The 72,089-nt window shown below is 43.6% G+C and overlaps 2 protein-coding genes across 4 annotated transcripts in view; both read left to right on the forward strand.

Annotated features, from left to right (window-relative positions):
• Positions 1-1,012: 1,012 nt before the first annotated feature.
• Positions 1,013-44,911, forward strand: GUCY2F (guanylate cyclase 2F, retinal; the record flags this gene model as incomplete). Its single annotated transcript, XM_082043468.1, has 18 exons — positions 1,013-1,751; positions 3,798-4,099; positions 6,181-6,535; positions 11,391-11,475; positions 15,338-15,434; positions 16,214-16,348; positions 17,575-17,655; positions 18,612-18,788; positions 19,999-20,155; positions 21,437-21,586; positions 24,009-24,157; positions 25,410-25,573; positions 26,560-26,752; positions 26,880-27,054; positions 32,135-32,233; positions 33,150-33,244; positions 34,304-34,389; positions 44,776-44,911. The coding sequence occupies 18 exons, from the start codon at positions 1,013-1,015 to the stop codon at positions 44,909-44,911; spliced, it is 3,375 nt and encodes a 1,124-aa protein (XP_081899594.1).
• Positions 44,912-63,882: 18,971 nt separating this feature from the next.
• LRRC32 (leucine rich repeat containing 32) overlaps positions 63,883-72,089 on the forward strand; it is an 18,275-nt gene continuing 10,068 nt past the window's right edge. Inside the window, exon 1 of one of the 3 annotated variants that reach the window (XM_082060988.1) lies at positions 63,883-64,146. The gene's annotated coding sequence lies outside the window, so the exon portion shown is untranslated. Of the gene's footprint in view, positions 64,268-68,780; positions 69,127-72,089 lie in introns of those variants that run through there. The other 2 variants (XM_082060989.1, XM_082060987.1) reach the window with 2 other exon arrangements.

Consider the following 72,089-nt stretch of genomic DNA (forward strand, 5'->3'; position numbering starts at 1 on the left):
GAGGATCTGGGATAAAAATACTCCTCCAGTAACGAACAGGTAAGCTGGTAAGGGGCCTGCTATTTTTAGAGCACAAACCTGCTTGGATCAGTAAAATTTTCTAAGCCACAAGGTGACACTATGGATGGTGGGAAGGGTGTTGAGGGTTTGTGATTTCTTTGCCTGGCTGTGAAGGGTGAGATTGTTGTTCCCAAAAAAACCCTATGGCTCCGAGTCTCTAACCAAGAATATTTTAAGCCAAGAGAGAACACAAAGCTTTTGCCCTGACAGTTGTTTAACAGTTCTTCATCTAAATTCAAATCATAATCCTCCTTTTCCTTCATTTTGTGATTACCTGTTTATCCACCTTTCATTTTGCCAGGTTTAAGAGACTCTGCCATGAGTTATCCTTGAAAAACCTTTCCAGAAAGCTATAAAATCATATGCACATAAATATGTATCTCTAAGTATATGTATATATGGGTCTATATATGTGTGCGTGTGTGTGAATATTTATGTTTGCATAGACTGGGATTCATATTCAAAATTCACTGAAGATTTTGCATTGGCAAAAGTTGCTGGCTTAGTGCATTTAACTTTTTTATTTGCTTATATGCATGTTTCTCTGTGTGATTTGAGAATCATCCTTCTGGAGAACCAAAAACATAGTGCTGTGTTTACCACTGCAAACAAAGTGGAGTCAGTCTTCACTGCCTGGTTCCAAAACATATTGCAAAGCATTTTAAAATGTTTATGTAAGTGTGTATGTAAGGGCTATGGTATGTTTAACTGACGTTGGTTGGACACTTGGGGTGGTGCAGTGTGTTGTGTGGCACATGTCCAGGGTTTTGGCATCTCATGGACTTACACCTTGAGAACAGTTGTGTAATTTGGGCTGACTCAGCTGTATCTGCATGCACTGAATAAATACGCATACAGGAAGGCAAATATAATCTCATTTTCTTCCAGCAGTTGTTAATGCACTACCTGGCTTCCAGAAGAACCTGTCGCAGTTCTACCCACCTGGAAAACAATGTCATTTCTCCTACTGTGTCCTAACAGCTTGTTCTGGGTGCTGTCAAGGCACATCACATCGCATCAGTTCAATGTTGGAAATTCATTCAAGACATCTTTCCAGGCTCTCTGCTGGCTGCTGTTGGGAATAATCCTACTTTGCCCTCCAGCACATTGTTCTGTTTTTAAAATCGGACTTCTCGGGCCCTGGAACTGTGACCCCTTATTTTCCAAAGCCTTTCCCCATGTGGCTGCCAGGCTCGCAGTGGGACGAATAAGCAAAGATCCTTCACTAAATCTTGGCCACAGGCTGGATTATGTGGTCCTGCAGGAAGAATGTGAGACATCAAGGGCTCTGGTTAGATTCATTGACTTTGGAAAGCTTTCCTCAGCTTTCATAGGCCCCCTGAACCCTGGCTTCTGTGAGGTGGCTACACTTTTAGGGGAAAACTGGAATAAAGCCATCTTCTCATGGATGTGCATTAATTATAAACTGGATTCCAGCATCCATCACCCTACGTTCGCGAGGACCTTACCCCCTCCAACCCAAGTTTTGTTTACAATAATGAAATATTTTAACTGGGCTCATGTTGGCATCATTGCTTCCAACGAGGGTATTTGGATGGGCACAGCCAACAAGTTAGCGAGTGCCCTCAGGAACCAGGGGCTTCCTGTAGGAGTTGTTACATCTGTGCGTAAAGGAGAAAAGGGCATTGAAGATACCTGGAATGAGATTAAAGCAGTTGATGGCATTAGAAGTAAGTACTTTGAGCCTTTTAAAAAAATTATTATTATTTTTTCCATATTAGGACTTCATTAGTATTCAGTAGGCATAACTTAGAGAATGAAATATTGAAGCCATTTAAATCAAGCAGAATTTTATCTCTGACCTTACCAGATCCAGGGTTTCATGTAAAAGAATGCTGGGAATTTTGAATGTGATAGAGATAGGGCAAAATAGTCTACTACAACATGAAAGATTAGGTCCAGCTTGTCTGAAAGACAAAGTTTAGTAGACAGGTGTCTGTACTTGACCCTGTCAAGTGTGAGGAGAGGTTTACAGGAAGGTTTTATATTTATGGTGTTTGGGATTATGGATTATCAAAAGATCTCATGCTTTGATGATGTGTCCTTGCTATGTGTGTTCAACTAATGCATCAGAAATAAAATCTGGTGTTATACACAACTTACTAAGGCAGTGAAAGCGCCTTTGTACAAGTACAAGCACAAGTAGTAAAGAATGTTCTGTTTTCTCTTGAGAAACGTGGGAAAAAAGTCATGTTTTTCGGGTTCAGAGTGTTGGTAGGAAGTCTGTGATGGAGCTCTGATCCTGGAGGTACACCCTGCAGTCAGCACTGTGAATCCAGATGACGATGCATTTTAGCAAAGACTTTGACTTTTATGCCAAAGACTGACAAGGGTAGCAACGTGATGTCCAAATTGGAGTGTTATCATTGCTTAAATGTGCACTTGAGATCAAATCCCCCTTAGGTGGGTTTGTCTCCTCATCATCACAGCTCTCCATGTAGGTTAGGGATGATGGGCTCCTTTCTTAATCAATGGAGAGAACTAGTGCCTCTTCAGACATGATTTATCTGACTAGCTTAAGCTCTGTGCTATAGTATGGGATGATTCACTGTCTAGAGGGACCACAGCTATTCTGGAGATCCTTCTCTCTCCTTTTAGTAGGAGGTTTAGCAGCAGGCAGGTCTCCTTTGCAGTTTTCCCTCCCATCATTGCCCTAATTTTCTCCTCTCACTGACTGAGTTTAGAAACGGTGCACTGGATGAAACATCTGGAGAGCTTCCTTTCATGAAGGTGAAGGAACTGGAGCACAAGTGTGATGGGAGCAGCTGAGGGACCTGGGGGGTTCAGCTGGAGAACAGGAGCTGAGAGGACATCTTCTGATTTCTGAACTACCTGAAAGGAGATTGGAGCCAGGGGGGGTCGGGCTCTGCTCCCAAGGAACAAGCGATAAGACAAGAGGAAATGGCCCCAAGTTGTACCAGGGGAAGTTTAGATTAGATATTGGGAAAAATTTCTCCCTGGAAAGCCTTGTTGGGCATTGGAACAGGCTGCCCAGGAAGGTGGTGGAGGCACCATCCCTGGAGGTGTTTAAATGATGTGTAGGTGAGGTTCTTAGTGACATGGTTTAGTGGATGATCTTTTCCAACCAAAATGATTCCATGATTCTATGAAGGGCCACTGAGCACTATAGAAAGCCTGTTAAACAGATACACCTGTATTTCAGATCTCCCCACCAGACATGGGGACATGGGGACATGGGGACGTTGTCCCCATGTTGCAAGCAAAGACACAGACTCTGGGATGGCCAAGCATGGACCAGATGTTGAAAGACAATATGGTGTTCAACCTAAAATCTGTGTATATGGTGACAGGGTGAACAGGTGGATCTTGGGAGCTGATATGGACTGTATGGTGTCTGTCAGCTGAGGGCACAGAAAGGAGAAGCTCACATCCCTCAGCCGATGACAGCACAGGACCATGACTTCCCATCACGTTAGCCTGTGCCTCACTTTTGTGAAAATGTCTCCTCACTCCTCCTTCTGTATGGCTCCTGGAATGGGTAATGCTTACAGCCTCCTTTGCTAGATGGTGCAGACCTCCAGAGGCTGAACAAAATGAGTGTAGCCCCCTGCTTCCTCAGCACATCACTTTGGTGGCAATCCATTAGAGTCTGACCTGATACAGCAGTTCAGACAGCTCTTTTACTGGGGGGAGGGAGCTATTTTTTGGTGAAAACCCCCACACGGATTAACAACACTGCAATCCTTGTGTTTCAGTTATAGTCCTGTGCATGCATTCTGTGCTCATTGGAGGAGAGGAACAGGCCACCTTGCTCACAAAAGCTCTGGAAATGGGACTAGCAGATGGAAGATACGTCTTCGTTCCATATGACACTTTACTGTACAGCCTTCCCTACCAAAACAACTCATTTGATGTCTTTGATAATGACAGCAAGCTCCAGGAAGCATATGATGCTGTGCTGACTATCACACTGGCATCTGGAGAAAGGACTTTCTATGATGCATTTAGGGAAGCTAAAGAAAGTGGTGAAATAACCAGGGATTTGGAAGCCACCCAGGTAAATATGTAATCTCTCGGGACTTTCCAGGACCCAGTAGTGGGAGACATGAGACAAGCAATAGTTACAGAAAAAGTACATGCAAGACACAACCCAGAATGCATCATGCTCTTATTTTGAGAAAGATATGGTGAAATTAGAATGTGGTCTGTATTCTCTGGGAAAGGATGTTTCTCCTGAATCTAACTCCATTGGTTCAATGGCAGGACCATGCTGGGAATTCAAGAGAAAGGGGTTGTCTCTGAGGTGCTCAGATTTTGTTTGCTACATGCTAACTACAGTAGGCTCAAGATGAAGAGATGTCTCCTGAGGTGGATAAAGTTCATGGAGTTTTGAGGCATCAGAATAAGATGTCCAAATGCCTGAAAATTTGGGGGGATGTGATGGACAAATGAAATACTGGATACTTCTAGAGGGAAATGCTTAGGATCATCTTTGCCTCATTATTTTTAGCACTGTAGTCAAACTTGTTATTTGTCAGCACAACTACCTAGATGTCACTAGCAGCCTATAAAAAACCAAGGTTCTCCTCCCCCTCTACTCTGCCCTGGGGAGACCACACCTGGAACATTGTGTCCAGTTGTGGCCCCTCAGTTCCAGAAGGACAGGGAACTGCTGGAGAGAGTCCAGCGCAGCCACCAAGATGCTGAAGGGAGTGGAGCATCTCCCGTGTGAGGAAAGGCTGAGGGAGCTGGGGCTCTGGAGCTTGGAGAAGAGGAGACTGAGGGGTGACCTCATTAATGTTTACAGATATATAAAGGGTGAATGTCAGAAGGATGGAGCCAGGCTCTTCTCGGTGACAACCAATGATAGGACAAGGGGTAATGGGTTCAAACTGGAACACAGGAGGTTCCACTTAAATTTGAGAAGAAACTTCTTTTCAGTGAGGGTGCCAGAGCCTGGCCCAGGCTGCCCAGGGAGGTTGTGGAGTCTCCTTCTCTGCAGACATTCCAACCCGCCTGGACACCTTCCTGTGTAACCTCATCCGGGTGTTCCTGCTCCATGGGGGGATTGCACTGGATGAGCTTTCCAGGTCCCTTCCAACCCCTGACATTCTGTGATTCTGTGATTCTGTGAAGTCAGTTACTACCTTGTAGACATTACAAGAAGAATTAGGGAATCTGTCATGCTGGTGAAGGGATGTAGGATTCAGCTGAGCTAATCTTCAAATATCACTATGATATTTCAATAAATTATAAGTACTTTTAAGGCACAATTTATCAAATCTGCATGGATGTCTACATTAGGAGGGGATGAATTATGCCTTGAAAGCATATTCCTTCACTATAATGAGACCCCACATTCAATATATTCAGTGTAGGGTTATTCATTGTAGGTGTCTACGTCTGGTCAATGAATCCCACCACAGATGTTAAATTCTGTTGCTCGCAACAGCACTCCTCGTTTTATCATGAGTGCATGGCTATAATCCCTCTTCACCTACCAACTGTGAATGCCCATGTGATGGCAAAAGCCACTACGTGTGTTTTTACAGAAGGGCGAAGTTATAAATTCCTAAGTCAAGTCCGGCACAGAAGGGAGCAATGCAAGGAGAAAAGGCTCTGGTACCCCAGAGGATGGGTTCACTGTGGCTCTGCTTCGTGGGTTTTATATCTTAGGAATAAACAATGTTCTGACAGAGAGAACCGATCCTTTGGGCATGACATTTTTCCTACCTGGGCAGGGAGGCGAGCCTCTGGCTTTGATTTTCTATTTGTGGAAGATGTTTTAGTGCAGTGCTTTGAGAGAGGCTGTGATAAAATGCCAGCTGAATGTCAGGCTCAAAGTCTTGGCTCTTCCCACAATAAAGCAATTTCACACGGTTTTAAAAATATCTCAAAATTGTATTTTGGGAAGCAACCATAAGAAAAGGCAGATATTCAAAGTCACACATATATTAGGTTGATCTAGGGCTACCTTCAATCTAAGATTCTTCAAACACTTCACCCTGTGAGCCTTAAAACTCAGGTGTCTCAGTTCTTGAGTTTACAGCTTAGCCAGTGGGACCCTTTTTTGGCACAAATCTCTAACCAGAGGTTGGTAGTAGTTAATCTTGACCTAAATTTCTCCTGTATTTTTAGGTTTCTCCACTTTTTGGAACAATCTATGATGCCATTTACTTCATGGCAATGGCTATAGACAGTGCTTGGAGGAAAGGGGACAGAGTCTCAGGAGCTAACATAGCTGAGCACACAAAAAACTTCAGTTTCCCTGGATTTAGTTATCAAGTAGAGACAGACAACAGTGGGAAGGGGCTGAGCAACTACGTGATACTGGACACAGATGGTCGTGGGAACCAGCTCTTCCCAACCCACTTGCTGGACATGTCTTCAGACTCTGTGAAGTCCCTAGACCGGGCCATCCACTTTCCCAGTGGAGCTCCACCCAAGCCAGACTCCAGCTGTTGGTTTGATCCAGATGTTCTCTGCACCGGAGGTAAGATAGACAAAAAACCAAAAAGTTCCAATGGCATTGAGTCCAGTCTTCTTATTTCTTCCATCTTTTCTCTTAGTCCCGGTGATTACCCCTTTAAATCAGAGCTCCCCAAAGAGAAAAGTCTAAACTCAAGAAATTAAAATAAAGTCATCATGTTATTAATGATGGGAGCCTTACACAGACATCCCACTATTGAGCCACAAGTCTCTCTCATTGCTTGTTTGGTCAATAAGGTTGTTGCCACTGTTTTGCAGGTTTTCCAGGTCTAACAGTCAACATCTGCCTGTTTTGATAGCAATCAATATATCCCTGAGAGATATATTGATTATATATCCTTCTGAGGGACAGAGCACTAAGAGGATTTGCACTGAAGGGAGCCTAAGAGAGCTGCACAACAGCAGATGCTCCCTCCACCTCTCCTGGTTAACCCCAGCTTCTTTACCCAGTTAGCTATGCAGCTTTAAGGATCATCAGAGCTCACCTCATCAAGAAAAGATGATAATCATTACTCAAAATAATTAGAGTTAATGTAGACAAGAGAAATTGAAGACTTAGAGGCAGAGATGCCTGTGCTGCTTACGGTTTTGTGGGGTTTTTTTTCCAAGACTGGGCATCGGTTTTACTTATTATTTTTAATTTGTGGCAACTGTGGTGCAGTTTTAAAGTTCACAGGGAAGCCAAAATCTCAGTGTAGGATACCTAGCTTCAATTTGACATATTTACTTATAACACTAAGCATTTATTCCTACTGCTCCGGGATATGACTTAAACAGACAAAATTAACCGCATCTACAGGATATTTCGTTCAGCAGCTGGGAAAAATGTTCCCCTTGGCCCAGACATGGCTGGTTTAAATCAGTGTCACTCCATCGAAATTGGAGATATACAGGTTTTACAGCAGCTGGCAAGCTATAGAAGAGACAAGTATAATGCTGTCATCTATCTAATTTTGCACTGCCACTAGGAATGATGTAGCATTTTAACATCCCATTGCAGTCCACAGAAAAATCCCACTGATTTTTAGAGAGATCAGATTTTATGTTCGCACCTTTGCAAAAGCATAAAGCTTTAGGCACTTGGCAGTGAAGCAGTAGTTTATTATTATTATTACTAATATTTCACAGACTGAATTTCATGACTAGAATGAAATCCAGATCTCAGGCTGGCTTTTGTATAGATTTAGGGTTGGAGGGGGAGTTGGATGTGAAGATGCCAGACTGCTGTGGTTCCTGACCCCAGGTCCACCAGAAGCGGGGCTGAGCAAGTGTTCCCAGTGCGTGTGCACACACAGACACACTGTGCAGACACAGCCAACCACCAACAGACTAACTCATTCAGGAGATCAATGTGTTCAGGGGCATGGCTACCCACAACCAGCATTGCCGAAACAATAAAAATAGTCTGATCGTAGAATGATAGAATCATTTTGGTTGGAAGAGACCCTCAAGATCATCGAGTCCAACCATTAACCCAACCCTGGCACTAACCCATATCCCTGAGAACCTCATCTCCGTGTCTGTTCAACCCCTCCAGGGATGGTGACTCCACCACTGCCCTGGGCAGGCTGTTCCAATGCCCAACAGCCCTTTCAGCAAATAAATTCTTTCCAATACCCAATCTAAACCTCCCCTGGTGTAACCTGAGGCCATTTCCTCTCATCCCATTGCTTGTTACCTGGGAGAAGAGACTGATTCCCCCTCGCTACAACCTCCTTTCAAGCAGTCATAGAGAGCGAGGAAGTCTCCCCTCAGCCTCCTCTTCTCCAGGCTCAACAACTCCAGTTCCCTCAGCTGCTCCTCCTTATATCCACCGCTTAATCAGGCTGCAAGCTTGCTAGCACGTCTCACAACCCCAGTCCCTTCAGACACATAAATGCATCCTCTGGTGGGTGGTCCACACTGGTAATTCCATAATAGTCAGCTCTCAGACCCTCTGGTCTTTGCAGGAGCCAGTCTCCAGACTTGTGGTCTCTATGATCTTGAGGGTCTTTTCCAACCAAAATTATTCTAAGATTCTGTGGGTTGCAGGCTCTAGGACCTCTAATCTTACTTGCTGGTTAGGCTGATTTGTAGTCTGCAAATGCCACACATAGGCAGAATAAAGATTACTCTCATCCAGGAAAAAAAAATCAGAAGGGAGAAAAAGGGAGGACAGATTGTGATGATGAGGTGCAGGGTTTGGCTAGAGAAATGCACAACATGCTTATGTGTGACCAGTATCCCATGCTTGAGCGTCCCCAACTCATCCCCGTCCCTCCTTTTCCTCATTTTTTTCCCTTCCTCTGAACATCCTGTAAGAATTTTCTTATAGTCCCATAGTCCCTTTAAATTGTCCCTTAGTGAGTTTAGCGCAATCTCACAAGTCCCCTCAAGTATGCCACAAATTTTCTCTTTCCCATGAGCCCATGATAACCTTGCCTTCACTTCTGATTAGTTATAAAGTTCTGGTTGAGCTTCCTCAAGGCTTCACATCGTTCTTGCAATGGCCCATCCATCAGTGACATGAGTGCTCTGGTCTTTGATATTCCCTTCACTATCTCTGAGTCCTCAGGGTTTGTTTATCTCGGTGTTTATTTTTTACTTTTCTTGTCCTTTTACTATCTCTCATTCACCCCAGTGAATTCTGTGCTCCAACCAGCTCTTGCTCTCAGCTTGTCAGATGCCACTTCAGTGAATGAAATTGGACAGACCTGGGATGTTTACCAGCTGTGGAAGAGCCCTCACGTCATGATGTGTAACAGTGTCCCTACTTGAAGCAAATTACATGACCAGGGAGAGACCCTTTGCTATTCCTTGGTTCTCTGCACTGCCACATTGCCATAGAGCCCTCTAAAGTATGGCCAAGCCCTCACGGGTAATAATATGCAATGGTAATAATCAAAACAATTTCTCTCAGGCTCTTTCTCAGAGGAGTTTTGTTCAGACAGCACAATCTCTGGGGGCCACCTGAGGTAGCTTAGGAGACAGCACCAGTAAAAAAGCCTTTGATTGAATACAGAAGAGAGCATTAACAAACTCCACATTATTCCTACCACATTGTGGTCTGGGTTACGGATTCTCCCTGAAAATGTTAGAAGGCCATGTAGAGATGTGAGATGGGACTTTCGTACCCTTACAGTTCATCACTGGTTTCTCCAGGAGGCATTTCCTCCTTTGTCCAGCAAGAAAACCAGCCCGTACCCCTATGATTAGGCTATTCAAAGGTCATTCTCTCTTCAGTAACAAGTTTCCCAGCAGGTGACCACAAGATCAGAGTGCCAGGTCTCCTGCAAGTCTGCCTTTAAGATGATCTAGTCCCTCCTTTTCCATGGATCTAGCATTGTGCAAGACCTTTATGGGATATGTTCTGGCTCTATACTCACACCAGTCCTTCTGGAAAGGAACACATCTTTCAAAGCTCCCTTGCCTCCTAGGGATGAACATCGCTCACTTGCTCTTATGGGGATGACAACACTCTGACTTTGACCATGCATGAAGAATAATTCCTGGCCTCCAGGCCAGCTTGGTGTGGTCTTGCTCATTCCTGTATTCAAGACACCTCCTAGAGAAAGCTGGCTGTGTCTCCATTGCAGTTTAGTGAAGCAAAGCCTTTATCTACATCCACACTGTCTACGAGATGGAGAAATGGGTGTGAAGTTTCCACTCTACTGTGCCCAGGTTCCTTCTCAGATGGAGGTATACAGGGCTAGTGCCAGCTTGGAGCACAAAAGCAGAGTGACTTCTTATGTAGAATCATAGTATCATAGAGTGACAGAATGGTTTGGGTTGGAAGGGGCCTTTAAAGATCATCTAGTCCAACTCTCCTGCCATGGGCAGTGTTATCTTGCACTAAATCAGGTCACTCAAAGCCCCATCCAACCTGGCCTTGAACACTTCCAATGATGGAGCATCCACAACTTCTTTGGGAATCCTCTTCCAGTGTATGTGTGAGGACGATCAGGGACTGAGGCCCTGGGTTGAAGCAGAAAGGAAGTCCAAAGCCATCAGGAAAATTTGAGCTAAAAAGCTCTGTCTTTTCCTGAAAAGAACACCAACTTTCAAAAATCCCTGCAGCTTTCATGGGGAAGCTCTACGTTTCAGTGCTTGCAAAAAGGCCTGTAATTCATGTGCAAGCATGACATAGAGTCACGAGCCTTTTCCCAACCCGAATTTCTCTTGTTTGTGCCTAAGGATCTCTGAATACAGACAGAATAAAATAGAAATAAACAGAAGGCAGAAGAGACAGAGACAGCAAACTGTTCTCACTGGAATTTAGCTCATCCACTCATGTTGGCTTTCCTTAGCTCTCTGGCAAAGACACTCATGAGCAAAGCATCTGTCTCCAGTAGTTTCTGTTGACGACTCCATTGAGGAAGACATCAACCTTCTCTCCCTTCTCTTCTGCTCTTTTCAGCATTAGAAATGTGTAATGGGGAATGAAAAATCCCCGATGAGCTGGTGACTCATGCTGGCTGTCAGTGTGGTACCACATGATAAAGATTTTTCAGCGTTTCAGTTCCTGGAGAGAAGAGGGTCAAATGTTCAAAAGTTATGAACTTTGCAGACGCTGCCTCTAAATCTTAATACTTCTGTGTGAGTCCAGTCTTTATTTACTTGAAGAAAAACTATTTTTCCACTGATCCAGGGCTCTAGGTCTGGTTTAGGAAATAAAATGCATGGAAGTGAATAATTAAAGCAATTGCAGTCTCATGTAAATAAAGTTAGTATTTCTCTATTCATAAATTAATTAAGATTGCATAAAAATTGTCTTCTAGCCTTCTCCTGGCTGAATATTTGACTTTGTAGTCTAATGATCTGATATTGATATTTTCAATATTATTGCCTAATTCACGGATTCTTTTCCCCTCTTTGCACAGGGATTGAGCCTGCAGTCATGATTTTGGCAGTAGTGCTGATATTTGCCCTGGTGCTTTGTGCTGTGGGCCTGGCTTCTCTCATCAGGTGAGAATTGCATTATTTATTTGATTCGGTGCCACTTTTACCTTCTGTGGGAGAACTGCACTTTAACCAGCAGTTTGGACCATGGGAACACAAAGCAGGTTTGACTGTCGTCTTCACTCTCCAGCCACATATTTCTTGACTTTATTAAGAGATAGTGGTTTGAATACTGCAGGCATTGGTTCTGCAGTCTCAAGAGGAGCTATTTTGCCATTAATCCAGTTTGGGTTTGGAAGAACCTTACAGTCTGTTGCTGTAAGAATTAGCTGAATGATGGCTCTGAAGCTTTAGGAAGGTGACTATAACTTTGGGAGTGCAAAGCACACCGTATAGATCAATTATGGGAATCTGCTTTAAGAACATTGTGGTGGAGGCTGAGTGGGCTGCCATTTTAAATGACTTTTTTCTTATTCCAGATCATTCTTTTCTAGATTTCTCTGTCTAATATAATAATGTTTCTGATGAAGCACCTAGGCTGACTCTCTTTGCTTTCTCTGTGTACTAAGGAGAAATAATGTAACTGGAGAGGATTTGGAGCAATTAATTAGGATGCCTCTTTATTACCAAGTGATTACTTGTTTTGAACTGGAATCCAGCTCCCTGGTCATTCACATTGCTTATGTGTTAGTCTGTGCATGGGATCTTTGAGGCAAACCAAGTAGTCTGTTGGGGAAGTAACAGTTTCCACCAATTGCATAGGTCACACTTGTGTCCCAGCTCTATATCCAAGGTGGACATGAGGCAACATGGACTGAGTGGTGCAGGAGCTATGGGTTGCTCTTTGTCAGGGACACTATGGCCATAACCTAAGCTAATCCACTCCAAACTGTCCCCTGGAGGAATTTATCTCTCATTATAGATGTCTACATGGTGCGTGACTGAAATTAGAGTGAAATTAAAGAATCACAGAATGCTTGTAGTTGGAAGGGACATCTGGAGATCATCCAGTCCAACCCACCTGCTAAAGTAGGGTCACCAGAGCAGATCACACAGGAAGGTGTCCAGGTGGGTTTGAACGTCTCCAGAGAAGGAGACTTCGCAACCTCTCTGGGCAGCCTGTTCCAGGGCTCTGGCACCTCAAAGGAAAGAAGTTTATTCTCATATTCAGATGGAACCTCCTGTGTTTCAGTCTGTGCCCATTGCCCCTCATCCTGTCATTGGGCACCACTGAACAGAGTCTGGTCCATCCTCTTGACACTCACCCTTGAGATATTTATGAACATTGATAAGATCCCCTCTCAGCTTCTCTTCTCCAGGCTGAACAGCCCCAGCTCTCTCAGTTTCTCCTCATCAGAAAGATGCTCCAGACCCCTCATCATCTTTGTAGCCCTCCGCTGGACTCCCTCCAGTAATTCCTTGTCCTTCTTAAGCTGGGGAGCCCAGAACTGGATGCAGTGCTCCAAGATGCAGCCTCACCAGGGCAGAGTAGAGGCTGAAATTAGAAGGCATATTTACTCAGAAGCAAAGAGTTCAGCAGAGCAGGGCCTGGATTATCCCATCCACCTCTGCCTCTCAAATCATCCAAAACCATGTTTTTTCTCCACTCCTGAATCATCCCTCCAAATCCAGATGATATAAGGCCACCCAACAAGCAAAACCCCAAACAGTTCCCCTGCTCATAACACACAGCTGCTTCTGATACCTTATAATTGCTGGCACTGAGGAGGTTGCCTCCATACACCCCCACTTTAAAGCTCTGCTCTATCCCTTGGCCACCTGCCTCTACAATTACGTAAATAAAAGACGATCTTTCTGCCTACTCTGCTTGTAAGCTGTTCCACGAGTACCAGACTGTCCTTGGGAAGGCTCAGTCATCAGTAAAGATGTATGACCATCTGCAAGAAAAGAAAAAAAACTCTAGCGTGACTCAAAGCATGATTTATGTTAGGGAAGGGCATGTCTGGAACTAAATTTAAACCACAGCATGGTCTGAGTTCAAACGTGGGAGCTCTGGTCCTAGGTCTGCCAGGGATCTACTGCAGACCTTAAATGAGTCATTCCACTCTCTGCGTTTTGCTTTTGGCAGAGAAATGCTTTTCTCCATGCTTGGGGGAGAGGATGTGATTGACCAAACAAGGTTTTCAGGAGGACAGGTGAAAAGTAAATAAGTGATGAGTTTCTTGCATGAAGCTGAGTTAGATGGCTTGGGGAAAAGAGGTTAAAGAAAGATAATAAAAAAATAATCTCATGTGATGCCTGTGGTTACATGGCCAAGGCTCCCTTTGAACTCCAAAAAGCTGTCTGTTCTCAAATGCCCAGGGTGGTACGTGCAGTGGAAAAGCAAGTCATGGTGACCTGCCGATATTTTGTAAAACAGATTTCCTGCGCGATCTAGTCTAGGTGAACCTGCTTTAGCAGGTGGGTTAGGCCAGATGATCTCCAGGGGTGCCTTTCAACCCCAACCATTCTGTGATTTTGTGAAATTCTATCCGCAATATGGTTCACAAAAGGCATCCTATTGCCAGCTTCATCAAGCAAAGTCTTTGGTGTCTACAGATCAGACATCAGCTGGAGGGTAAACAAAGAGTTTTGAACAAAAAAGTGATACTGGGGGCCATGGAGAAGCTTACATTTCCCTTCTCTCTTCCTGCTTGATGAGTTTTTGACTGTCCCAGATACAGTGGACTTTGTGCTCAGCATTAGGCCTTGACATCAGTGAAACAGTGGATTCAAAATGATGGTGTGTGCCTTCTGCCTCTACCCTGAGCCCCTAAAAAGGCCATTTGGTGGGTATTAGTGTCAGATAAATCCCCGCTAAAAACTAACATTGAAACTCTGGAGTGTTTCCTATTGGCTGTCACAAAGTGGACTTAAGTGTCTTTGAACCATCCCATGAACGTGTAGTCCTTGACAGTGCACCATTTCTTGTTGCGGTCTCTTCTGCCCTGTAAATTCAAGAGAAGCTGGGCAAACAGCAGGACTCAGTGAAGCAACAGAAAGTGTCTTTGCTGGTCTGACAACTATACTGAATTTTGTCTCTTGCTCATGGCAGTTCTGCAAATCTGGTAGCCTAAAGTGTCACCCTTCAGAAAATGGGCAGCAGCATCCTGTGGAGATGCCAGAAGCACATTTGTCCTGTGTTATACAGTGTGTGATAGACATCCCGTCTGGCTCGGGTCCTGGAGGAAGTATATCTGAATCAGCACAGATCTTCTTCTTGATCTAATTACTCCTGGCCAAGAGGAACAGTCCTGGCTCAGCAATACTGTTTCCAAGACCTTCACGCTGCATTACACTATGCCATGCACACCAAACTGCTCATTCCCTGTAGCTTTTCTCTCTGTACAAGCTTGCAGTCATTACAAGGGCGTATCTTGCTGTGTGCTGCACCATGCTGCAACACACAGATTCAGCCAGTACATTTTGGTGGTGACTTTTGTCCAGGCAGCTTTTATAAATTACCCATGGTTCATTTTCAGATCCACAGAAAGACTGGTGTGCCCAAAAGCTGTTTGCTCATCAGCCAGATTGGCTGGTCTAATAAAACCTATTATTGTCTCCTAATGGAGAAGGATTTAGGATATGAAAAACAAAACCAAGCAAAACAAAGTATGCATCACATACATATCCAATTTCTATTTGTAACCAGATTGACTCAAGATGCCTATTTGTGATGAGACCCTTTGAGATTATAGCTTTTGTCTGTGAGTGGTGTAACCCTTGCTGTTTGACTGAGGAGATTTCAGTCCAAGTCAGGACATTGTGGTTTGACTTCTTTCACCTGTGTCCATCCTTGCTGCTACACTAAGTGCTGCACTTTCCTTACACTGTGGGGAATTGGGGAATCCAGATGTGGGAGACTCAGCAGTAGTGTAAACTGGTTACCTACCTAAAAATCGTAACTGTGGCTCTCCAAATCTCCTAGGCATAGCATCTTGAACAGCCAGCTATTCCGGGGGCCTAACAAGATAATACTGACCTTGGATGACCTTGTCTTCATCAACCCAGAGCTACATAAAAAGGTAAACACTTCCACTCGTGAAAGTAATCTGGTGGAAGTGGCACACTCAAAGACAGGTTTGCTGCATGGTATTTTCATAGCCATGAAGGTCTGGGAAGCTCATTCACTTATCCATGCCTCATTTTCCCCTGCATATCAGAAAATTTCCCATATTTTTGAGTCTCAAATTAGATGCACATGCAGTGTCAGAGCTGTTATGATGATGTAAAATGGTACCCTTGGTTGTGTTTATTCTAACAGCCAGGGCTTATTCTTTGTTCTTGAGGTTGGATGGTGTAGCATAGCTCATGTTTGTGTATTTAAACCATCTTAGGCTCTAAAATAAGGTGATTGCATACAAACAGAGAATCGTTCCTGCTCAGAGCTGGGGATCTCATGGGGGAGTGCTATTTGGCATAGGACAGGGCAATGCCCAGGACCACGCCAATGATATAGACTTCTGTGGACTAATCCCTTTGCCTAGGGCACTGGCACAGATACAGGCTTCTCGTCTATTCCAGAGGAGACACTTCCCCGTGCCCTGCTCAGAGAGACAGCTACCCCTATAGACTCTCCCCCAAGCCATGGCATTTCCATCACTTGAAGTGCTGCTGAAGTGTTTCAAGTTACTAAACCAGGTCAACCTTATGAGCCTTTGACAGATATTCAGAGAGATGAGATGGGAAGTTTGGGTGGTTGCTAGCATGGGTGAAATGTATGGCGCAAGGCAGAGCTGTGGGGGAGGTTTATATCCAGAGGTGTTAACTGGATGTAGGTTAACTTGCTCTCCTTGCCCTCCAGAGGCTGACCTTGGACAGTCTGACTGATGCAAACAGCGTAACAGCTGAAGGCAGAAGCCTGAAATCTGCAACCCACTCCTATTCCTTGAAAAGCACAGCTGCCACCCATGAAACCTCCAACGTGGCTTTGTATGAGGTACGTAGGGACCTTGTGAAGCCTTCTCTCTATGCTTTGGTTCACTGATCTGCTCAAGTGTAGAACATCTTGGGCTGCAGTACCATAGATCTCAGGCTTTGAATACTGCTGACAGCCCCCGAGAATGCAAATAAGTTACTCCCAAGCATGAAAAAAGGCTGAGAGTATTTGAATTGTTCAGCCTGGAGAAGAGAAGGCTCTTATTGCAGCCTTTCCATACTTAAAACGGGCCTACAAGAAAGATGGGGACAGACTTTTCAGCAGGGCCTCTTGCGATAGGACAAGGGGTGATGGTTTTTAACTAAAGGAGGGGAGATTCAGGCCAGACACGAAGAAGAAATTCTTTACACTGAGGGTGGTGAGAGCCTGTCCCAGGTTGGCCAGAGAGGTGGTGAATGAACCACCCCTAGAGACATACCAGGCCAGGCTGGACGCGGCTCTCAGCAACCTGAGCTGGTGAAGATGTCCCTGTCATGGCAGGCGTGGCACTGGATGAGCTTTGAAAGTCCCTTCAACCCAAACCATTCTATGATTCTATGATTTTATGAACTTACAGGTGCTTAAGGTGACTCTGCCTGAACCCTCACTCCGACACTTGGAGTCCTGTTGGGTGGTGGTATTTAACGTTAGAGATGTCACCACCTAAAGGCAGCATAAAGAATCTTTCTACAAGACAGAGCCTTTATGTGGTGACAATTCTAATATGTACCTTTCTTACAAGCTAGGATCCAAATATACAGAATAAAGGCTACCAACTTTCCTTTGTGCCAGTAGGACTGTATGGAGTAAAAGAAGAGACAATGGCCCAAAAAACTCACCCCATCTTTCAGTTCTTTCCTAAAAAGACAGCTTTAAAAAAAAAAAAAAAAAAAAAGTGGCATGGCAGATTTTATTGAAAAGAAGCAAATAAACTGGATTATTAGTGCCAGAGAAAAGCTCTGGGCAGAGTTACTTTCCTTTTTAATCAATTTATCATTGTTTGAGTGACACTGATACTTCCCAGCTATGAAGTTCTGATCCAGGTGGAGGTCCTGCCTTGCCTCAGTTTTTGAGGGTTTCCTGTGGATATTCTTATTCAGGTGCAATATAGAAAGAATCTACTGCCAAGAACATTAAAAATCTCCAATCTTTTTCAAATTCAAGGACCTGGAATTCAGACCTAGGTCCCAATGTTAGCTGTTGCTCAGAGACTTGCTCTGTTATTCACCCACCTGTATTGTGGACAGGGAGACTGGGTGTGGCTGAAAAAATTCGAGACGGGAGCCGTTCACAATCTGCGGCAAAGCTCCACCAGCATCTTGAGGAAGGTAGGAACAGGGGATGACTGGGCATGTGGAGGGAAGGTTGTTTGGGGAACTCTTGCAACTGCATAGTATTTTTATTCTCCTTGTCTTCTGTTTATCCATTGGATCACACATGGCTGCCAACGAGCCTTGCCTGGTGAAATCTGGTGGAATGGACCATGCATGACTGCATCTGACAAACTTAATGACGACCCATGTGTCAAGGGTCAGCATCTGGCAAAACTCCACCCTGGACCTGACACGTCAAAGCTGGTGCAGTGCTAAATGTACAATGACTCCTCTAAGCAACCTTGTCTGCAAAGGCAGAGTGGTTTGGAGGAACTCATCCATCCCCGCCTGTGTCAGGGCAGGATGAAGCACTTGGTAGCTATTTCCATGTGTTATTTGTTGACTGCCTAACAGTGGGGCACAGACAAGGTTGCGCATTTCTCTGGGATTTGCTTTCTGTCTCCAGCTAAGATTCCTGCTAGAAGTTTACTTTCAGTCTTCAATTTTATTATCATTACTAAATGACATGCGAATGCATTTATTTTCCAGATTCAAAGCTATTAGTTGTTGGCAGCTACTGCTAACATAGGAGTGGCATTTTTATGCATGTAAATATAACAAATTTACCAGGGTGTGCCTCCAAAGGCACCCTTGATGGATGACTTTGGATCCTCCAGGCATTGTATTGCTTTCCAGAACCAGAACCAGAGCCAAGACTCCACATGCTGAACTCAATTTACCCCAGCAAAGCCATTTTATCCTAGTCATAATGGATAGACTAAGAAAAGCAAGGCTTAAAAAGAGTGTAGGAGAGCTGAAAGTAAGCAGCAAAAAGGTTGATTTCTTCCCCATCCTTGTGTGAAAGGCTTTTTGGGACTACAGAAGTAGTAAGGACATCTGATGATATAAAGAAGCTGCTGAGCAGATGTCTGGCTGACTTGGTCTTGCTGTGATTCACTGTCTTGTTTCAGATGAAGGATCTGCGTCACGAAAATGTGAATCTGTTCCTGGGATTTTTCTCTGACTGTGGCATCTTTGCCATAGTGACAGAATACTGCTCCCGAGGAAGCCTGGAGGACTTGCTGAGAAACGAAGATATGAAACTGGACTGGATGTTCAAGTCCTCTCTTGTGATGGATCTAATTAAAGTAAATCCATTGCCCCTGCTGAGATGTGACCTGCATATGACTTTGATATTGACATAGCTACTTCATCCAAGACTTTGGGATTTATATAGTAATACAGGGGAAAGCAATGTGAATGTAATTATACTGGTACACAGGGTCTTTTATGGAAACATCTTATTCCTGTTTGGTTATAATCTGAGAGAAGGACTATTTGGGGGAACAGGATTACATCCACACAGCAGGATGAGAGTTTAAAACTACACCCCAGGCTAGAACAGATCACCTAGAAAAATTAATTAAGTGCTTTCCAAAGGCCATTTCTTGTCGTAAATCAGAAATGCATCCATGTGGATTGGAGGGAACTGGAGAAAAGGAGACTGAGGGGACTCTTTCTTGCTCTCTGCAACTGCCTGAAAGGAGGTTGTAGCATGGAGGGTGTTGGTCTCTTCTCCCAAGGAACAAGCACCAGGACGAGAGGAAACAGCCTCAAGTTGTGCCAGGGGAGGTTGAGGTTGGATCTGGGGAACAATTTCTTCCCGGAAAGGGCTGTCAGGCATTGGAACAGGCTGCCCAGGGCAGCGCTGGAGTCACCATCCCTGGAGGGGTTTGAAAGATGCATCGATGAGAGTTTTAGGGATACGGGTTTGTGACAGTGTTGGGTTAATGGTTGGACTCGATAATCTTGAGGGTCTTTTACCAACCAAAATGAATCTATGGTCACTTTAAAAGAGTGTTCACACACTTCCAATCAAGTCTCGCGTGTTTTCAACTCCTAATGGTGAACCACAGAACAGGGACAGGTGGCCCATAGAGGGTAGACTGACAGAACTGTTCTTACGGCCCATGATCCACCTTCTGATCCTCCTTGAGGGAGCTGGGTAAGGGCATCCAGCTCGTAATGGCTTTCATTGGGTACCACTTGTATCCACCTTCTTAATCTTGTCTAAAAGCACAACTTCTAAGTGCAATGAGTCCAAGGGCTACAGAGGGAGACATCTAGGTGTTCCTAAAGCTACCAGTCCCTTCCAGTATTACTTTAGGGTGCAGATAGTCTAATTCTTGTTCCTAATCCATTTCTAAACTTTTCTCACAGTTTATTGGGTTGATAGGCACTCTAATATAGAGTCAATACCGTATTTGATGCTGTCCAAGGTGACAATTTTACTTGGTGTCTCTAAATGCTGATGGATAATTCTTAAGGAATAGCCTCAGTTTTCTCTGTGTTTCATAGGGAATTAGATATTTGCATCACCGAGATTTTGCCCATGGACGTCTCAAGTCTCGTAACTGTGTTGTGGATGGTCGGTTTGTGCTGAAGATCACTGACTATGGTTATAATGAGCTCTTAGAAGCACAGAAATGCCCATATATCCAGCCACCCCCAGAAGGTAGGTGCCATAAGGAAATATTTTGGGGGAAATACTTGTCCATTGATTTAACAGATGTTGGTCCTAATGCAATTGCAGGGCTCAGCCTCTCAACATCTAGTTGCTTATGTAAAATGCATTGTTACAGGGAAGGTTAAACAAAGTTTTTTACAGACTTCTGAAAGTGAAATGAATAGCACAGTGTCATGGGAATGGGAAGATGTTTTATTGTAAGCAGTGGCAGAACTTAAGCTTGTCGTAGTGCCCAATCTTGAATTTCTGTGACTCGTGGAACTGGCTTCACATCCTTATTTCCAACCCTATATTTGAAGTTTTAGGTTAAGCCAAATGCAAAGAGCCTGGTTTTTTAAAACTGAACCATCTGAAACACAAGACGATACAGGTGGCTTTGAAATAGGTTCATTTCATCCCAGTCACCAAAGGCTGCCACATGTCCCACCACTTAGGAACAGTGTCTCATGGGACCAGATTTGGAGACTTCGACTTTATTTCTTTCGCCTGGTTCCTTGGTACCTTGGGATTGGTCTGATATCCCAGTTTATCCTTGAAACTTGGTTTCAAGTGGTATGTAGTGTCACAGGATTTGGTTCCTATGCATTTCCAGAGTCTCAGATACAGCAATTCCTAGAAGACCTTCTCCTCCCTTACAGAAGTTATATATATTGCAGTAGCAGAAATGTTACTCTTTCTCACTACCCAAAATATACAGTTATCAGGGTAAAAATAACCCAGTTTGACAAAGACTCATTTCTTGATGAGGCCGTGTTTTACAGCTGTGTCTTTATTCCTTGAACTATATGATTATGAAGACTGATCATACTTCAGACTGCCACGAACTTCTGTTATGGAATCTACTTTCATTTTAAGAAGAACTACAGAAAATATTTTAGTTACAGATGCTTTGTAAAAGAGCAACAAGAAATCCATGCTTCAGCACCAATATTTTGTCTGTCTGATATTTTCAAACCACAAAAGTTGTTAAAGCTTTTGACAATGGTGAGAAGTCTTCTCATGTTGAAGTTCAGGGCTGATGCCATAGGATATAAATTGTTGGTCATGCAATATTTTTTTTTAAAAGGTAGAACGAAATTTGGAAAATTCTTTTTTTTTTTTTTCTGTTGGGATTGATGTTTAATATTTCTAACACGTCACAAGAAATAAAGACTTGATACAGTAAATTATAACGTTTGTTCGAACCTCTCCTCAAATTACTAAAATGTTCATTTAAGCACTTAATTTGCAATAGTCTGAGCTCAACATGATACTCTTGATTTTTTTTAGAATTGCTATGGACAGCTCCAGAATTACTGAGAGACCCGGACATGCACAGAAAAGGCACGTTCAAAGGGGACATTTACAGCTTTGCAATCATCCTACAAGAAGTGATTGTTCGGGGTCCACCATACTGCATGTCAGAACTCTCAGCTGAAGGTAGGCAACTCTTTGAGTACATTTCTAAAGGCTTTACACACAGTGTTCATGTAAGGTCTGGCCAAGGCCCTTGGGTAAAACTTTACTATGGAAATAATGTCCCAATCTCATGACCTTTCTGAGCGACAAAAGGCTGTCTTCAACAAAACATCCATAATAAACACCAGAATATTTTGTTCTGATCTCACCTCCTGTTCTCTGTCAAAGCTCTGATTTTTCATCAAGCTGTGGGGTGAAATCTGATAGCAGAATTCCCCATATCTTGGGAATTCCTTTCCTTACCCATTGGCCCATTTTCGTCTGTCATGGGGGTTGAGGTTTTTTAGCTGGACCCTTTTCTAACATCCTGCTTTGTCTGTATGTCCATCTATTTTTCTTTAACTCCTTCCCCATTCAAAGAGGTTCTCATAGGATCATAGAATGTCCTGAGTTGTAAGGGACCCACAAGGATCACTGAGTCCAGCTCCTGTCCCTGCACAGGACAACCCCACAGTTCACTCCATGTGTCTGAGGACGTTGTCCAGTCTCTTCTTGAACACTGTCAGGTTGGGGCTGTGACACCTCCCTGGGGAGCCCGTTCCAGTGTCCAGCACCCTCTGGGTGAAGAACCTTTTCCTCATGTCCAACCTGAACCTCTCTTGGCACATCTTCCTGCCATTCTCTCAGGTTCTGAAGATGTTCTCTCTTCAGCAGAGACCAAAATAATACATCATGACCCCGCTGACATAGATAAGGTGGCTTCTATCACAAATAGCAAATAGGTGAACTCCGTAGGAACTGCTCATGGTGCAACTCTCATTAGTTCAAACTGTTGTCCATGCATAGGTAAAGCAAACACACTGCAGACAACTCACAAACATTTGAACAGGGAGGGGGTGAGAACAATCAAAACAGATCTGATTTCAGTGAAAGCCCATTCTCAACACATTTTAAGCTGGACAGTCACCAAGTGGGGTATGGCCGTTCAATATCTGCCCATTTTCCAGTGCGTGGAAAAATGGGGCCCTGACTTTGCTGCACCCCAACCTGCTGCACCAATGCAATGACAATGATGACTATGATGTAACCTGCTCTGTAATTAAGAGCTGGATCAATGATGTAGCCTATGATGTAATTAGCAGGTGTCCCCCCACCTTGTCCCTATAGGGAACCTCCAGCAAAAGTTGCACGTAGTGCACTCCAGTTTCCTAATGTGCTAAAATGATGAATTTCTACTCATTGCATCCTAATCCTCAAGGAGCTTTCACTCATGGTGTGAACTTTAAAACTGTCTGAGGAAGGCATTTCCCCTTGGCTGCCCTTGGAAATATTTGGGCCAGGTGCTTTGTTTAGTTCATGTGGTGGAGACTGGTGGGATGAGCCAAAGAACTTTAAAATGAGCTGTCAACACTGAAAAGCTTTGGGTACTCACAGTCGCAGCTGTGGAAATGCAGGGTTCCTGCCAGAAAGAGGGTGGTTTTCACTCCAGATGATTGCTCTGCACTACAGACGATGAAACCTTCAAATAAAATCACTTTGGGATGAACAAAAAAAAAAAAGAAAACCACATTTTTCCTTCAGAAACACTTAAATTGAAAATTCAAGTCAAGATTGGGTTCAGACATCACAGATTCCTCAATCCATACTTCAGCTCTCAACAAAACCTGCAGCCCCTCTCCTTCACTGTAGGGCTGTTTTATCTAAAAAGCGCAAATTCAAGGACCGACTTCTCAGTTCCTTATTAGCTTTTTTTAACCTCTGGATAGGGAGTCACTGCCCAGATGTTGTTTTGAACCCAAACTCTCCCCCTTAAAATACTTTCCACTGTCTCCATTCTCATCAACCTCCTACGTACTGGATCCCAGTTCATGATGAATTTTCAGAGGCTGGTATCCTTCCTGTCTGGGCTCGCCCATAGTCCTCTGCTCCCTTAGAGGACCACAGATCCTAATGGAGACAATCAGAGGTAATTCCATTAAATACAAGCCTGTGAGTTCACACAAACATCTGTCACACAACCTTCCCCCATCCAGCCACTCTATTGCTCATAACCTGGTTCACCAGAGGAATGAGGTGGATGAATCTCTTATCATAGAAGTAGAGAACCATAGAATAGTTTGGGTGGGATGGGACTTTCAAAGCTCATCTAGTCCAATCCCCCTGCTATGAACAGGGATATCTTCAACTCAGAGACCCATCCAGCCTGGCCTTGAATGTCTCCAGGGATGGGGCATCTACCACAATTATCTTCTGAATTCTCCAAGATACTCCCAGCATAGGAAAGCTGAAATCCTCAGGTTCACTTGACAAAGCATTTGGGTTGTCAGGAACAACAGTGATGGTTGAAGGAGCAAGCAGGGGACAGGTGAAAATGTCCATGTCCGTTTTCCCTACCAAGACCCTCCATCTCACAACGTGCTTCCCATTCTTCTCTTTGTCACAGAAATTATAAAGAAAGTGAAGAAGCCCCCTCCCCTGTGCCGTCCAACCATAGCTCCTGAGCTGGCCCCCCTGGAGTGCATCCAGGTCATGAAGCAATGCTGGGGTGAAGCCCCTGAACGACGTCCAACCTTTGAGGAGATATTTCATAAGGTTGGTGAATAGAGCAGCAGATGCAGTCCTTTTACTTGGCAGGAAAGTGTTTTATTTCTTTAAGTGAGCCCTCAAATAATGACAGAATAAATCCCAGAGCTCTAGTCTCGCCTTTGCTATTGCATTTTATTGTTCGTGGTGTCTAGATATTTATTTTTGTTGGCCAGGCCTGTCCTGGCTTACACCTTGTCCTGAACTTGGGCTGCCACAGCACCACCATGTGGGGTGTGCAGCAGCATGAACATGGGCTTGGTGTCTTCACATTTGCAGTGTGCCTGCCTGGGTGGTCTGATGGAGGTCAAAAATCTGTAAATTGTGATGGCACCTTCAGATCGATATGTTCTTTGATCTTCTAAAGTATTTAAAAGGTGATTCATTTAAAAAGAAAATTCACCAAAGGCTGTTAAATCTAAATACAGCGCTTGTCATAGGAGGTCTCTGAACAGCAGATTAGAGGAGGCTGGGAGCATCTCATGAGGAAATAAAACTGGGCCTAAGCCCTGTATGAACAGCATTTCCAGACATCTATTACTGGCCAGACCCATGGACAGGTAGTTGCAAAATTAGTCCCTTGTCTAATCCAGCAGTACTGTTCCCACGTTTTCACAAGGTCAAACTAGATGAACCAACATCCATAATTTTTACCTTTCAGTTCTATGAAACTATGATTAATTTTACACCTGTTTGACTCCACTGTTGAGTCTAAAGCAGCATCTGAAGCCACAGATTATCCAAATGGTCCAGAGGCTCAGCTTCAGGTGAAGAAGGCCTAACAAAATGAGGAGTTTGGGATAGGGGGTGGTTGTATGCATACATGCCAGTGTGCAGAGATGGATTTAAGATGAGTAAGAAAGAAACACATTTTAATTGTCGCTACTGCCCTGAAATTTGCACCTCTGAGTGCAGAGGGCTGCAAGGTACTCTAAAGGCTAGTCATGGCACAAATGAGGGTGCAAACAACTCCATAACAACTCACATACATGCTGTCATCCCATGGAAGGTGGTGTTTCACTTAACCCTTACTGAAAGTTCATAAAGCAGCAACATGTTCCCAGGCAACTTCCAGAGTTATTGATGCAAATTCGCCTTCTATTTTGCCTTTTTCTTTTATTCTTGAACTATTACCACTAACAAAACCAGTCTTTACCATTGTCCCTTTAAAATAAGTGTTTGCTTTTTCTTCTTTTCCAAACTTAGAGTGCTACAATGGTGTAATGAGATGGGGAAATAACTCTCCGGTTTGTTTTTCCAGTTCAAAACCATAAACAAAGGGAAAAAGACCAATATCATTGACTCAATGCTCAGGATGCTTGAGCAGTATTCAAGCAACCTGGAAGATTTAATCAGGGAGCGGACTGAAGAGCTGGAGATTGAAAAACAGAAGACAGAAAAGCTACTGTCACAAATGCTCCCCCCGTAAGTACTAGTATTTTAGATGATTAAAAACAAAATAAATAAAAAGCCTTGGCACTACATAGCTAGACTGGACAAAAGAATTTCCCAGAACCCAGTGAGTTCACAGAATCACAGAATGTCAGGGATCGGAAGGGACCTCGAAAGATCATCCAGTCCAATCCCCCCGCTGGAGCAGGAACACCCATATGAGGTTACACAGGAAGGTGTCCAGGCAGGTTTTGAATGTCTGCAGAGAAGGAGACTCCACAGCCTCCCCGGGCAGCCTGGGCCAGGCTCTGCCACCCTCACTGGGAAGAAGTTTCTTCTTAAATTTAAGTGGAACCTTTTATGTTCCAGTTTGAACCCATTACCCCTTGTCCTATCCTTGGTTGTCACCGAGAAGAGCCTGGCTCCATCCTCCTGACCCTCACCTTTTACATATTTATAACCATTAATGAGGTCACCCCTCAGTCTCCTCTTCTCCAGCTCTAGAGCCCCAGCTCCCTCAGCCTTTCCTCACACGGGAGATGCTCCACTCCCTTAATCACCTCCGTTGCCCTGCGCTGGACTCTCTCCAGTAGTTCTCTGTCCTTCTGGAACTGAGGGGCCCAGAACTGGACACAATATTCCAGATGGGGTCTCACCAGGGCAGAGCAGAGGGGCAGGAGAACCTCTCTTGACCTACTAACCACCCCCCTTCTAATACACCCCAGGATGCCATTGGCCTTCTTGGCCACAAAGGCCCAGTGCTGGCTCATGGTCATCCTGCTGTCCCCAGGAACCCCGGGTCCCTTTCCCCTATGCTGCTCTCTAATACATTGCAAAGCTGACCTTCAATCTTGACAAGCACCTTCCAAAGTAAGAAACTTTCATCAGTGCTTGTTACAGCCATATGGAACCTTGCATTGAATGGAATATCTTTTGAGCACAGTAGGACAGGACTTTCTGGGCTCTTGGGCATGCCTTACAACAAGAGTTTGTGCCCAGGTCGTCTTGTGTTGTTTCAGATCAGTGGCAGAAGCCCTCAAGACTGGTGGCACTGTGGAGCCGGAGTATTTTGACCAGGTGACCATCTACTTCAGTGACATCGTGGGCTTCACAACCATTTCAGCCCTCAGTGAACCCATTGAAGTAGTTGACCTTCTGAATGATCTTTACACGTTATTTGATGCCGTGCTTGGAAACCATGATGTTTACAAGGTGAGGAGTACCCGGGCATGAGGATCAAGCTGTGTTTGCGTCAAACACTCTTGTAGTTTTATTCTACTGCTCTTTCCAATATTTTTCAATTTATGCATTTATTTATTAATGCCACGGTATTTGCCAGGTGGAGACAATTGGTGATGCCTACATGGTTGCCTCAGGGCTCCCAAAACGCAATGGAAACAAGCACGCGGCTGAGATAGCCAACATGTCCCTGGACATCCTCAGCTCGGTGGGGACATTCAAAATGAGACACATGCCAGACATCCCCCTCAGGATCCGGATCGGGCTGCACACAGGTAGGCAGCTACACCTGAACATCAAAGAACTCCTTTGCAACTGTATTTTCAGCTTTGAATGCTTTCTCCCTCTCTGCCCCAAAGCAAGCACCTTTAGAAGATGCTTTAAAATCTTCCATAGCAACAAGGGCTTTAAAATGGAAACACAAACCCCAAGAAGGAGAATGGCTTAGTTCCATTAGGGGGAGAAATTGTATATTCTGTCGCAGTCAAGAACTACATCAGAAATGCCTGTCACAAGGGTTTCATTGTAAGGGTGGCTCTTTGATGTGCCAAAGGATCTTCACCGGTGTGATATGCAGACATCTTTGTAACTCTGTTCTGAAATGAAAAAGCACAGAAAAACAGGAAAATAGAGTGAAAGAATGAAAAAGATTTTAGAGGTTTATTACAGGTAGGACGTAGATGGAAGAATATGTGATACAGGTATATATATAAAAAAGAAAACATGTTATAAAGTAAATTATCTCTACATGTTATAAATAAAGTAAATTATCTCTAATACAGAAGTCACAATCTGTTAAATGAACAGGAAAGTGGCTCATTTAAAAAGAAAACAAGTTCTTTTTTATATAAAGTGAAATTAAACTGCAAAACTAAACTAAACAAAACAAACAGGAGGATTGCAGTCATCATGCAACCAAAAGTATGACTGAGATTTTAAATGGAGGTAATGTCATCTGCCGTTATCATAGAATCAACATTTTTTTAAGACATACGAACATTCATAATTTTATATTGGGGTCATCCATTAACATTTTTTCCCACCTCTTAATCACCAGACTTCTTGCATCTTCCTTTAAAGTACTGGATGCTGCCCACTGCAGGAAGCTGAATAACGAGTAAGATTGACCAGGAGTCTCACCCAGTATTAAAGGGCTTTTTTTAATCCTTCCACCTTTCCAATAATGCCCACATTTTTGCAGCTTTGGCATGCACATGTTTTACATACCTATATCCTGGGCCCTGATGTATACATAAGGAAACAAGAGCAAAGAAAGAGAAGGATCTCACACAGAATATACCAAGAATGCACTGTGACTTGAGAAGAGCTAAAATCAGTATTTTGTATCTCCTAGACCATATAATTCATCATTTTGGGGTTATCTCTGAAAATACATCTCCCTTCTGTTGTCTTTGCAGGGTGGTGGTCTTAGCTGGTCCTTCACAAAAATCTAAAGTGTTGAGGAATGATTGCAGGAGCACTGTGGGTTTTATACTCTGACAGGAATTAGATGAATCTAGGCTCATCGTGCCCAGAGCAGGAGCCTCTGGGGCACCAGTAGCACATTTTCAGCATGGAAAGAGGGGAATTTTGTGTGCAACATCTGCTGCTGCCTGTTGACAGCAGTTCTGCAACACGTCTTCCACACACCCAGCCAAAAATCCATCCCTAGGTGATGTGTATGGGGGGTAGTTACATTTTTTCTTGTTTTTATGAACTTCGGCTATCTGGAAAGTGATGTTGCTATGAACTGTTGTGTAAAGTGTAAGAGGAAGAGGGGGAGGAATTGTTTGGTTTATTCTTTCCTTTCTAAAGAAGCAGAAGCCAGATCTTGTTTTGTGCAGATCTGGCAACATCATACTGTCATGGGATGAGTGAGGAAAGCATGCTCCAAAGCAAACCAGCTCTTTGAGCCACTGAGCTGACGGCAGAGTTTGATTAACCCTAGACCCCATTTCTCCTGAGGAAAGAAGCATGAAGAGGGAATCACCAGCACCATGGAAGCTTTGAGGAAGTGCTTGGGGGGAGAGGAGATCTTGGGTAACACTTTCACTGTCCTGGAAAGGATGCAGAATGGGTGTGACTACCAGTTTCATGGGCCAACTGCTCTCTGGAAACTGGTGCCAAGAAGACCTCGTGATCCCTTCTCTGGAAAAGCAGTAAATGTCATTGGGATTGGTCTGCCCACGTCCCTCCAAACCCAAATGGAGAGCTGTAGCTCTGGGAATTTTTGCTGGCCCATGCCCACAGTCCATTTGTGTCAATGCAATGGTAAGATGAGGAGGACAAGAAGATCGATGTTTGGTCTACAGTTTTCCCCCTGCTTTAAATGGACCCTGGAGTCTTAGCTCTCCTCGCTCAACTTGATTGCCTGAGCAGAAAAACTCAGCTGACTCAGCTGGTTCCACCCTGACCACGTCTGGTCTGGAGCTGGATGACCACAGCAAGCACTGGTGACAAGACAATCTTTTCCATGAAGGCTGAAGAGGATGTGTTTATCAGTCAGGTCCTCTGGCAGGCAGCCCTGCACTTCGATTGAACTTATTAACCTCCACAGCACCAGTGATGGTTGTTGCAGAGTCGTAGACAGCACGGCTCATTAAGTGACCCTGCAAACCCTGGCAAGGCGCCATTTCAAAACAAACCAGCGAACCTGTGTAATTAAACAACTCAGCCATAATGTTCTTGTCTCTGGTTTCCTCTGAAACTTGTTACTGTGGGAGGTTTATTGCTGGAAGTTTTTACTAGTCCTTTACTGAGGCTGTCTAGACAAAGGGGAACACACGCAGGCAGCGAAGGCAGTGAGTGAATTAACTCTTGGATGCTATCATCGTGGAGAAGTCCTTTGGCCATGCTTGCACTGCAGGGTTGGTTTTGAACTTACAGCTTTCTGCAACAGGAGGACAGACTTACAAGCAGTGCTCTAGATAGATAGCACCTCACCCTAAACTGCTTGCCTATCCTAGGTTGTGAGCCTTGTAGAAATGATTGTATGATTGCATTGACTGAGTAGGAAACGTAAATTTAGGCAACCAGATGGAGATGTTTCCAGGACCCTGCATTCATTTTGTGGTCAGTAGAGATGTGGTGGACCCTGGAGAGCTGTTCAGGTGCGGGTGTGGAGAGGCTTTCACAGCGGCTCAGTTGACTGCATTGATTTGTCCTCCACTGGCTACAGCAGGAGCTCAGCAGCTTATATTTGTGCTTCTTAAAATGGAATGAAATCCTCCCCCTTGAGGACTGTTTTTTGACAAGAACCACCTTTTTGTGTCCTTGTAACACCTATCACAGAAGGAGCTTTGATACTTACTTCTGAGTGCCACCATCGTGTCACCACCACAAGACAAAGAGAGGTGTTCCTGAATTAGTGTTTTCTCAGGCAAAGCTGATATTGAAGCATGAATTAAAGTGTCTACAACCAGATCCTTTTCTATGCATATGCCACGTTAGTGTGCACACATTAAGGACTGCTTAGACAAGCGTTAGAACGTTGATCCAGTAGTATCAATGATGTCTTTACAGTTGTGCCATAGAAGTGTGTAAAGACTAGACCCTGAAAAAGCTTCCTTTAGTACATAAAGACCCTCTCCTGAAGAGCTTGAACCAAATTCTCGAGTACTGACAAGGATGGGAACTAAATTAGAAGAGTTTCTGAGGGGCAGTGTCTTATCCAAGGTTGCATGACACATTGGCAATTTAAACAAAACAGCATTAAATCAGCTTTTCCTGATCTCCAGTAGTCCCTGCATGCTGTGTTTGATCCAGACATGTTGATTAAGTCCATGTAACATTTTTTGTATGAACCATTCTTCTCTTTTTTTTTTTTTTAAAAAAAAACAAACTTTAAATAAGTGATGCTTTACTAGGCTGGAGTTACAATCTCTTACCTCTCAGTTTGCATCCTCCATAAATTATATTAAAATCCTATTACTTCGACTCTGCAGCAACAACTTTTCAGAGGTCACAGCAAGAAGGGTTCTTGCAAAGTTCCCCATGGCTTTCAGCTGTGGAGTTTCACTGTCCTTAAGATATATCTGAAAACTATATGAAGACTCCACTTTTGTAACTAAGAAGACTAAAATTACAGTAAAATTACATTGTCCTAAAACAACTAACTGATCACTTTTAAATTAGGCTACAATTACATTATTATTATTATAATTACTATTATTATTTCTATTACTATTACTATTACCATTGCCATTACCATTACTATTACCGTTACTATTACAATTATTACTATTATTACTATTATTACTATTGTTACTATTATTACTATTATGTTGATGTTATAATAACAAAATCTTAACCTACAACTTTTTATATTATGGAAAACTTTATATATAGCATTCACTTCAGATAGTGTTGGTGACGTACTGTGTTCACATCTTTTGCAACTTTTCATGGGAACAGATTTCCTACATGTCAGTTTTGCTGAAACTTTAACCCAGAAGGATCATGAAATTGAAAAGGCAGAGAGAGCCTGAAAAGACTTATGACGTAAATACATCCAATAGAAAATAGATAGAAACTTCTGTTTTCTCTGCACAAAGCCCCATACCTCCTTTCAATGCTGAAAGCATTCTCTTTTTTTCTTTTATTTTTCTCTCTTTTTTTTAATTTTTTTCATTTGTTTTGCAAGCTTTGCATTTTAAATTGTGGGTGATGAAATTTAGCGCCTCATCCTTTGGAGCACAGTCCAAATATTAGCTAACCCAAGTGCCCCAGATGACAGTTGCCTGTGTTTTTTGGCTGTCACACACTTTATCTGTGTGCATGTTCCTGTGAATTCTGCACACATACCTCTCCCTGAGAACTTGGCACTGGTTCTTCGGGAGCTACTTTGGAAGGGAGTGGATCTCATCTAAGGAATGAGAGGGAAAATAAACAGTTTTTGGCTAGACAGGCAGGCTAATGATGTCTTCCTTTCCAAGGAGGGGACACAGGGTGGTCCAGCATGCTGCCAGCATCTCTTGACTTCCAAGGCTGATTTTCAATCCTGTTTCACTGGGACACAGGGTATGTCACAGGATCTGAACATTTTTCAGATGGAAAATGAGGTCAGAGGTGACTTTTTAAAATGAGATTCCGATAGTCCTAGAGCTTCCAGGAACTCTGAACAAATTTCTCCCAGATTATGGTGAACTGAGGTCCTACCACCCAAGACCTTTCTCAGTCAGAAAACACCAGTGCATTTTGATTACTTGTAGCAAGCAGAAAGGCTAATGAGCTATTTAAAAAACCTGTATTTCCAAGTGGTTTTTGAATACCAGAGGAGAGGATGAGATTTGTTTGCCAGTAAACCCCTGAATTTTTGCAGTACCTTCTGAGTTATACAGATGACATGTCTTTCAGGGCCTTGTGTGGCAGGTGTGGTGGGGCTTACCATGCCTCGGTACTGTCTCTTCGGAGACACGGTGAACACGGCGTCAAGAATGGAGTCCACAGGCCTGCGTGAGTTTTTGGGGCAGTCCCTGGAATGGGTGGTTGATGAACTTCTCAAGAGAGATAGAATCATAGAACCACGTTAGTTGGAAAAGACCCTCAAATTCATTGAGTCTAACCATTAACACAACATTGGCACTAAACAATGTCCCTGAGAACCTCATCTCCACGTCTGCTCAACCTCTCCAGGGATGGTGACTCCACCACTGCCCTGGGCAGCCTGTTCCAATGCCTGACAGCCCTTTCCAGGATGAAATTTTTCCTAATATCCAATCTAAACATCCCCTGGAGCAACTTGAGGCCGTTTACTCTGGTCCTGGTGCTTGTTCCTGGGGAGCAGAGCCCGACCCCCCCTGGCTCCAAGCTCCTTTCAGGCAGTTCAGAGATCAGAAGGTCTCCCCTCAGCTCCTGTTCTCCAGCTGAACCCCCCCGTCCCTCAGCCGCTCCCATCACCCTTGTGCTCCAGCCCCTTCCCCAGCTCCATTCCCTTCTCTCAACTCGCTCCAGCACCTCAAGGCCTTTCTTGGCGTGAGGGGCCCAAAACTGCCCCCAGGATTCAAGGTTTGGCCTTCCCAGTGCCAAGTGCAGGGGATGGTCACTGTCCTGGTCCTGCTGGCCACAGTATTGCTAAGACATTGCTGAAAAAACACTTACCATCTTTATTAAGAGCTGGACTTCCACACTTAGTGTTTGGTATCCTCCAGGAAATCTCTGGTGTAGATCTCCTCTCACCCCGTGCTCGTTCCAGCCCTACCTGGAAGGATCCATCCATCAGCATCACGCTCTATGTAGAGGAGCACCACACAAATACACCAGCTACGTGCCTACATGCCTTTGGGCATTTTTTCTTGCCAGTATGAAGCCATGGGGAATTTGCAGTGTGTGTGCAGTATAGTGATCCAGCTGTTTTGCTTTCTCTTCCCAGCTTACAGAATTCATGTCAGCCAAAGTACAGTGGATACGCTTCGGAGTCTAAACGAAGGCTATCAGATTGTACCTAGGGGAAAAACGGAACTGAAGGTAAGAAGGCCAGGGCTGTGTGAAAGAAACATTTCACAGGGGAATCTTCTTTTTTAAGGAATTCTCATATTAAGCTCTTGTTTGGCTTTCATCCACCACTCTTTTTTTGGATCCTTCCCATATTTTCCCCATCAGTTGTTTCAGTACATGAGATAATTATTGACAAGATTGAGCAATCAGCTGTATGTGCTAGATTAAAGTATTTATTTAGGACTCTATTTAGTCCACCCTTGACAGAAGCTTCTACTTTTCACAGCGTCCAAACAAGACAACACTAAATAATTCAAAACACCACTTTGCCACTTATATAGTCAATAGACAGAAGCAGGAGCTTTATTTGCCTTGAACACCTACAGTAAGAGATCTGAATGTGGCCTCAGGTGTCTCAACAATCTTTCATGACAAGTGGAATCATCTCACCCAAGTTCATATGCCTGTAAGTGACGATCTGAGGTAATTATTCCAGGTTTAGTCAATGGAAAGAAACCTTTAGATAGTTAGTGGAGACAAATTGGCACGTTAGGAAATTATTAACCTGACATTTTCAAGGTCCAGTTTATGTGGAGATGGATGTTGCCCTAGAAGCGTCTGTTTTGCTCCACTTCTCCAGTCAAGGGTGATTGACTCTGATATATTATAGATGGCTGCATTTCATCAAGTGCAGCTCACCTTCAGCTAAATCATCAGTAGTGGGAGAAGACATTATTTTTCTGATACTCAGCCCAGCAACTGTTGTAAAATCTCTCAATTAATTATGTTAGTACTGACAAATAAGATGATTAGAGGTCCTGTAGTTTCTCATTTCTGTTAAGCTGTGTAGCTTCAATGACCCAGTTCAATGAGGGTCATTTGTAGATGACAGTTTGAACAAAGCCTTTTCTTTTAGGATGGTGAAATTCAAATAATCCCTGAACTGTTGTGAAGGAGAGACCAAATTTTCCAGCCCTGCTCTGTCTCTGGACATTTATGAAGCCCTCAGAAAGCCAGTGAGGAAGCTACATACTGAGCAAAGGGTGGTCAGAAAGCTGGTATTCATCTGGATTTTTGGTTTTATTTTAGGGTAAAGGAGTAGAAGACACATATTGGTTAGTTGGGAAAAAAGGCTTTTTGAAGCCCTTACCTAAACCTCCTGAAATGAAGTCAGGGTAAGTGTGACTTCATCACTGCTCAATACATTAATTAATTGGTCCTTGTTGTAGTTCACAGAATGAATATCTGTCTTTCCATGATAACTGTTTGCAGAGTCTGCATCATTTTCCTTAGATGACTTACATTTCCAGGCTTAGTACTGGGTCTCAGAAGAAGTGATGTGGTTCCTTCAACTCCTTTCCTTAATCATAATTCCCAAGAAGTGGCATGAAAAAACTTGCTGCTTCCTCCCTATAGTCCCTTGGAGATGTAACACCAGGGGGTCCCTTGCTGAATCTCCCTCCTACTCTGTGTGCATATTGAAGATGCACAGGTAGGGACATTTTCGTAACTCTGGTGTCATTACTGTATGGGTGACACTTGAATTTTTCTCTCCTTCCTCCAAACTCCTGCAGAAAACACCAGCTTCTTTTACCATAAACATGTTTCTTCCCTATAGCACTGTTCTTTCAAACAGAACAATAAGGAAACTTTGCCTTGTAAAAATATGGCACCATAATGTAATGAAAGACTTAATGATGTTGCCTCCATACAAATAATAGTGAGCAAAGATTGAAGGCTTAAAATTCATTAAGCCATTTTGTAGTTTTGAAATGCCTGACTTTGCAAATGGTGTACTCCCTGTTCAGTTGTCACATGCTATGTGCCTGGGAATGATGTTGTGGTCAGCACATAAAAACCAGGAGTCGTATTTCTTTGACAAGAACAGTGTGGTTATCCACATTAAAGCTAGTCAACCCTAACTCCCTTTATAGTCAATAAATAGAAATACATGCTCAGGGGTCTGATTTGACTGGCCTGCTTGGGTGTCTGTATCAGAAGATGAATCGCCCTTGCAAGGTACCTGTTTTGGTGACTGTAAAGAGGTCCTACAGTCACTAGGTCAGAGGTGGATGTCTGACAGCAAACATGGTCTATTTTTATTTCGACTCTGACTTCCCCTGAGCAATCTTGTTCTAAGTTTTGCCTCATTTCCTCTTAGTAAAATTAAGACAGTTTTTACCTCCCTTTGCAGATAATGGTTAATTACTTGGGCAGTTGCATACTGGGCAGTCCATGTGTTCAGAGCCCTCCCAGAGCTTTCTTGGAGTAGCACGGAATTAACAGTATTTTGGGCCATAACTTTTAAGCCATTCAGGTGTCAATAAGGGTGGAAAATAGAAGGTAATTTGAAGATAATTTTGAGAGACACAATTTCTTAGGGTTGGAGGCAATACTTGTTAATACTTGATGGAAATGAGCTATTGAGTAATGTGTGTTGATATCAATGATGCATTCTTCATGGGAAATATGAAGCTTCTCCAGCTTTGCCAGATTAGCAAGGTGAGCTGGCTTACTGTGCAACCAAAGAAGCACCGAGGCATCTACCTTGAGCGTAGGTTCTTCTCATCTTGGTTTTACCATCTAAAAGTCATGTGTTAGGCCTCTGTTGACTGTTGAGCCTGTCCTCTGGTTGTGTGTGCCAAAGTCAGACTAGTACAGGCCTGAGCTGTTTCTAAACATGGTTTGTAAATGACAGAAAATACATCAGGTCCAGGGGGTAATAAAAGGAGGCAAAAAAATTGCCCATGTACTCAGGATCAGGGAATCTCGATCCCCTTGTGTAACCTCAGAAGAACCCACCAGTAACACTGCAGAGAGGGACGTGGTCTTTTGCTCTTGCCCCAAGGCCCCGATCTTCACTGTTCTTTTGCATTTTATCTGTCGTCATAAATTGTCATGCAGCAGTTGAATGAATGTGAAAGTAGTCAGAGGAAAAAGCAAAATTTACATTAAAGTGCATCTGTCATAGTGAAGGGTCAAAATAAAAGCTGTACCCTGTAGAATTTAAATGGCAGAAAGACATAAACGGATGTTCAAGAAAAGCAAATATTTGGAGAACTGCCTCATGCACAGGCTGTGCTATTATCAGACAGGTACCAGACATGGCTTCCTATTTTTCCGAGCTTATCTTGATGGTTTGATTTTATGCCAGTTTACAACAGGTTGAAAGCTGTTTCTCTGTTATGTCTACATATTGGCCAATATGGTGGTTTCATGACACTGCCTGATATACTTCTGTAGGAATTTCTTCATCTCTAGGCTTTTGTGCTGAGGAAGGAGGTGCTGAATAAAGTCCTCTTCAACCATCTTTCCACTCTGTCCTGAAACAACTGATCTTCCATTTAGGTCTTCCCTTTCCATGAGGTCTTGCACAACCCAGTCCCTCAAATCTGGCATCAGATTTTCTGCTCCTACTTGTAAGAGCAAGGGACACATTCCCCATTGCTTCATTCCACACATTCCTAATCTTTTAATTCCTTGTGGGTCACAGAAGCTAGCAACCTCCTCTGAGAGGTGTGTTGAAGATTTTCAGTCTGTAGTTTGTTTTGCTGTTTGAGCTCTTGATTTAGGCCACCACAGGGAATCGCACTCATTAAGTCTTAACAAGGAAAGGTGATTTGCTTCAGTGAAGTAAGCTTCAACTTCCACATTTCTTACTGCCATGACAAGACATAACCCTTGAGATATGGAGTATTTCAGGCCTTCACTGCAGATAACAGTAAAAAAAAATTTAAAAGTGCTAACTTCTTACTATTTCTAATGACGTAAAACCCATCAGCCAATCAAATCTGTAAGCACTGTCCTTGGCAGGAGGACTTCTCGATATGTGAAGGCAATTTTCCAGCTCTGACAGTCAGTCGTGAGCACACCTATGATCAAGTAGCTCGTAGAGCTGTTCATATATGTCTAGGGAAAAATCAAGCTTCCTTATCCTACTATGCTTGCAGTAGGCTTGGCATCCTCCACCTGGAGAATGGTCCTTGGCCTTACAAAGGTGGGTTTACATGCAGGTTAGAAAACAAAAGAAAAAATGTGGAAGAACGTGTAATAATGTAATTGGGTTAATACTAATGGTCCCGTAAAACACTGTGATAGTAACCCCCTCTTTTGTTGCTGAAATTGCAGAGACAATACCTGGGATTGTCTAGTAATGAACCTCAAGCCACCACTAAATGTCTAACAAAGTAATAACTGTTGTACCTACATAATTTGAATTTAACTGATATGCATCAGCCTCTGTGTTTAATCCCAATTACAGACTTATTGAAAGCATTAGTTAGAACATTCTCATTGATTTCCATTGTCTGCACTAGGCTTTCATATATTTACAGTTTTGCAAGGACATTGAGATAAATGTACTTTATTCTTAAAACCCAGGTGCTATGGGTGACATGGCGCTTACAGGATACAAAGCATTTTAATTAAGAAAAGTAGTTAAATTAAAGGACCTAATATGCTTCTTACTACTCTGCTTTCTTCCAACTATGTATAAAATGAAGTGAACAAAAAGGCTGTTCTTAAAATTAACCTTATGTCAAGCTGCCCATGGTCTGGATATCTGTTTTCAGAAGTTAAAAGCTTACTGGAAATCATTCACTTTTTTTTTTTTTTTTTTTTTTTTTTTTTTCCCAGAGAGTTTTACTTTTTGAAGAATAACCTCCTTTTTTTCTGGTTGGGTCAAATATCATTATTTTCTGCTTTAGATAGGAGCTTTAGGTTAACTTTACATGACATAGAACAGTGCAGGCAGTTCAATAGGTTCCTTAGTCCTTTCCTTGCTCTAAGGCAAATTTCTACACCTTCTCTGGTGGATGTCTGCCTTGTGATGAAAATTATTTCTCCTTCTGCCTTGCAGCTTGTTAGAATTTGAGTAGCTGCACCTCAGGATCTTGTGGGTTGGGCTTCTGTTGTGCAAGAGACAAAGAAGGCAAAGAAAAAAGCTTTCCGCAAAAGCCCGCCACACAAGATAATAGATTAGAGTGGATGTAGAGAAGGTATAACAAGGTGATGAGATGGCAAAAACAGGTGTACTGAGCAGTCAAGCAGCAGCCTACCTGTAAGACAGATTTTTTTTTGAGATTTCACAGTCAGATAGGTCTAAAGGAAGACTGTGAGGTTTCTCCGAGGGTACACCGGCAGACTAGTTTTGGGGCTGAAGAACAGCCATGGAAAAAGCACAAACTTGCTAGTTCATTAATATAGGATATTGGAAGTTGGCATCCTGCGATGCACTGGGACAGGCGTCACCTTGTCAGCACTGGTGGATCCCTCCTCTTGTCCAAAACAGCAGGAAAAAATATGAGGGTATACAATTCTAGCAGGTACATGCCTGACCTGGACTAAATCACAGATGTGTTTGGCAAAACACTGAAAAAAAATGTAACACCAGGAAAAATTCAATAACTGATGAAATGCAGGAAAAAAACCCCAAGAGCCAGGATCATGTTAATTTGTAGTCCCAGGGAGATGAGTGACATACTTGGTCTTCTGACTTACCAACTTTTACCATCCCATTTCAGAAATCCTGAAGGACAGCTTGGTTAGGCGTTGCCATTGGTAGGATGGAACCGGCAAAGGAGATGAAACTTGACTCCAGTTTCTTTTGGGAAAGGCTGTTAAATTTATGCTAAGCTTTCAGGGAAAGCCAGCTGTCTCTAGGGACACTTAAATAGGATTTCCATTTGGAAATGTGCCCATAGCTTTGAGAGTTTCTATAAACAACACCCCTAGAAGACCAAAAGTCACTAGGACAGGAGCTGAACTAACCAAAGTCAAGATCTTCACAGCAATTTTGTTCTGCTCTTCACTTTGATGAATGAGGGGGAGAATTGGAGGAATAATGGAATAATTCTCTCAGGATTCATCTTGTCTAATAGATTCAGAATATAGGCATGATAAATACCGAATTTGTGCTCCTCAGTCATCAAAGTCATTAATCTCATCCTGGGAGAGGTGTCTAAGATGTGCCAAGAGATCTCTGGAAGCACCTGGCTATACAGATTACAAAAGATGCCTGTCTTGGAGCAGGCACCTAACTTTTGGACACTTAAAATTAAATTAGCTAACCTTGCCCTTTGCAATAAATTGAGCAGAAGCGATACAAGAGGGGAATAAATAAACTCAGAACCAGGCCAAACATTTATTTTCCTTTTTTTTTTTGCATCTGGAAACACGTGCCTTTCACTCGGTCTCCATTACGGTCTGTTCTTTATTGCAGATAAAACCTGAACTGGTTCTTTCTCTAATGGCCTACATGTTCACTGCAGGTGTAGAGCTCATGGGTTACCCCCGGAAGAAATTGCAGAGTTCAAAAGGAGGAAAGCTGAAAAACTCCTTGGCAAAAGGGCCTAGATCTGAGGTAGTAGCTGTAGGACAGTCCAAACGTAGCTCTGCTATTTTGTGTCTGCTTCTGTGTTCTTTGTCTGCACTTTGCTGGTCTTAGTGTCATGCCTTTTTTTTTTTTTTTTCCCTCAAAAATGTGCATTATTCTTTTAAAGCGTCTCATTCTAGAGGTGCTCAGAACAACAGCAAAGCTGTCTGATGATAGTAGTAGCCTTGCTGGGTGATTTCCTAGCAAATTTATTACCCGTTATCACATTCATTCCTGACAGTCATGCAGTATAACTGTGTTTACCTGCAGTATATTATCGATCACACTGTGCCAGGAAGAGCCCAGTCCATGGTAAACACAGAGATAAAGCTGGAGTTCAAGCCTCGAATAATCCGAATTGCCTATAGTTGCTTTCCTGTCATATATAACTCCTGTCTGGTGTAATTCCATAAAACAAGATGCAGCTCTGTTATTCATCACCATTGTACCTAGTGTTATGAGAAATAAATGTGGATTTAGGAGGATTTTGTTGGAATTCAGAAGTTGCATGGAGTATAGCAGCATGACCTGAGAAGCCTGATCAAACAGGTGCTACCAGAACAAGGCTGGTATACGAACGTGCACACCCACATGTGCACATACAGGGTCTGATGACCTGTGAAAATGCTGTATGGTTAGGTTTTTTTAAATAACATCTCTGAAAACACCAATAGTGCTTCTACTCAGTGCCTATGAACTAAATTTTGCTTGATTTCCACCCAGAAAAGGGCAGAGGTGGTAGAAAGCCCAGAGTCCCTAAATATGGGCTGGTTAACAACACCTAAGAAACACCATTTCAAGCTGATAGATTAATCTAAAGACTAAAGCTCCATCCAATTATCTCACAGGGCTAAAACCCAACATTGCGCTTTTGGCAGTGTGACTCTTTCCAAACCACAACTTTTAATGATTCAGGGCATGTTGCTAAACTGCTCTATCTCCCTTAAGAGATTCTTAAATTTTTGTCTGAGGCTCTCCCTATTCTAGGAGCTCAGCAGAAATTCTTCATTTAAAATTAAAAAAAAAAGAAAAAAGATTTCAATATGGTACATATTGTGCAGAGACCTGCGTAATCACTACCATGTGTGAACACTCACTGGTACATATAAGCTCCAAGGCACAGAAGACCACACTGCTGATCTACATCTATGAGCACAAGCTACTCCTCCAAGGCCAGAGACACTCACTCACTCGGGTTCGCTCTGCTTGACAAAAACTGCACATATACTGATATAAAAACATCTAGTGCATGTATCTCCCACAGACACAGACTTCTGCACTGAAGCAAGGCTGATTAGCGCTACATTATAGAGAACAGAAGGTCCTCATTAGCCCACTTGGCTCGGTTTATGGGAAATGGCAGCAAAATCAATATGGAGTTTATACCTGGAGCTTTTCAACAGTCCTAATTCAAGCCTTCTTGCATGCATGAACCTCTCAATGGAGGCAATTATGTCCTCAACAGCCACTTTATTCCTATGTGTCCGATTGGTGGTTTAGTGCTGTTTCCAGCTGATCTACCTTCACAATTAATGATGAAAAGGGTTATGCTATCAATAAGCTTGTTTTTCCTTGACAGCAATAAAGGAACGCTATACACAGATCTCAGACGTAGTGATTTATAGTCCATTCACCCCGTTTACAGTCCCATCGGTCTAGGACTGTAAGCTATTAACAGTCTCACACAGTCTGTTCTGTGATAAGACAGGGATCCCCATCTCAGTAGTTTCGGAGTATTTATCTGGCCTGTAGTCTACACGAAGGTGAAGTCTCTGCTCCTCATACTCAGGAAGAGAATCCTTTAACCTTGGAAGAGTGAGTGTGGACTCTCTTGTTCTTGGTGGACACCTGTTTTCAAAGAGAATTGATGATTCTGGCCATATCTTCATAAAAACGTGCAGCAAAGAGTGAGAAACACCAAAGTGCACCTCCGGTTACCTGAAGATAAACCTGTCGGCTATACCACCAGTCATCTTTCTCTTTTCTCTTGCAGTAGGATATAGGATCTTAACATGGACCTACCAACCCATCCATTCAAGTGGGTTTCAACCTGGAGCACCATGGTTGTCAGACACACTTATGCAAAGCTGGCACATGTAACAGCAGCTGAAGACCATGCAGGATAAACTATGGCACCTCAAATAATGCTATAGACAGTATTCTCAGACAGCTGAATCCCACCCCTACCATCTTACAGTGCTTCTGACATGAAGGAAGGGATTTCTCTCTTTCTTTCAAGGCTCACTGGAAAACTGGCCCAGGGAGATGTCAATAACCCTGTGATCCCTAGATTGATCTCACTGTAGAGATGAGATTTGACCCCATGCAAGTCAGTCAGATTTCATTAGGAAGATCAAAGAGGTGAGATTTCACCCCAATGTGATTGGTAGCTGCTGTATTTATGGAGGGATCCACAGTGCATAAATCTTAGTGTCATCTGTATTGCTCTTTGCTGACCTTTAGATACATAAGCATACGAAGACTGTGTCCTGCAAGGACAAAGGACCAGTCTAAGATCACTTCAAAGTAGCAAGGCTCAAGTTTTTAGTTATTTTCTCTCCTTTTTTTCCTCAGAACTTTGCCTCTCCCTCTCTTCCCACCTCTCATCCCATGATCTCAGTGACAAAAGATCCCTCAAGGTTCTTTCTTGTTCAGAGAATACACTAAACACCCCAGTCACCTCATCTTGCTGGTCAAAACACAGACTAGCAATGTGTGGCTGACCAGCAGTTAAGATCTGAAGGTGAAGTCTAAAACCTCATTCAAGACAGGGTTTTTAATAAAAAATCTGTCCCCAAATGCAAAACCTACACAGAAACTCATAAAATTGGTTTGCTATTTCTCCTCCAACCCCTCTACAAGGATAATCTCAAATGATTTTGCCTGCATGAACTCTCCAAAGATTAAAACTAGAATTGTGGAAGTGAAACGCCATTTCTATTGACTTTTTTTCCCATCATATCTTTCTTCTCTTCCCCCTTTCTTCTACTGTCTTAGATACTTCTTCTACCTTGGTATGCATGGTATGCAGGCTTATCTCCCAGAAACACACTGGAAGGCATACCTTCTTCATCCAGCACCAGAAAGGCAAAAAAAAACCCAAGCCAACCCAGGCCATCACCAACAAAAAAACCCATTCTTTTTCTTCTTTCCTTAGTTGCTGCAAAACATTTGGAATCATCTTTGATGAGAGCATTAGCTCTTTCTCATAAAGTTCAATGAATGAATTTTCAGGGTAGATACTCCACTGAATCCTAAATTGTATTGGGTTGATACATTTGAGAGATTTCTTAAGATTCAGCAGTTTGCCTTTAGATCCCTTTCCTGTTTTTTTTTTGCCCTTCGTTGTCCTTGGATGCCCTTGGTCTCCCACAGTGTGAGACTGAAGGGAACATGAAATCTGCTGAGTTGGGAGGTCCTGGTTCTTCTCTTATTGAATCCAGATTTGATAGCCAGTCATTAGCAACAGGTAACCAGACCATCAGACAGAACCTTACATCAAACAATAAAACACAATTCTCTTGAATTATAACAAAAAATAATTAGATACAGCACAGGGTATCAGAGTGGTCAGCCCTGCATACCTGGTTCTGGTGCCAGAGTTATTAGTTGACTTTGCAATACTCTTATACACACTTTAAAGGCAACTCATCCTGTGCTGTCATTAAGGGCAGTTTCATTGGGCTGCTTAACAATTCTATATTAATAATTGATCATTAATGTGAATAGTCCTTGGGCCTAATAGTATTCATTCCCCTCCTTTCAAGACCTCATGTCTTACACTCTTCAAGTAAAATCATAGAGTCATAGAATCGTAGAACTGTTTGGGTTGGAAGGGAACTTCAAAGCTCATCCAGTGCCACCCCTGCCAGGAGCAGGGACATCTTCACCAGATCAGGTTGCTCAGAGCCCCATCCAGCCTGGCCTGGGATGTCTCCAGGGATGGTTCATCCACCAGCTCTCTGGCCAACCTGGGACAGGCTCTCACCACCCTCATGGGCAACAATTTCTTCCTCATGTCTGGCCTGAATCTCCCCTCTTTTAGTTTAAAACCGTCACCTCTTGTCCTTTTGCAATAAGATGCCTGCTTCATGTAGTCAGTTTTACATACATTTCTAGTCTAAAGTAACTGCTTGTTCATTGTACACAATAATGGTGTGTACAATTTAAAACCATACATATGTGTATATGCCTAACAATTTATGAACTATTTCTTTTTAGTATCTGTATAATCACAATGGTGTTATTCGTATGAGTAAGAATTTGCTTCTTTTCATTTTACAACATCTGGAATAATATTTTCTTCTATTATACACAGTAAATTTGATTTCAGATGATGCTTTACAGACAGGACAGCTGCAGACCTGAGACCTGCATAGAGCCCAGACATTCGCTCAGCTTCTGGCTTTCTACAAGTCCTTGATATTTATTTTGTCTCTGAAACCCCCCTTATGTTATAATAAATTAGTACCCATCAACAGAGGGTAGAACCTGGGCATCCTGGACACTTAGAGCATCATAGCAGATGATACTCTCCAGCTCCATTGCATCAGTTTACTAGCCTGGATCTTGTAGTCTCTCAGTTTGCCCAGATCTCAAGTCCTGATACTCAGTAGAGCTTATTCTCTCAGGAGTAGTGCCAGGCCAAGGCAGTGACACTGCATATGGATCTGAGATGAGATGGATGTCAGGGCTTTCTGGTTCTCTGCCCGTCTTGGACTTGGTGGGATCATGGGGCTGTCAGAGCAGCTGGACTTTCAGATTTCTCATTTGTGGCAGTGCCTGACCTCAAATCCAGAGATGTCCAGCTGATTAACAGAGAATCTCTATTGTGACAAGCTAGGGGCTGCATGAGGCTTGTGATGCACAATTAGGAATGTTTTTCATGAACTGCTGAAACCTTCTGGTTGTTTTTATGTAAATGCAATTTACATTTGTGAAGTGAATGTCCTTGAATGAAAGCTCTATGTATCCCATTAACCCATGCAAGAGCTCCAGCAGTTGTATGGTCTACTGGGACCACCACATCCCTGCAGTTCTCTGCCAACATCCCTCCTTGCCTGATGCTTCTTGGTGGCTTTGAGAACATCTGATGTTTCTGCTTTGTCTGATATAAAATGATGCAAAACAAAAGGCTACTCCTTAGCAAGCAGGGTTGCTAATTCCTTGTCTCTTCTCTATTTTACAGCAACTGGCCAGATGTGCTGACCAGGAAACTCAAATCTGTCCTGAGTAGCACAAAGAGGACACTGACAAAAGCAACCTTTAAAGAGCTGGGGAGCATGAAAGAGGCCGAAATAAGTATTGAAGAGGATGAAATCTGAGAAGAGCACAGCAATGAACTAGTAAGATTGGGATGGACACCTTGAAGCCAAACCAGCAGAAGAACTCACACCCTCCATTTAATTCCCTTCCAGCCAAAAGCAGTAAAGTTGATGAAGCCCTTTAGTTCTTGCACAGGGTAAACATGAGCAGGCAGATGCATCCTGACCATCATCTCTGGTGAAATTGTGCACCAGTTCAGAGCTGTATGTGTGTGTTTTTGGCAGCGGTCCATTGAGGAGGGAAGTGATGGTGATGGTAGAGTCAGCTCTTCATCAGCATCTGTCACAAGCATGAGCCCAAAAAATATTGTAGCTAGGTCTGCATGGCAGCACAAACATGTCCGACTGTATTTGGGCTTGGAATTAAACAATAATGCCAAGTGCTAAAATTATTTAACTGTTTTGCATTAAATAGATTTGTTGTTGTTGCTGCAGGAAACTCTAGTTTGACGAAAATCAGTGCAATTCAGAAGAAAATGTTTTTGACAACAACAAAAAATATTTTTTACTCCCCCACAAGGGGAAATTTTGGATCAAAATGTTTTGTTCCTGCATGTCAATTTAAGCTGAAACATTTTCTTTTAAATTGACATTTCAGTTGCAAATGCCATTTTAATGTTATTTTCAATCTGAAATGACAGTTTTGAAATGAAACATTTTGGTATGAACCAATATTTGTTTCCAAATGCCAAAATGTGATTCTACTCAAAATGTCAAAATATGTCATCTTCTCAATTCCAGATCTCAACTGGAAGAACATTTTGTTTTGCTTTATACGCACTCGCATATACCATAGCTAAAACATTTCATGCTTTTCGTCCCAGAGCAGGATGAAAACGGAATGTCAAGATATTGGAAAACTGAGAATTATGTTCTGCAGTTCCTTAGCTGAGTAATATTAATAAGATACGAATTTTCCTTCCTGCAAAAGTGGGGCTGAGGGAATGAGAAGTGCATCAGTTAAGCAGTGCAAAGCCTAAAACATATCACTCGTTTTCTTTCCCAATCTACAAGTGGTCTAAAGGCTCTTCTCTTCAAAGTAAGCCTTGCAGGGGGTAAAAATACCTTTCTACAAAGGGTCAGCGTTTGGCCTGTAGCCACTTTTAACAGGACACACTTCATCAAGGTCAAAAAATTTTGCTGTTGGCCACTTCTTCTTCCCAGTTTTTTACTGCTGTTCAACATCTGGCTTCAAACAAACTCCTGGGAATTGTTGTTCTCTCTCTGCGAGGCTGAAGAGAACAGCAGATATGGTAATTCAGTCAATATTACCACCAGAAGTTGTTCATTGAAAACACAGAGACCCTTTTCAAACGCAGTTTGAACTCAGAGTGACCAGAGCAGATTTTTATCACTCAGATGATAAATAAGAGTCAGCAACTAGCCAAACCTTCTTTGCTTATTGTGAATATCTTTATGAAACGAGGCAAGCCAGACTCCACAAAGCTAAGGAAGATACTATTTTCAAAAATAATTCACTGTAGCAAGTGTAAAACACAGGTACTCTCAGATTAAGAATTGTTTGGGGTACAAACACACAAAAAGTGAAAATGGAAGGGGAAATCATTGATATTCTTTAATAACGAAATTTTACTCCATGGCATCTGTTTTTACAACAGGAGCTTTTGGTTACTTTTTGGTGGGAGTTGATATTCCAGGTTGGACATGTTGGCCCTTGAAAGGCATCTGTCAAAAGGCTTTTATGACACTTGAGTTGTCAAACAGGGCTTGGAAGAGCTTTCATCTTCTGCACTGTGCTACTCTCTGTTTGCAAATTCATTCAGGAATAAAGCCCTATGGAAGAGACATGAGCCAGGCAACTCTGACTAAACATATCCCAAAATACAGCTCCAGGGAGGGACATCATCTGGACTGGTTTGTGCAAATGTGGGTTTAAAATCAAACGATTTCTGCATAATTTGTGGGGTTTTTTTCGTTGTTTTCCCACGTTAAAAATACTGATCAGTGCTGTTCTGTTACATGGTGGCGTGTTTTACATCAACCTAACCTTATACCTTGGCTAAAGAGACTTTCAAGATGTGGCAGGCAGAGCACACGTCCTCTCTGTGGGGGACAGGTGGCATCTCCTTCTGCTCTTGGTCTGATGCTCTTGCATCAATGGATTTTCCTCAGAAAGGCCTACGTGAAGTCAAGGCTGGCCTCCAAAGCAGGAGAAACACCTGCAATGATAAGCAAGGGGAGAACAATTTGGCTAAATATTGGCCTGTAAGATGCAGTCGGAGACAGTCACCCGGACAGGTCCCTCAACAGTCAGAGAAGGGAAACAGACACTTCCCAGGGGTGTTTCTTAGGCTCCTATGTGCAGATACTTCTGTGTGCTGGGCGTCTCAGTTCTCATTTCAGTTAGTGAAGATCAAGTCAAAAACTGATTTTAGGCTGAGCCTAAAATTTGTGCATATGTCTGGCTTGAAAAGTCATCCCTAAACTTCACTGACCATCAGCAAGTTCTCCACGCAATCAATGGGAGCCTGGTGCACTCAGAGATACTCAGACAGGCTGAGAGAGTTGGGGTGTTCAGCTGGAGAAGAGAAGCTCCGGGGAGACCTTGGTGCAGCCTTCCTGGACTTAGAAGGGGCCGATAAGAAAGATGGGGACAGACTTTTTAGTTGCCATATGGCAAGGGGTGATGGTTTTAAATTAAAAGATGGGAGATTCAGGCCAGGCTTGAGAAAGAATTTTTTTACACTGAGGGTGGTGAGAGCCTGTCCCAGGTTGGCCAGAGAGGTGGTGGATGAACCATCCCTGGAGACATCCCAGGCCAGGCTGGATGGGGCTCTGAGCAACCTGATCTGGTGAAGATGTCCCTGCTCATGGCAGGGGTGGCACTGGATGAGCTTTGAAGGTCCCTTCCAACCCAAACTATTCTGTGATTCTATGACTCTGTATTTAATGACATATACATTTGAAGTTGGATGTCTTAATCTGAAAGTGAATCCTATCCTGGATATCTGTATTCAGATGGATGAACCATGCCCTGAAAGTTCTTGACATCAGTTTTAACAGGAGCTGAACTGATCAGCTCAAATGGAGAAACCTACAAGATGGATGACTGAAGTCAAGTTGGATGAACCCACATAGATATCTCATCACTGACCTTTAACCTGGGCCTGGAAACTCTGCCTCTTGTCTTGTCTAGATGTGCTAAACCTCTCTGAAATACTTGTTCCTCCCCATACACAGGCAAAATAGATGTAAAGGAAGATACATACGAGTAGAAAACATAAAATCTGTTGAAGAAATTTGCTATCAACCACACAAAAAACCTGGCAGTTGTGTGAATCTCTGACATCATTGCTCCCGAAAAACCTCTCATCAATCCATTTAGCTGGCTGAACAGTGAGCAGGAGGGACAGTGACCTTCTATTTCTCCTCTATATCAAATTGAACATTTGTAAGTGCATGAGGAGAAAAGACCAAAAAAACCAAAACTCACAACTGTTCCGTCTGTCACTGTACACATATTCTCCCTTTCAACATCTACACCTAGGTACAGATACATATATATTTCAATTTTGGAGTAACCAGTTCTTTATTTCATAATTGACCACTAAGAATTAATCTTTTGAGTGCGTGTTTTTGTTAGGCTGAGAAAAGACAACTTTAAGAAAATGTTGTGTAGCCAAAAAACTGAATTTTCCAGCTGAAGGCCATTTAAACAAGAGAATTTCAATCTTCCCTTCTGTACACAGTTTTTGGATTATTTCTTCAGCCTGTAGTCTTCTAAAATAAACAGCATTCTTTGAATTTATTTAAAAAAATAAAATAGTAAATCTGTGGGAAAGGGTAGCAGAGAAGCAAAGTTCTGATCACTGATGACTTCAGTAATCCCATGATAATTCTTAATTCTCTTTGAAGCCAGTGGTATTTTTTTCCTCTTAATTTCAACAGGAAGAGGCCAAGGACTCATCCTTGAGTGTGATAACCTCTGCTGTTAGAAAGCCATAAAATACCTTTATATTATCCCAGCATTGTTCTGTTTAGGCAGGTTTAGGTTTACTCAAGAGGTTCCTTCCCATACTAACTGTAATTACTGTATCAGGCTCTTTTCTTATTATTTTGCTCCTAAAGCTAGTGTTTGGATGTTATAATGAGGAAGACGGGAGCCAGAAGCAGCAAAGGTAAATTTTGTAGCTCTGCAGAAGACTTCTCAGATGATCATGGACTTGGTGGATTCCTCAGTCAGTGAAGCTCTAGAAACCACTCTAGAAACCACTATGGACAGGGACCTACCGTGTGATTGCAGATGGTTTTACCACTAACGTTACAGGGTGAATGTAATTGTGCAAACTGCTGAGAGTTGTAGAAGATATATTTATGCACAATAAACACTTTCTGAATATAGTTCATATTCCATACAGTATTCTTAACAATGAATTAAAACCAAATGCAAATAAAGACCCTTGGAGACCTACCCCTCCACCTGAAAGTCTTGTTCTTATTTGTATATTCATCTTCTTCCCGGTTTACTTTTCAGCACTCTGTGCAGATAAGATACCTATGGAGAGTCCTGTTCATGTATTAACTCCTTTATTCAGTAGTTTAGAGGCAGGTCTCAAAATACAGAAGTGGCAGGACAGTCAGGCAGAAGAAGTATGAGGAGATGATGAGGAACCTAAGGGGAAGGTAGGGAGCAGCCACAACATGGATGGGTGTCAAAAGAGCTGCAAGAACCTAAGTCTGGGAAAGTTTCCAATGACAGAGGATACTAAAGGAGGGAGGGGGCAATACCACTCCACACAGCACATTTCTCATTGGAAAATATCAAGATACTTCTCTGGGGTTTCGGAATGTAGCTGGGTGAAGGCAGGAATGGGGCTGAGGGTAATTCTTTGAACCTATGAAACTATGTTATCTCCTGAGATCCTCATGAGAACTCCTCCTGAGAACCTCAGCATGTCCTGCTGAAGCTCTGGTTGGTTATCTTGGCATTGTAGAGACATGTCCTTCAGCAGTGAGGTCAGGAACAGCACCATGGTCACTACAGCAGGAGCCCTCCCTTCATGCAGCCTTCTGTCCTCGCATCAGCAATGGATTTGTCTTGTTGTCAAATACATGGGAGATACCAGGGAAACCTTCTCCCTTCTACTCATGCAACAGAGAACATGGTCTGGCAAGGTCCTACTCACAGGCAGACACTTACCCCACTTCACTCTCCCAATCGCACACAGTAACAGTGGTCATTGGCTGGATACAAGTCCATGGGTGTTGGGGCCGAAGGTGGGCTAAAGGTTTCCTACTGCTGTAACCACACATTCCCCTTCAATCAGGCCACAAGATCCCAGTGTGACACTCATCTCTGACCTCATCTGTATTAAAAATAATTGTTGGAAGAAAAGAATAGGTGAGAGACCGCATCTGGAATATTGTGTCCAGTTGTGGCCCCTCAGTTCCAGCAGGACAGGGAACTGCTGGAGAGAGTCCAGCGCAGCCACCAAGATGCTGAAGGAAGTGGAGCATCTCCCATGTGAGGAAAGGCTGAGGGAGCTGGGGCTCTGGAGCTGGAGAAGAGGAGACTAAGGGGTGACCTCATTAATGTTTACAGATATATAAGGGGTGAGTGTCAGGAGGATGGAGCCAGGCTCTTCTCGGTGACAACCAATGATAGGACAAGGAGTAATGGGTTCAAACTGGAACACAGGAGGTTCCACTTAAATATGAGAAGAAACTTCTTCCTGGTGAGGGTGCCAGAGCCTGGACCAGGCTGCCCAGGGAGGTTGTGGAGTCTCCTTCTCTGCAGACATTCCAACCCGCCTGGACACCTTCCTGTGTAACCTCATCTGGGTGTTCCTGCTCTGGCGGGGGGATTGCACTGGATGAGCTTTCGAGGTACCTTCCAATCCCTGACATTCTGTGATTCTGTGAGACGGCAAATGAACTACAACTCTTCATGCTCCTACTGAAGCTGTGTGAAATGGTGGCCTTAGATGAAGTTCTTACAGGCAAAAGTCAGCCTTGATGAAGAGCTATGGGATTGATGTGTCAGCTTGTGGGGACAGGGCTGTAGGACACAGCGAGTTTGATGTAAGGGGAGGTTGGGTTAGCACACAAAGTTGGACCAGACCTCTCAAAACACACCAAGAGTTGTTGCATCAAGATGATTTCCAGGCCTTGGGGGTCATTGTAGTCCTCTCCTCCAGCTTCCTGCAGCTGGTGGCCGAGTGACTGCTGAGGCAGGCAGGCCGGTGAGGCTTTTCAGTTCTTGTACCACCCCAGGATATTCCTCCAATCTTCTTGCAATGACCACAGGGGAGGGTTCACAAGCTGATGAAACTGGCTCCATGTTCTGTGCAGTGTAAGAAGTACCTACCACTTTTCCTCTGATGTTCATTACTTCACAGCTGTTGGTATTAAATTTCATTCACCATCCTTTTCCTCATTCACTGGAGTTCTTCACAATCCTTCCCAAGCCTGACTTCATGATATCTACAGATGTCAGCATCCCTTGGTTCTCCTTCCTTTCTCAACCTACCTCTAAATTCTGCTGAGCAGCCCAGGATGAAGCGGGTCCCCGGAAGGACCACCCGCAAAAGTTGTTGCACAACGTATTCTGGTCATGTAATTTCCTCTTTGCTTCTTGCCTCCACATCAGCCTTGATCCATGACATTTACCCCTCACTGTGTCATTACTTGGTGCAATCCAGTCTCCTTTCCTGCAAAGGACCTGTTTAGGATCTACTGAAAATAAAGAAAAAAATTATCATCTCATTATCTTTTATTGACTGCTTTCATTGACACATTTAAATAATTTTATTCAAAGGAATTAAATCCCTTTTTTGCCTCTATCTCTTCTCAACCTGGGGTTATTCAGAAGCTAAACTGGATAGTACAGACTGCAGGCACAATAAAAAAAACTGTACAACAGACTCTGAAAATAAACCCATTTTCACAAAGCTAGATGTCTGAAGCATTTTTCATTAACATATGCAGAGAAGCTCAGGGAGAGTCAATACAGGGCCAAGGACCAAAGCTGAAATATGTTGTATCTACATAAGCCTGATGTCCAAACAAAAACCACAATATGATGCATGAAATTCCAATTGGTCTTGAGCAGAAGGCATTTATTAACGTTGAAGTTTTTTTTTGCTGTTGTTGTTGTTAGAGTTTGCCAATTTGCAAATGTTCTTCAGTTCTTAAATGGAAAATGGTCTGGTTTTCTAACAGCTTGTTTGCCAGATGCCTCAGCTGCCCGTCTGCGGGGCTACCTCAGTCAAAGCAACCCCAGAGGCAAATGTCAGAGATCCAACATCCACATCCAATTTCCTTCTTTATTTATTAATAGCATTTCAGAATACTGAAATCCTGCAGGAAACCAACTGACCTTTCTCCATTCTAGTCAGAAAAGTGTGGGCAGGAAGAGAAGGCAGCAAACAGGCTCTGCGTAGCCAAAGGTCCAGTCTTGAGGTCTTTGCTCACCAGGAGCAGTTCACTATTCAAACATTGTGTATAATATCTGATGGCAGACATGCTGCAATTAACTGCTTTAATAACCACGGCTTATTGAATATTTTGTCTGCTGTAGTACCAGAGGGTTTAACCATGGGTTGCAGGTCTGGTGTTGTAGAAATGGCTTACGCTCTGCTGCATCTGAGCTTTGCATGGGTACATTACTGCTCTAAAGAACAAACCTGAAAACTATTAATCTGAACACTTTTGATTTTAAAGGAAGCTCAGGCTTGGCTCTGAAGATGAATTTTGTGGCTCCGTGCTGTTTGCAATAAGAAATCATCACAGGAGCAGAGCATTCCTTGCCAATCCTTGTTCTGAGCTGTCTGTGAAATCTTGGCACCGTTTCCTGAGAACATTGTGTGGAAATAAAGCTTTTGTTTAACCTACTTGTGTGGGCTCCCTGCAGAGGTGATTGTCTGCCCGGCCAAATCTGTAACTTCAGCTCCCCAAACACCACCATAGAAAGGACCAGAGGGAATAATCACAGGTTGTTATCCAAATAAGGTGCCAAAGTTTATTCATGGAAAGATGTCATTGAAGTTGTTCTGGTTGACTGCACCTGTCAGGACTGCAGCAGAGTCAGAACAAGGGGGAAATACGACCCGATACTCATGATGGGTCCAAGTCCCAGGTCCAATCTGCAGGGTGACCCAGCGAACGCTGCATCTTGGGCTATGAAGAGGATGGATCAGCCTGAAAATCCTTTCCTCTCTGCCCCTACTGCTGTACTTTTGTCCTGGTGGATGAGCATTGGGAAGGGTGCAGAGTGTCCAACACTGCTCTGTGTGGAATGGGACAGGAGGTAGGAGATCTGGTGAGGTTAGAAGAGAAAGGTCTTCATTTAAGTGGGATGAACCTGCCTTGGTGGTACAATCAAGCACTGTTGTCCACAGAAGATAGGCAGAAGGAAAGGAATTGAGTGAAGAAATTCTGTAGCTGGATAGTCCTTTAGGTGTGCTGGGACAGTAGGTTTCACATTCTGAGATGTCTCCAATCTTTTCCCCATATCTGGAACATTAAGAGGCCCTGAGCACTGAGAACAAACACCTTGCATGAGACTTCTGTAGCCTCAGGAAAGGAAAAGCATCAAGGGATGCTCCTGAGAAAGCAATGGTGATACCTGCATGACTAAATGACATGTGCTTGTCACTAAAGCCAGTTAACAAACTGCCTTCCCCTCAAAACCACTCACCTTTCATAGAATCATAAAATCATTTTGCTTGGAAGAGACCCTCAGGATCATCAAGTCCAACTGTTAACCCAATACTGTCACTGAACCATGTTCCGAAGAACCTCATCTATGTGTCTTTTAAACCCCTCCAGGGATGGTGACTCCACCACTGCCCTGGGCAGCCTGTTCCAATGCCCAACAACCCTTTCCATGAAAGAAACTTTTCCTAATATCTGATCTAAACATCCCTTCTTACCCTTCCCACTGCACTAGTCATCCTAAATAGAAAAGGTTGGGAACACCAAGTTTAGGCAATACCTCTTATATCTATATAAGTCCTGGGAGCTGCAATGTTGAACTCATTTATCTTCACTACCTGATGCCCAGGTGCTGGACACGTTTGTAGAAGGTGTGAAGGGTTCCATGGCAGATCTCCCTGCTCCTTGCAGCTCCAAGGGGAAAATAGTGGAAATAGGATGTTGAGCCCTTGCTGAACTGAAAAGAAACCGCACTGAGGGGGTGAAGAAACATATCTCCTCCAAGCTTCCATCCCAAGGCCACCTTTGTCTCTGTACCCTCCTGCTAACCCAGGCTGGCAGTGTGTAAGGAAAAGCGCATCCATCCTGCAGCAGTTATTTTTATGCTGTCCTGTATTTGCTATAAGAACTGGTCCTGGAGAAAAACATTTTGCTCTTAGTTTTGTACAGCTCACCCAGTTTCAGCAGAGTTTATTTATAGAGAGGAAGAGGATACATGAAGAGCACACTGATCTCTCAGAACTAGAACAAATATCTAACTGTACTTCTATTATTTTCGCGCTGAATTATTTTAACTGAACTAAATATTAATACAAACATAATGAAGTGGGAAAATTTCAGCATTAAAAAGCCCAGCTATAGCCCATGATAATAATTAACTACTAGTCACATCGGCAACATTTGGGTCTAAGGTACAATTCAGATGAAAACATTTTCTGCCATATGTCAATGCATATGCGCGCACATATATATGTACACCTGCATGTGTGTATACATGTATATATAAATATATACATATGCATACAATTAATCAGAAGCCATTCACCACCAGAGGGCAGGCAAAGAATACATATATCAGTTGTCCTATGTGCTCCCTGCACATGTCTATGAGTGAGTACACACAAAATTATTGCCAGTATTTTCTTTGACCATTTCCAATTACTTTCTTATCCTGAATCTCAAGCGTCACAACAATCTCATGTTTCACAATACACTAGCTATTTTTTGAAATTTGTTTGTTTAGAAATTCTCTGTATTATTCAAGGATGAAGAGGGCTGACCTGTGAATGGTTCACCATGGGTTCAACCACAGAGTGTCACAGGTGAAAGGTGAGAAGCTTCCTCAATGCTGTGGCTGAAAGAGGAATGGATATTAGCATGTGTGTCTCTGGAAAAAGGAGAAGGTCAGTGGGAGCTCTATGCCTTTCCACTTTCCATTGGGCACAAGATATTATTAATCCTTTGCAATCAGTGGATATTCACTGATCTACACTAAAAGGACTGGTCCCTTCTGGGGTGTGTTAAACATTTATCAAGACCTGACAACTGAAAATAACCGAGATCTAAATCCAACCATGTTGATACGAACCAAGAAGCAATATGGCCACTCTCATAGTCCTGAGGCCTAGGAACAGCTTATTTCATTCCTTAAGATGTGAGGTGTACAAGCAGGAACATGAACATTCTGGAAAGGTATAAGAGCATCGCTACCTTTCACTTGTGCTATGGAGAGGATTAAAATACAGGAGCCTTGACACCAGAAAGTAAATCCTAAGAAGCATGCCTCTCCCACCAAGAGATGCTTTAGATGTGGCACAGAGAGATCTTCTAGATATGATGGATCAGGTGATCTGGAAGGATTGTTGTCTAAAACACAGTGCCTTTGACCTGAGGATGAAAAGTGATGTACAGTCTGACCCCAGAAGCTGTATCCAAATTTGTTAACAAAAATATTTGTCCACAAGGAAATGGTTTATAGGGATATAGAGGCTCCTCAGGACAGGAATCCTGTCCAGGACTTTGCTCAATGGGGTCATAAATGTCAGACCATCAAAGCAACAACAGCATGGCAGAATCACTTATAACATTTGTAAAGCATCCAGAAATACCATCCTCAAGTGTCTTGTCCCAAGGAAACCTGGGAAATATATTAAATGATTGATATGTCTGACCTGGTCTGAAAAGCTGTGATTTACACCAGCAGGAGGTATACCCACAACCAGCAAAAAATCCAGTTCTCTGTTTCCTGGCTGCAAGAGGGACTCATTTCCTTTAATTTTGAATCTGTGTCTGTGTTACTCACCCACCACTCCCTTTGTGTTCACAGGAGAAAGTAGGAGCTCCTTGTGGGTGACTCATCTGCTGGGGAATGAGGTGAATCACAAGCAAGAAGGACTTCCATTTCCCTCCGTGAGCCGTGAAGGATATCAAGATCAGTTGTGTGTTTGATAGATGCCAACCTTGCAGATGTCTGCATTTGATCAAAGATATCTCATCTTTTTCACCCACTACATCATTGTGGGGTTACAAATTTGCATAAGAAAAAGGAGACCAGGAGTTTACTCAGCTCTTCAGTGCTGCTGCTGGAGGTTCTTTTACCCATTCTTGACAGGGGGCTGATGTTATATGTTTGAGCATAATTATCTGTGCATCCCTGTTCTCCACATTTCAGCATTCCAGTGCACTAAACTCACTAGTAGAAATGTAGCCTGTGCTGTAGCAGTAAAGGTTTTTCTGAGTGCATCCCACCTCTGAAATCTACATGTTCAATATCAAATTATATTTTCAGCATTTGGAAAACCCAAAGATACTGATGAGCAGGATAAAAGAGGTGTTGTTTCCTTCAGGTTGTGGCCCCATGTCTGCTTTCTCTTGCCACTGAAATAACATTCCCCCATGTCACCCAATGCACTCCTTGCTTTGTTATTTGGTCCATAGGCATCGTTAGATGGTGCAGGTACCTTTATCCTCCAGAAGTATGTTCCACCTGAAGCACTGGGACTGCCACCATGTACCATGTCAGCACAACAAGGAGCACACTCAGGGATGAAGCCAGAGTTTAAGTATTTTTTCCAAAAAATCCATAATACATCACAGGGGGGTGGGAGTGAGTTAGATTATTCAAGAAAAGCCAACACACTGCACAGGAAGAAAAGACATTTTAGAAATAACCCAGAATCCAGCTGTGGGCTATAAAAAAAAAAAATGCTTTCAATAAGTGGTGACGTAGTGATGGATCAAGGGGCTATGGGAAGGATCAAAGGGTTTAAGGAACATGACAAAAATAGAGCTTTTCTAAGTCATTTCTAAGTCATTTCTTCTCTCCCTAGGATTATGATTGCAAACTTTTTTTTCAATGTTTGCCTGAAAAATCAGCATAGAAGGAGCAAAAGACAGAGCAGATCACTCTCTTAAACAACTGTGAGGAAACCCCTTTCCACAAGAGCTGAGAATTACCTGGTTCACAACCAACTTCATGTCCTTGCAGATATAATGACAGTAATCCCTTCACTGTAGCTTTCCTGCAGTATGACATCACTTACCCAAAGCAAACACAGTAAAGAGGTGGAAAATGAACGAAAAACAGAAAGGGAATATTGATTATTTCAATGGTGGTTGATAGGTTAAATTCATTTTCACAAGGTCTGACTTAAAAGAGGGGACTAAAAAAGCTGGGGCAGAGATGAGCTTTCCTCTTCATTCTCCATTTAAAAGAAAATTTAAAAAAGGGAGAAGAATGGATGATATTTCACATTCTGAATTGAGTAGGGGGTCTGAAGAGAGAAGCATGATCCTTAAGCCCATTAACACAGATGTCAGAGAAAACTGTTCTGCAGCCTGTTTGGCACCACCCGACTCATACAGATCCTCCTGCTATTGCAGCATCAGGCAGAGATATGAGAAGTATTTGCAAGAGAAACCACATCACTCTCATCTGGTTTCCCATTTCAAGATAAACCAGATTTGTCACATGGATTACAATTTCCTGAACCTGTTGATAAAGCACGGGATAGAAGATGTCCCTGGAGATGGTGTCAGGAGGGGCGAACAAAGCCCAGAGATGCTTGAAAAATCTGGGTTGGATGCAGGCTGCTTCCAAACATCAGAGCTGGCAGGGGAGATGCAAGGGAGAAAGTCTCTGCCCTTATTTTCATCTTCTCAAGATGTTCACCTGGCAACTTTGCCTGCAAGCCACACATGAAAGTCTCACTAGGCAGTGGTTAAAGTCTGAGGTCCACAGCCATCAGGAAATAAAACCAGAGGACCCTGAAGACAGTTTTTGCCCCCTACAATCCAAACACAAATTCCACTTGCCCTGATTCACCCTGAAAAAATATAAATGATAGGACGCTCTGCAGCTCCTGTGTTATGCTTGTTCTTGCTTGGGACTTTTGCTCACATGTTTTTCCTGTTCTTTTTCTCTTACTGTCTCAATGCCCCATGTCCCAGCAGCCACCACATCTGGCCATCATTTTCTCCCAACTGTATCTGTGTTATTATATAGAATCACAGAATAGTTTGGGTTGGAAGGGATCTTCAAAGCTCACCCAGTGCCACCCCTGCCATGAGCAGGGACATCTTCACCAGCTCAGGTTGCCCAGAGCCCCGTCCAGCCTGGCCTGGGATGTCTCCAGGGATGGTTCATCCACCACCTCTCTGGCCAACTTGGGCCAGGCTCTCCCCACCCTCAGTGGAAAACATTTCTTCCTCATGTCTGGCCTGAATCTCCCTTCCTTTAGTTTCAAACCGTCACCCCTTGTCCTATTACAACAGGGCCTGCTCAAAAGTCTGTCCCCATCTTTCTTATGGGCCCCTTTTAAGTCTGGAAAGGCAACAATAAGGTCTCCTCAGAGCTTCTGTTCTCCAGCTGAACACCCCAGCTCTCTCAGCCTGTCCTCCCAGCAGAGCTGTTCCAGTCTCGCATCATTTCTGGGGCTCCTCTGGCCCCTCTCCAGCAGGTCCATGTGTGTCCTGTGCTGAGGACCCAGAGCTGGACCAGCACTGCAGGGGGGTCTCACCAGAGCGGAGCAGAGGGGCAGAATCCCCTCCCTCCACCTGCTGCTCATGCTGCTGGGGATGCAGCCCAGGACACGGGTGGATTTCTGGGCTGCAAGTGCACTTTGCCAGTTCATGGCCGATCTCTCATGCCCCAGCATCCCCAAGTCCTTCTCCTGGCGGCTGCTCTCCATCCCTCCATCCCTAGCCTAAATTGATACTGGGAGTTGCCCTGACCCATGTGCAGGGCCTTGCATTTGACCTTGTTGAACCTCATGAGGTTCACAAGGACCCACCTCTCCAGCTTGTCCAGGTCCCCCTGGATGGCATCCCATCACTCATGCGTGTCACCTGCACCACTCAGCTTGGGGTCATCCGCAAACTTGCTGAGGGTGTACTTGATCCCACCTTCTACATCACTGATGAAGATATTAAACAGTACTCATCACGTTAAGGACCCCTGAGGGACACCACTTGTCACCAATCTCCATCTGGACATCAAGCCATTTACCACTATCCTATGGGTGCCACCATCCATCCAGTTCCTCATCCACTGAACAGTCCACCCATCAAGCATCAAATCCACATGTCTCCAATTTAGAGAGAAGGATTTTGTGGTGGACCATGTCAAAGGCTTCAGAGAAGTCTAGATAGATGACATTCCTAGCTCTTCAGATCTTCTGTGGTCTCTCACTCCACAGAAAAGCCTTATCACCAAAGTAATCTCATCTAAATCCTGCCATGATGCCCGGAGTTTCAAGAATATCTGCCACTCCAAGGGGTGTGCAACATCTTGCAAGCCCTCCAAGAATGTCTCAAGCACCATTATGTGCATTTTGCTTTCTTGTTGCATTTTCTTGCATTGCCTGACTAGGTGTCAAGCAGTGCCTGGGGACAGACAGCCACCCAAGTGACAAGATGAGCCAGGACTATGGCCTTCCAGAAAATCACTGTGTTGTAGTGTGGACACAGCTGACCCCTTCACATCTGGGTGGGTGAATGTGGGGTGCCCAAGGGGAATCAGACATGCATTTTTTTAACCCTGCTTTTTGGATGAATTTCACAGCTCTTTGGGTTACTGGTAGCTGGTTTGGAGCAAGATAAAGTGTGTGTCTTTTGCAGTTTTAAGTGGAGCTGTCTACATCTTGCAATGGCAATGTCTTCATGGCCCAAGGCCAGGTGGACCTGAGGAACATTATAGTTGATAGATATAGGAGATATAGGGATATAGATAGATAGAGGGATATAGGGGATAGATATAGAGGGAGATAGATAGATAGATAGATAGATAGATAGATAGATAGATAGATAAATAGGGATATAGATAGATAGAGGGGACTAAGCCAGGCCTATTCCAGAGAGATATAAAGACCAACATCTTCCTCCAAGACAACTAAAAACACAGTGTTTGAGAGATGCTGGCATCATATAATGAGTCTGAGATGGGACAAGAACCTCAACTAACCAGGACAACTCCTCCTATCCTGCTCACCGTCAGCATCAGCGCCAAGTTAATTCAAGATCCCAGTGTGTAAAGCAACATCACACTCTCAGTGGCAAACTTCCCTGAACAACAGTGGGAACAGAGAAAGAGTGGCCAGGGCAAAGCTCTCAGCTCTCTTGCTCATCATGCATTTTTTTTAAAGAACATGCTATAATCAGAGTTGGAGGAAATGAAGCATAAATATCAAAGTTTGTTTAGTCTGGCGAAATATCATTTATAATTAGAGATGGGCATCCTGTTGACATGATACAACCTATTTTAAGTGTGAGGTGAGCACGTGGTCAACCTCTAATCTTTTACAAGTGATCAAAAACTGTCAGTTCATCTCTGACTGGCTGGTTTCGTTTCTGTTTTGTTTTGTTTGATTTCTGAAAAGCAAGTAGGGTAACATCAGCTCCAGATAATGATGCTTATCCTGCCAGTGATGTCTTGGAGCACCTCAGTAGCTGGGAGTTTTGCTTTCTGTTTATAAACTTCTGCTCGTCTCCATGCCAGTCCCATCAGCCGAACCTGCTCACTTCTCCCATGGAAGACTGGAAATCCCATGAGACTCAGAAGGCTTGAATCTGTGGCAGAACATGACCCAGGGATGACTTTTTGTGACCAGCACTGACCTGTGGCCCTTTTTTTTCAAGCAGGATTTGCCATTTCCCACATCCTGCTGCCTTAGTGTGTAGGATTTATGCAAGACAGGCACCAGCAGAAATCATTGCAGGATTGGTGCTCGTAAGCAGTTTTGGAGGCATGATGTTACAAGTCTTCAGGGTGTGGTGTCCTTCCTAGTGTCCTCAGGTTCTTTCATGGGTACATCGATGCTGTTAGATAAGCTGGCTCCCCACAGTCAAACACATTGTGGGTTACCTTTCTCATGGGTGCCCTTCCCCACCAAATCAACTTGTTCCCTCCAAACTAGGTGTAGTTCTGGGGTTGCCTTCAGGGCCTACATCAGGTTTGGCTGCTTTTGCTCCACAAAGTCCTCCTGCGCTATCCCAGCAGGTTTTTCACACTGTGTTCGCATTCTTCAGGACACTGAAAGAGATGTAATGGTGAAACGATGACCTCAAGCCTGTGGGGACACCATCCGGAACTAGAGACCTGAGTGCTACACACCTGGACAAAGCCAGCTTGCTCTGGAGAAGGGCTAGGTCTATGCTGATCAGTTCATGGATCACTTCCTGGGAGAGACATCTCTAGTGGAAGAGATGTAACTGTCTCATCAGCATTCAAGTGTCACTGGGAATGAACCATAGGCTGATCTAAGTCTTCTGCAGCCCACACAACAGAGACGGAGGTGTAAGAACAATAGAATCTGTGGGAATAAGTCATTCTGCTTCCATATGAATCTGAAATTTATTGTCAGGAGAATTTCTGTCTCTAAGTGGCAGGTCCATATCTGCCCTCCAGTGTTGGCTGCTGTGACATCAAGTTGGCCATCAGGATGGCTTGGTATGGTGACAAGAGGGGATAAAATACATTCTTGTGCCTCAGTAAACCCTCTTTGTCGGTCAGTCTTGGCCAAATAAGCTAGGATGGAGTGATAGATGAGTTTTGGATTGGGTAGGAGGTGTATGTCAAGACATAGATGTTGAGTTTATGCCAAACTAAACGCTGCAGCCATATTCACTAGGCATGGTGCCACAAGATGAAGCGATAGTGGACAGTTAGTTTAGGCACTGCATGGAGCGGGAAAATACAACTTTTGGATCATAAGCTCACTCCTTGATACTGCCCTGTATTTTTGAGACCACTAATGTGCCTTTAAACTGTCAATCTGAGGACATCTATAAGGTTTTGGGACTGCTGTACACAAGCAATCTTCTCCATGGGATCTTCTTCTGCTGCCAAGACAAGTCAATAAGAGATCATTTCCTTACTATTTTTTAAGCCATTTGGCCTTTACTAAATATATATATACAGCTATACTTGTACACAGGCATCTGCTATTGCAGTAATAACATCATTATGATTTACTTCTTTATCACCATGTACACGTTACTGTTAAATTTATTATCCTTGTCACATACATATTGCAACAACATGTGAAAAATATATTTACTGCATTATTTAACGAACCACATCTTTCACATCTGTAGAAGTTTTCATGTTGAGTCTCCCAGGATGCTGCAGATCTGTAGTAACTCTGACTCCCAGGAGCTGCTGTGCTACAGAAAATCAACATTAACCTGTTGCAGAGAAGCAAAGGCTGGGAGCCAGCATGTGTTGAGCAGAACCCATAAAGCTGCTTGGCACATGGCATAAAAGGACATGGCTTTTAACTGATTTTAATAAGTAGATCCAGGAAAGTGGGACAGAATTGATGCTGTCCAGGAGAAGGGATTCAGTACTCCGTTTTGTGTGTGTGTGTTTTGGGATTCTTTTTGGTGAAAATCATTACACATCATGGTGCAAGGAGGGGAAAACACCTGATGCTGAAGCCAAACTTCTCCTCTGAGGGGACATCTACTTGGTGGAGGTGCTTCTCATGCACCTTGGTGAAAAGGTGGGAAGTTTGCAGTGGTCCCTGGTGCCTGTTGAGGCTTCCAACGGGGTGGCCAAGATGTTGGATCCTAGCTGGTGAAACCAAGACTCAGTTTCATCCTAGGACATCCAGTCAGGAACTCGAAAAACCCTATCAGAGGTTTGTATTCCTGCAAACGAATATGTGGAGCCAGGGGACACCTGCCCGAGCACTTCCAAGCAGAAGATACATGGACAGCGTGCAGGTCTTCCACTGATTTACAAGAGAACTTTGCATCTGAAGTAAAAAGAAAAGAAATAAATACCATAGAACCACGGAGTGGCAGAATCATTTTGGTTGGAAAAGACCCTCAAGATCGAGTCCAACTGTTAACCTACTAACTTATGTCCCTAAGAACCTCATTTCTGCATCTGTTCAACCCCTCCAGGGATGGTGGCTCCACCACTGCCCTGGGCAGCCTGTTCCAATGCCCCACAGCCCTTTGGGGAAGAAATTGTTCCCCAGATCCAACCTCAACCTCCCCTGGCGCAACTTGAGGCCGTTTCCTCTGGTCCTGGCATTTGTTCCTTGGGAGTAGAGCCCGACCCCCCCTGGCTCCAAGCTCCTTTCAGGCAGTTCAGAGATCAGAAGGTCTCCCCTCAGCTCCTGTTCTCCAGCTGAACCCCCCAGGTCCCTCAGCCGCTCCCATCACACTTGTGCTCCAGCCCCTTCCCCAGCTCCATTCCCTTCTCTGAGCTCTCTGTCCCGTTGTCTTTATAAGAAAGCGTTTACGTTATTACCCATTCAAGCATTAAATTGAATTTATCCTTTCCCCCAAGGGTGTGTTCAGCCATCCCACTGCTGTGCCGCAGAGACACACCTGAGCTTCTGGGACACCAAACATGATGTTTGCCCTGCTACAATAATTTCCTCTGATATACCCTTCCCTACACACCCCATCCTGCACAGGCTTAGAGTTTAGGGTTTGCAGACAGCTCAGTCCCCATGATTTAGTGATTTACCCCAACCCTGGCAAGAGCAGCCCATGAGAACCTGCATGTCCGTGTAGCTGAATGCACATTCTTACATCTGTGGGACAGGCACAGCAAACTTCAGAGACAAGCACGTGTCCCCGAAGCCTGCGGAGGGGACTTTTTGTGGTATTCGCAGGCTGTTTCATGTGTCAATATGAGAGGAGCGTAATTACCAGCTGAGAAGCTGCAGGAAACAAGCCAAGGTTGAATGAACGAAATGGAAAATAAAGAGAAGCGCAGAGGACACACACATTTTAAAACTATTACGGAGGTATGTATTCACGTGCTCGTGGGAGCCTGGGAATATATAAGAGCTCATGACTGCGAAGGAATGAATTCAAGGACCAGTCTATGGGGAGCATTTTTTTTCCCTGTGACTTCAAACTTCTCTCGGAGCTCGCAGAGTTTTAGTCAGCTGGCATGCAACAGAGGTACGACTTCCCTAAGGAAACTCTTCCTCGACTGGAGCTGGGAAGGCTGCTGGGAGAGTCAGGGAGGCAGAAGGCTGCAAGCAGAGGCGAAACCTCCTCCTCTTCCTCCTCCTCCTCCTCCTCCAGCCACTAAGCAGGTACGTGGAGACGCGTGCGAAAAGCGGGAGCCGGCTGGAAAGTTCAGCTCTCAACTGCGGGAGAGACGGGGGCTCCGGCGGCTTAGAGCTGCAGCCTTTAAAAATAACACAGATGAGGAAGGTACTGTATAAATAAAATATGCTGTGTTTATGAATAGGCTGAGGAACTGGCTAAACACAGTGTGGGGATGGCTCTATCCACACAGCTGTATATTTAATCCATCAGGGACTTGCACTGCAGTGAGTTAGATCCTTTACGTTAAGGAGGCACCGCTTAGTTTGTAGCAATACCATTGTCATATGCCTGCTTTGTTATTATTCTCCGTGTTTACAGTAATGGAATATGGGGGAGATTTTTTTTTCTTTCCTTTCTTCGCAGGACTTCAGTCTATTTATGGTGTTACTGCATTATAGCTCTCTGAACCAGGAGTGCTGCAGAGATCAGCATTGTGCGCTGATTAAATGCTGCTCTCTGACACTGAATCCTAATATAGCCTTGGGCAAATCACACAATCTCTGGGTAAAATGAGCAAAATGCTGGTTTAGCTCACCTGCTCTCCTTACTATCTGTGCTGTCATTGAACTCTCCCTGCTGGAGCACGAGGTGTGAGATGACAGGGTTTATTTTTCTACTCTTAAGATCCCGACAGCTTGAATGTCACCTTGGGTGAACAATGACTTACTAACAGTGTTTTGCTGCATCTGGACTGTTATCACAAGGAATTAATGTTTAGACAATATTTGGAAATAGTGAAGTTTTAGAAAATCCTAGTTTATATAAAAGTCAGGTCGAATTTTCTAAAGCCAAGCCCTATTGTATTTTACATTTCCCTTAAATACAATGCAAAGCTTTGCTTTCCACAGAAGTGTAAATCTGTTTTTTACTAAGATGTAATATTTTCAACTTTAAAAGCATCTTATTATTCTAAAACACTGAAATCCTTTAGCTTTCATTAACAAAAATTCACTATCAGTCACCTCTTTCTAAAGCAGATGGTTACAGCTTAGTGACTGTATCAGTGCTTGGGCTTTTACTACTATAACACAATGATGGATGGATTCAAGGGGGGTGATATCAGTATCATGCAAGTAATATCTGTCAGAAATAATTTTTCTCATTTCATTTTATCTGTGGTTGGTTCACATAAAGTGAATGCCCCTTTTCTCAAACACTGACTCCACCATCAGTAAAAGAAAAACTGAACTATTAACCAGTTTCTCTCTTCCTTTGCTGCACTTGGTTTGAAGCTGGTGAGAAAAGGTTCTGGTTTTGTTCCTGGATTTGAGTTTCTCCAGGAGTTTTGTTCTCCAGGGAGAGCAGTTCACATTCAAATAGTTTAATCTTCAAATGCCAGTTTACATCAGTTTTTGTTGATGGAAATGTTTTCATTTTTACATCTCCTGCTGTCCCTTCACTCAGCCCCTCACTCACAAAGTCTCCAGGCTGGTGGGTTTCATGCAATTCTCATTCATTTTCATTTTCTCTTCAGAGAAAGGAGTAGAAAAAACGGTGAATAATGTAGGGGAACTCGCTAAACACTGTGTGTTCAATTAAGTAGAAAGGTTAATCTTTGGTGGGGAAATGCTGTTGCCTGCACACCTGCTAGAGGTGCAAGTGGAGAGGACAGAGAAAGAGAGAAAGAAATAAGGCAGCAGCTTCAAAAGACAGGAGAAAAGCCACATTGGGATTACAGGAGATGTAGAAGTCCCTATTTTGATTTGTGGACTTCACACATGGGGCAGGAGGCTCCATCTCCTGCGAGAGACCAAGGACAGTTCAGATGACACGAGCAAAACCAAACCAGGGGAAGCAGCTCCTGGAGATGTTGTAGGGTCTCAGGAGCCGGAGCTATTTGTTTTTAATATGGTTAATATTAATGTTGTCTCCAGCTCCCTGGTGGGATGAATCACCAGGGAGCTATTTCAGTTGAAAGGGAGAAAAACTTGTTCCACTCCTGCCCTTGCTGTTCAGACCCACTTTCTAAGGCGGGAGCTTGTTTTATTTACTTCTCTGGAGAGTTTGATTCATGCAGCTTGACACAGGACTCAACCCAAAAGCAGCGCCTTAGAAAGCAGCAGAGTTATGGATGGACAGACTCCAAAAGGTCTGGGAGGTTCGAGACACATAATCGTCAAGACATATTCTTGTTTATCTGAAACCCTTGGGAACCTCCAGCAGATTACGGACCGGCTCATGAGAGCCAGCGGCTGGGATTTGCTTTTCGTTCTTGCTCTGGGCCAGGCTGGGAAGAGGGTTTGGAGGACAGGAGAGATCTGACAAGGTGCTCACCAGCTCTAATCCCCACGTCACCTCCAGGCAACGTGGGGTGAAATCCAGCTGATGTCAGCAGAAACATGCAGACCACAGGAAAATCAGGAAGGGCTTGATTTCACCAAGTCGCAGGTGCAAATCCTTTGGTATTAGTGGGGTGGGACAGCCCTAGATATTTTGTGCAGGTGGGAAAAAGAGCTTGATTCTCCAATCTGTCCAATGGGGATGACCCCTGCTCTACAGATGTGGTCACCAAGCACATACCATGCTAATGTTTCAACATCACTTTAGGGTGTAAACTGCTGGGTAGCTCAAAGCATGATGATATTGAAAATGGGAAGTTGGCCAAATGCTTCAGGGTCTTTGAAACTATTTGCTGTCAGATCTCCTTTAGGAAAAAGCAAAGATGGTAAGGACAGCATTGATCTTCCCCTGCACAGTTGGTGTTCCTTTAAGTCGGTGGTTTTAATGAAGCAAAGTCCCGAGCAGCAGAATCAGTGCATGCCCTTCCCTCCTGCTCTGGCATTTGTTTCTGTCCAGGCTCTTCTTCACAGTTCAGCTGGCACAGCTGCTTGGCCATTCAATAAAACAGCTTGAGGAACAGAGATGGCTTTTTAAAAAGCACAACCAGCAAAAGCCCTGTTATTTTTCTCCCCTGCAAATCTAAACTTCTCACAGTGCTCTGAACAACCAAGTGCAGGAAAATGTGAAGTTGCAATCACCCAGGGCACTTGCTACTCTTCCTTACAGGCATGATGTTTGCATTTCATCCAAATCAAACCATCCTCTTTAAAAAAGTATCTTTCTTTTCTTGAAGACCTCCTGTATTTGAGGTTTTCCTTGCAGAAGTGGCTGCGCGTTGCAAGTGTTATTGCACACTGCTGATGAGGCAAACTCTAAACCCAGAACATCCATTTGAACCTCTGGACACCACAGCGGCCCTCAGCTTCAACACGAGTTCCCCAAGGGGATTGGAGATGGAGGGCTTGACTCTGGGGAACGTGCCAAACGGATGAGGTGAAAAACAGCGCTGCAGCCAGCTCTGAACAAGGGAAGCTCAAAACTCTAGGTGCTTAGGGGAAGGTGATGGAAACTAGTCTGAGGAGAGCCCAGTCAAGGCAAACTCATCCAGGGTTGTGATATTCTCCCTGGCAGACTGTCCTCCTGAGAGTTAAACATGAATTTCTCTATCCATTGCACCTAAATATTCCGTCTCCTTCATGCACATATACTGCTGCCTCTTCATAGCATTTGTGTCTCTCATCTCAGGCTACATTGCAAAGCAAATGATAAGAGCCCAGCTCTTTGGCGTATTGTTTCAAGAGGTTGTAGCATGGAGGGGGTTGGCCTCTTCTCCTAAGAAACAAGTGATAGAATGAGAGGAAATGGCTTCAAATTGTGTCAGGGGAGGTTTAGATTGGATCTTGGGAACAATTCTTCCCAGGAAGGGTTGTCAGGCATTGGAACAGGCTGCCCAGGGCAGTGGTGGAGTCACCATCCCTGGAGGGGTTTAAAAGACAGGTAGACGAGGTTCTTAGGGATATGGGTTAGTGCTATTGTTAACAGCTGGACTTCATGATCTTGAAGGTCTTTTCCAAACAAAATGATTCTATGGGAAAAGTGCATTGCAACAGTTCAGGCTTGCGAGGTTGGGCAACAGGGAAATCTTTGTAAAGGCAGGTTTTCCAGGAGCAGGTCTCAATTAACAAAAGGAAGTGAGGAAACCAGCAATTAGACAGCTGCTCCAGCCCTAGAGGGCAGCATCAAATAATAAATAAAAAGCTTAACTCATCTGAAACTGAATTTTGCATGACAAAAGCACCCCTTTTGCAATGGGAAGTTTTTACAAGCAGGTCCGGTAGATTCAGCACTATGTACTCGCTGCCAAATATTCAGTAGCTGATCCGGATTTTCGGAATCCTCTGCCTTTATCACTCTCCCTAATTCCTGCCTCATGCCATGAAAACCCTCCAAGCCAGGTGTGTTGTAGCTGACACTGAACCCACACCCTGCCAGCAGATTGGTATCACACTCTAAAACAATATATATATATATATATGTATATTTCTTTTAGGACAGGTTTCCAGATTCTGGGGTTTATTATTATCAGCTGTGAGATTGAAAGCTTTAATCCTCAAGCACTGGTTTCCTAACGATGACAAGAATGATTTAGGTGCAGGGGGTGGGAGGCTGCAATCCTCCAGGAATGTAACTCGCGGATACCAAATCCCAAAGTAAACACGTCGCCTCGCACCGCGCACGCAGCTAAACAATGGCATCGGCAACGATAAGTCACTTATTCCCCTGAGCAAACCCACGGCCCGATCCTGAAAGTTTTGCTGGGAAGAAAGAAATATCCCCTTGTTTCCTATGCCTGCCCCGAGCAAAAGCTTCAGGATGTCACACAGTAGCTTCCTCTGTCCGGAGCACAGCGGCGATTAGGACCCAGCAAGAGCCCGGAGAGGAGTTCGGAGAAGGACAAGCAACATAATTTAAAGCAGATACTGTCCCAAATAAGGTTATTTCCCTGAAAAAGTGCCTTTGTTATGAAGTTACGAGTGAGCCTCTTGGGTGTCCCGAAGGGGTGAAGGCGAAGCTGAAGAACAATTTCATCGGTACCAGGACTGAGCCAGTTTTAAAAGGGTTGGATATGCTTTTTAAAGACATGATAAGCAGTGTCTGGGGACGCGAGAAACCCTTGAAACAAGGTAAATGTGAAATATTCGCTTTTTTTAACCCTGAAGGCTCTGACACGGCAGCAAAGCGTCTTGTGTGAGAAAGGATCAGACCCTGGGAAGTTTGGCTTGTGCTTTGCGTATTGTCTCATGTTTAAACTCTCTTTGGCACAGGAGAATGTCTGCTAATTGTCTAAGCAGTAACAAAAATTGCCTTTGCAGGAAATTTGTAAGGTGCTGCTGTTGTTAGCTACAAGCAACCTCTATGACATGGTTTCAGGGTTTATATTGTAATAGACATAGAGGCAAATATTGTTCTGGAGTTGGAACTGGGCAAACTGGGATAAAACCTTGATTCTTCCATGGTTTCAAATGTGTCCTGGAGCAAATCAGTGCTCTTCTCTCCCTATATCCTCCCATCTGTTAAGTGAGTGTGCTGACATGGTTTGGGTACCATGCCTTTTCTAGACGCTGCGTTATTTAAGCCATTTAAGAAAGTTCCATGGGGGTGTTACTGAAATCACTTCTCTTTTTCAGCTGTGGATGGGGCTGGGTAATTTTTAAGTACTGTGATGGAAATCTGTGACACTGAACATGGTTCAGAGCTCAGTCCTGCTCTGTGGTATGCTGGGATTTTTATCACAGCTGCCAGTGGGACTAAACTGGCACCAAGTATGAATCTGCTTCAACTCTGGGAAAGCCTCAGAGCAATAGAAGCTCTTTTGGATCATGTTGCTGCTACTGCTGCTCCTGGACTGTTCTTGTGAGCTGTGGTTAGAGCCATCAGTACCAGTGCCAGCGGGCAGGATTTAATGGTGATGCTCTCTGGCACCACGGCAATGGAAATCCTGGAAGAGGGTGGTGGGCATCTGAGACATGTTCAAAGAACAGAGAGGAGGGGGATACAGTGCTGTGTCACCTCAGCTGTTGCTGAGAAGGCTCTAAAGGTTGTCCAGAGAAAAGCCAGGTGGGGAAAACCTCACCTGGACAGCTGAACTGAAAACCACAGGTTGTGCTGTACCATGGGGAGCGGCTTACCCTCCTCTGGATGGAGTCCATGGGGTCTCATATCAGAAGAGACCACCATGTCCTAGTGCTTCAGGGTGTGACAGCCACCTTAGAAGCACCTTGAGGGACAATATGTTTGTTTACTACAGGTCTGTCTTATGCAGCAAGCCATTAAATCATATTTTTGTGCTCAAATGCATCAATTCTCCAGTTGCTTTACAAATTTATAATTTAGGACGTTGCAAGACCCAGGATCATGACACATTTTTTATCTGAGAAACAAAGGGGTCATTTTTTGCACTGGCAGTGTGACAAAAGAGGGTATCACAGACATCACAGGACACATGCTGCCCATCAGGATGGTGCCATGTTCTGGGTAGCATCCATGGAGATTTCGTCAGCTTAATTAATTGGATTTAATAGAAACAATTTCCATTCAAGGGCTCGGAGTGAAGCCTTGTAACCATCAGTATGTTTTTCTCCCAGTTCCAACAAAATAGTGCCCAAATGATTAAACTCATTTTATACTCCTTAGAGGAGGCACCCACTCCTCTAAGCCTGGGGAATGAGGAACAGAATGACAGAGACATTATAGATAGTGGTATCAGTAATTCCTCCTTCCATAGGATGATTTCAATGTATTTCGTAAACAATAATAAAAAGGGTCAAGAATTAACATCCTTGGTCTCATTTTAGAGGAGGAGAACAGACTTCTGATTCTCCTGCTGAGAACCAAAGACAAACCCCAAGCTCTTTCACCTTGGGGTCCCAGATCCTCATCCATCACTACTTGTTTCCCAGAACTGGAAGGAATGTGCAATCTGAAAAATAGAGCAACTGTGGTCTAAACCTCCTGAGTTTCACTTTTCTCTGGTTGGGAAGTGGAGGGATAGTTCCCATCATGAACCTGTTGATGTTGCTGTTCAACAGTTGCCATTGCTGCATGGAACCGTGGCCACCAGCTCCATCCCTCAAACTGTGACTAAGCAGAGGGATCTCCAACAGCTGGGGAGATCCAGCTGTTTCCAGCTTTCTGATGCTCTGCGGGTGGAAGCCATTGAGTAACAGCACATTGGTGCTGGGTTTTGATGGCATGTGTGCATGAGATTGGCTTGGTTTTGGAGATGCAGGCTTGAGCAGCAGCTAGCTAAGCACTGCTCTTTGGCTTCCATTTGGGAGCTGGTGTGTGTCTCACCAGCTCTGGATTCGGGCAGGATCAGCTTGGATCTGCCTGCAAGAAGCCATACCAATACAGATAGATTCGGCATGTTTGCAATAGAGATATACATAAAGAAGTGATGTCTGGAGCTCATAACAGTGGTGACCACAGTCAGAGACTTCATGAGTGTCCATCTAGAAGCAAAGCGTTTGAAGGATCAATGTTTTCCATTGGTTGCATTTGCATTTTTCTCCCACTGCCCAGTGAAATACCTCCCAATGATGTTTGCTCCTTTTGCAGTTATTTCTACGCTCTTTTCTAGAGTGCTTTCCAAACTCTAATGAATCCTTCATTTCAAGTAAATTCATTCCATTTATATCTGTCTCTTTGTAAGACATCTGCTTTCAAATGCATTTAAAAGCCTACCCATACCTGGGATGTATAAAACGGAAAGCTAACATTTGGACAAAAAGTTCTCAGTCCATTCTTTAAGCTGCTTACATTAATTCAACAAATTTGCATGAGTGTGTAAAACTTCTTTGACTCTCTGGGGTGAGCGGAATGGAAAAAGTTGTGGATGGAAACTGAAACTGTTCCCAATGCCTGTTGCTTCTGAGTGGCAGCTGTTCACTTCAGTCAGGACTTGACGCCCCAAAATTCCAGCCCAGTTGAAAACACCTGAGCTGCCTCTATGGGGAGAGCAAGGTGGCTCTGGAAGGTCAGTTGATCTTTGATGGTTGTTTTTCTCAGTGATGTCAGACATGCTGCCCAGCATCTGGACTTCATTGCTTGGTCTGGATATCATCTATCTGAACAAATGTGGAGATGA

Source organism: Streptopelia decaocto (assembly GCF_964273445.1).
Source record: "Streptopelia decaocto genome assembly, chromosome: 1".
Classification (NCBI taxonomy): domain Eukaryota; kingdom Metazoa; phylum Chordata; class Aves; order Columbiformes; family Columbidae; genus Streptopelia; species Streptopelia decaocto.